We start from the raw sequence: 72089 nt of genomic DNA on the forward strand, positions 1-72089 counted from the left end.
ATGCCAAATGTAGGTTTTCATGCTGCTTTTACATTTTCTGTATCTATGCTACAGTCTTAATTGCTCTGTAGCATCCCATGTTTCCAAAGACACCTGCTTTATTCAAAACACATACCAGATGCTACTCAGGGAATTCATATGTAGTCGTGCAGTAAATGTATCTATTAGGAGGTTTGCTGAGAGCAAGGTAAAGAACTTCAGAAAGTAAAGAAAGAAAGGCATTGAAGTTAGAGCAGGTGAACTTAATATTAAAATTATTAGTATTTTCTCCATGTCTTTTCAATTTGCAGACTTTTGGAAATCATAAAACAAATCACAACAAATATATGAACAGACAGAAAAAGTTCTAGTTGTTCCTCTATGGTTGGACTTAGCTCCAGATCACTACGAGTGACTGGGAACATAGCTGACCATTACCTATTGCAGCTCACATCTACAGAATAGCTGCTCAAGGCCTCTAACAGCAGGCTAGTGCAGACTAGATGCAGAAGCACAGATCTGGGAACTGGAAGGGTCTATTATCATTCCATAGAAGCAACAATTATTCTGAGGGATGGGTACACTCAGTAGGGCACCTTACAGCCGGGTTCTCTGCTTGCATACTGAGAGGATTTTGAAGAATACCCTGGCTCATTTCAAGCTTGCATAATTGTTTACACTGGGTACTGAGTGGTACTAAGTAGAAAAGACTATATGCACTTGAACCTCATCCCATGGTGGAGCTGAAACTTAGCTAAGGCAGACAATAAAACCCATGAGCTGAAAACATCCCCAAACCACAAGAGGTTGTCATCAGCTGAGTGAGTGAAAATAAGAGCCTTTAATCTTTGTTTCCTTATCTGTAAGTGTGGATTTTTATTACCACAACTTATGCTCATGGAAGTAGTCCAGATCTATGAGTGGACCCTCAAAGGACGTGTGGAACAGACAAGGTTTTGAAAGAGGCAAGTCATTCCTATGTCACCCCTGTATGGGAGAAGGATACACCAGGATGATGAACTGTGGTTGCGGTTAATACATCAGTCTGTACTACCTTTCCACATTGGCCTTGAGGTTACATAGGAAGAGCGAACATAAGTAGAGAACACTGGGAGACAAAAGGAAAACAGAGCAGGTGAAGGAAATGTTGCACTGATGAAGAGTGGAATAGGAAGAAGGGTGCTAGAGAGTAGCTCGGCTTTCCATTTTTTTACTTTCCACTAACCAAAAGCAAAAGCCATAGCACTGCTAAGATTACTATAGGGAAATGTCAAACTGGGGAGAAAGCAATATTAAAGACACACTTGATAGATTCTTGCAGTATCAGAACAAATCCATACCCATGCTGATGAGTGCTTAGGCTGAGTGTTCCCACTGGATTATCTGTGTAAATGAGTGTTTATCATTGCCCACAAAATTTCACAGCTGAGTCCATGTTCAAAACCTGTGAAATGTACACAGTACTCTACAAATAGCAGAGCAGGAGAAAAAAAAACCAAACCCAACAAACTCCCCCCCCCCCCCCAATGAAATAAAACCCCCAAACCTGTATTTCTAGTGTCAATTTATATAATTCCAAACAGACTTTACTTCTTAAATGTATTCTTTTGCATTAGTTGCAGATCAGCCTGAGATGTTTCTACTTAAAGTTTACAGATGAAAAACCTTATTCTGCATGTCTTGCATTCCCAAAATTCATAATAAATAAAGAATTTATGGAAGGCAGATTTAAAGCCTCAATTAAAACATTAATTCTCTTTTGTACTAACAGATCATAACAGATTAGGGGGGAAGGAAGCAAGAAAAAGAAGAGAAGGAGATACACTCCTTAGGACACTCCTTGGGAGGTACACTCCTTGGGACACTCCTTGGGAGGTACACTCCTTGGGAGGTGGGACAAGGCATCATTGATTGTTTCTTAAATTCATTGGGTATGAAGTCCTGGAACAGAAACTAATGGTAAAATCTCTGCAGTTTTTTCCTCTTATCAGCTCATCAGTAAAATGTAACCTGATTATCAGCTCTGTGAAAGAATCAGTGTTATAACCAGTTTGCAGGGCCATGAGGCCATGCCCTCATACTGTTGCAGTGGAAGGAAAGGCCACATACCACATGTATTCCTGGAAGCTATTGGAAGAACTGGCTACCCTGGATTTGGAGAAAGCCGAGGTTCTGAATGACTTCTTTGCCTCAGTCTTCACTGGCAAATGCTCTGACCACATCACACAAGTCTTGAAAGGCAGATGCAGGGACTAGGAGAATGAAGACCTTGGGCCCACTGAAGGGGAAAATCTGGTTCAAGACCATCTTAAGAACCTGAATGTGCACAAGTCCATGAGACCTGGTGAAATCCATCCACGGGTCCTGAAGGAGCTGGCAAATGAAGTTGCTAAACCACTGGCCATCATATTTGAAAACTCATGGCAGTCAGGTAAGTTCCCAATGACTGGAAAAAGGGAAATATAACCCCCATTTTCAAGAAGGGGAAAATGGAAGACCCGGGGAATTACAGACCAGTCAGTCTCACCTCTGTGCCTGGCAAAATCTTGGAGCACATTCTCCTGGAAGGCATGCTAAGGTACATGAAAAACAACAAGGTGCTTGGTGACAGCCAGCATGGCTTCACTGAGGGGAAATCCTGCCTGACCAATTTGGTGGCCTTCTATGATGGGGCTAAGGAACTGATGGACAGGGGTAGAGCAGTTGATGTCATCTGCCTGGACTTGTGCAAAGTGTTTGACGCTGTCCCACACAACATCCTCGTCTCTAAATTGGAGAGACATCAATTTGATAGGTTGACCACTTGGTGGATAAAGAACTGGCTGGATGGCCGCGTGGTCAAAGAGTCAGTGTCCGGCTGGAGACCAGTAACGAGTGGTGTCCCTCAGGGATCCGTGTTGGGACCGGTCTTGTTCAACATCTTCGTCAGTGACATGGACAGTGGGATTGAGTGCGCCCTCAGCAAGTTTGCTGATGACACCAAGCTGTGGGATTTGGTTGATACACTGGAGGGAAGGGATGCCATCCAGAGGGACCTCGGCACGCTTGTGAGGTGAGCTGATGCCAACCTTATGAAGTTCAACTATGCCAAGTGCAAGGTCCTAAACCTGGGTCGGAGCAATCCCAGGTTGGGCAGAGAAGAGATTCAGAGCGGTCCTGCAGAGAAGGACTTGGGGGTGCTGGTTGATGAGAAAATGAACATGAGCTGGCTTCAGTGTGTGCTCGTATGAAGATGGGCTGAGAAAGTTGGGGCTGTTCAGCATGGAGAAGAGAAGGCTGCATGGAGACCCCATAGCAGCCTTCCAGTATCTGAAGGGGGCCTATAGGGATGCTGGGGAGGGACTCTTCATTAGGGACTGTAGTGACAGGACAAGGGGTAACGGGTTCAAACTTAAACAGGGGAAGTTTAGATTGGATATAAGGAAGAAGTTCTTTACTGTAAGGGTGGTGGGGCACTGGAATGGGTTGCCCAGGGAAGTTGTGAATGCTCCATCCCTGGCGATGTTCAAGGCCAGTTTAGACAGAGCCTTGGGTGGCATGATTTAGTGAGAGGTGTCCCTGCCCATGGCAGGGGGGTTGGACCTAGATGATCCTAAGGTCCTTTCCAACCCTAACTATTCTACGATTCTATGATTTATGTGCATTCAATGCAGACTGACAGTGCAGCTGTGACTCTGTCCAGTGGCACAAGATGGACACTAGTAACAAACCCACTACTTCTCCAACACGGTCCTTCAGCCCCTACATACACTTGCCACTCGTTTTAAATGATTACAGCAGACATATTTATACCTAAGCTCATCAGATGACATGTGTTTGCACTAAAAAGAGAGAAAAACGTACTACTAGCACACAACTCATTGTGAGTCATTTTAGACACCTGTAGTGTGTTGAGTCATACCTTGAAAGTGCCTATTCTTTGCTGCCTCTAAAGAAAATTAAGTTTGGTGAAAGGTTTCTGTTTGGTGAGGTGAAGCTGACTTTTTCAGCCCCCCTTCTTAGTCATTTGGAATTAAATATATCAGATATGTTACCTTTTTTAAGTGGAGTAGCACCATATTGATCCATTTCAGTCACAGATTGTATCTCCTCAGCATAATCATATGAGACAGCCCAGTCATTTTGATTATGCACGTTACCTGAGTGAAATAGCTAAGACTTGTTTGCATATAACCAAGGGCCCTGCAGCTGGAGCCAACAGTTACAGCAGACATTACACAGGTGCCTATATCTGTTATGACAGGAAAATGTTCAATCATTTAAGCAATATGGTTAAAATCATAGCTGAAAAGGTATTGCTTAATCACTCTGCATAGGTGTACCACTCATCTACTCGGAGCTCAATTCAAGTACACAATGGAAGACTATTAATGAGTAATTCCTTAAAATCTGAACAGAACATTTATGGCTTGATAAATAGATTCTATTGAACACTCTTTTAAACACACTGTTTGAATATAGCTAAAAAAGCAGAGCCAGTTGGCTTGCAGATGTTGCTTTCATTAATGTGATGTGTAATAGATTATAGTGATTGCCATTAAATCAAACTTCACTAGATTATCTGGCATATTTAACAAACAGTCATTTTGTAGGTAATGATGACAAGGTGAGTCATCAGTAAGACACTTTATAGACAGAAGTAACATTTTTGTGCACTGGAAGACAGTTGGCTCCTTTATCACCTCTACAGCTCAACTTTACTTTGAGGGCTGCTGCTTAATGATATTTTGTCTTGGTTAGTGTAAAACGGTGAGCAGAGGATACAAGATGAGGGGAATGCGGCCTTAGAAGCCTTCTCTTTGTGAGATTTCTTCCACACTGCCCTCAGAGACAATCATCTCTGTCTTGCTCTGGGTGTGACCACTTGTACCTGCCTAGAGAAATATAGCTCAAGGACAAATTCAACACATGGTTGTTTGAATCTTTATTACTGTCATCAATACAACATAACAGCAGGAGGCCCAATAACTTTTTCTCTTCAGAAGTTGGTGCTGAGATACAGACATAAAAGGTAACTTTGAAAAAACTAAAAGAGATGATGATGTGCTTTTACAAAGCTGTTTGTACTATTTTTCTGCAGTTTATTTTTCTTAAATGGCCAGTGCTCTTTTCTCTCCACTTACTTCCCTTGAAATTTTGGTATGTAAGCTACAAAATACTATATGATTTTCAATATAATCTTGTGCTGTGTACTGACTACAGGGAAAATGTAAAAATGTATATACCATAGGGTTGTTCAAACAGTAGGTGTCCTTGAAGAAAGCATTTCTGTCTTAATGGAATTATACTGATGAGATAAGCTGCATTATAAATAAATATTCATGCATGATAAGACCTTGGAGATAGCTCCAGTATGTTCCTAGATAAAGTCTAATGCAATATTTTAAAGGACAAAATCTCCTAAGGTTCATGGTAGGCATCCTCTCTTATCATCCTGAACATCCATCTCATCACTGCAGCTCTGCAAAGATTCTTACTTACTGCACAGCATTAATAATGGCAAATGTGCCCATATTGTGAAAAACACAAACTAGCTTTATTTTGCTTTATAAAAAGCTACCAGTGAGGACCCATTTATAAGAAGATCTGAGATACCGTCATTTAGACAAAAGATGCATTTTAAGGGGATGCAAGAGCTTTAAACCTTTTCTTGTGGCAGTTTATGCAATATCTTCAAAAGGAGCAGCTGTCTTAAGAGAACCTTGGAGTTTCACAGGTGAACTTGCAAAAGAAAGGAGACAGTAGAATTATGGCAATTTTGGACAGCTATAGATCTCTATGAGTTAATTTCATTTTAATCTCAGACTATTGACACTAGGTGCCTGCACATATATTTATCCAACCGTGTTATGAATGCACTTGGGATTTTATAAATAAGTTCATTATTGGGCCCAGCTCAGCTTCCACAGGTATATTCAGGGATGCTAATGCTTCATGGACAAAGCAGCTTTTACCCTGTTCACACAGAGCATATTACCCACCATCAATACGTGAGCATGGGGTAATAGTCCTCCTTTCTAACCACCTCCCCTCTTAGCAGATTTACATCTCTATTTACATCTCCACTTCACTAAAAGAAGATTCACAAGAAACACTGAGTGCTGCTGAAAATCCTGCCCCAGAGGAAAAGATTATATTGTGGTATCTTAAAGTGAGGGTCAGTGGGGACTGCAAATTAATCTGGCTAGGTTTATAACTGCCGTTTTAGTGTCCTTGTAGATCCATTTTTAAAACAGAATCTTCCAGTTTATTTAATTTGTTCAGGAAAATCTAAATATGACAATGTCATCTCTGAGACTTTCCTTATTCTGTGGAGACAGCATTCTCCATTTCATCCTGTTAATACCCTCATCAATACGCTTTACGTTCGTCAAAGTATCCCAGTGGACAGGAAATATGTAGCAAATGGCTTGGTAAGTCTAATATCTTTCACCCCATGCTTGTTGAGACATTAGATCTTCTTCATATCCCCAGTGCATCAACCATCATTTTGAAGGCAGATTTTAAAGCTCTTATTCACAGAGGCTTAAATCCTGATCAAAAACTGCCTCAAATCATCAAGGCGTATGCTGTCTGCTTAGCCCCTTCAGAAGATGCACTTGTCAGCACAGTCTGACTCATCTGCCTATTCTCATGTTGATAGTTTATTAGAATGAAATAAAAAAAGGAGCCATGCAATGAAATGGGCCCAGCAAGTCAAGATTTTATATCCAGCATGTGTTCTGCATGTAATACTCATGGAAATTGGACAAGAATTCCCTCCTTCCTTTTTTTCCAGGCAAAATAGAATTTCTGTTCTAATTCTGCCTCTATTTCCAGTCTCCAGCCTGGCATCTGGTGGCACAGATTACCAGAGGGGCCTTGAGGGAGGAGGTCAGCCAGGGGTACTGCCAGGGACTTCAGCAGCATAAAGCAGCTGCAAAATTCCCTTTACTGGCAAACCCTCAGCTGGCTAGACCTTCACAAAGAATGAACTGTGCACTGATGGGTGGTGTTGAAAGGATGGACAGGAGATGTGATGAGAGAATTCTCTCAGCAGCATCCACTTAGCATATCTTTTATGTTGAGCTTGGTAGAGGTTGATGTGCTTCACTAAGTCACCCTTTATATCTTACACAGTCTAAAAGAAGCCAAGATCTGAACAAGCCTTTACCTACCCTTTCATCTCCACAAGCAGCCTCCAAGGAGCAGCATTTGGAGGCATGCCCTGGATGAGGCCAGACTCATTGCACAGAAGTTGTGTTTATCCTCTAGCTCAGTCAATATTTTTTTTCCAGTTGGGTGAAATCCACAGGGTGTTACAGCACTTGAAAATAAGTAAAATCACCTAATAAAAATTATTATTTACTGATGTTACACATGTTAATAACAAATACATCAACAGCATTGCTATGTAACAGACCTGTGTTGTCAGAAAGGGTTTTATACACTGAGCTTTAGCAGAAGAGCCCACAGTGCATAGGTGAAGTTAGCATATCGTTGTTGAAAGAGGGATCCAAGAACAAGAGGGGCAAAGGAGAACGCATCCCCACAGTCCAGACTTGGGACAACTATAGTAATACCACATAAGAAAAGACTGAGATCTGACTGGAAAACTTTGCTGTTATCCAAACAAACACCAAGTTCTTTTTCTAAAACAGACAAAAAAGTCCCAAACAAACAAATAATTCCCAATAGTGGCAAATACAGATTTTTAAAAGAATAAACCAAATAAATTTATTACAATCAAGGTTTCATTCTTAAATTTCTTGTGTAGAGGCTTGTGCATCACGAACAATAAACAAGGCACTATGCCTTCATATCTCTTAACCCTTGAGAAGAAGCAGGTAAAAATTACAGAATAGTCCACTAAAAATGAAAACACAAAGACATTATTTTCTTTGAAAAGTGGGTATTTCTCAATGAAAATATGTTTTTGGAAGGGCAGTTTATCAATAAAAACCCACTTAAACTACCTATGTGCTCTTATGCAGAAGACTGTCAACCTGTAAAAGCTGGATTAGGTACTTGTGATACAATGAAGTACACACCAGAGATGCAGTTGCTTCCTTGTTGATTTTCTGATTCTTAGGTAATGATGTTCTCTGCTTATAACAGGATACTCTTCCTATTTTTGACTCGTTAAGCTTACCAGAGAAAAAATACCATTTTGTATGAGATTCTTCTCTGTATCATTCTGTTGATAAAAGCTTATTATGACCTATGCAGGTTTTTGTTTGCTTGAAGAGAGAGCGTAACAGCATGCAGTCTAGCACATATGATCCAGCTTTGATTATAAAGCAATTTCCTTTTTCTTGGGTACCGGCTGCCAAACCCTACAGATCCCTGCATGCACTTTTCCACCGCTAGTAACCGTTACAACAAAGGAGTGAAACAGAATATCAGGACACATCATCATGCTATATGAGGACATTGCATATCAGTACACATTGTGACAACTGGTTTGGGTTAGAAAAATATTCTAGGTAAATATTAAGCAGCTATACTACTCCATGGCTGCTGGCTGATATTGATCAGACCAGCATTATGGCTCTTTCTATTCCACCAGCTGTTTATGTCAAGCTTGGGGTGGTCATTGCAATTAGCATGAGTAATATGGATCATCCTCACAACTCAACCACAGGCTCTGGCAACCACTCACACAAACGATCTGAAAGAGAAAGCCTGCCTCAGATGTTTTACAAGCCAAATGCCTGTTCTTCCAGCTGAACCCGCATCAATCACAATCTCACAAGGAATGCTCTTAACTCAGTTTTAGGAAAAGCAGTCTTGTTAATCAGAGAATCATAGAATAGTTTGGGTTGGAAGAGGCTTTTAAAGCTCATCTAGTCCAACACCCCTGCAATGAGCAGGGACATCTTCAAATCAATCAGGTTGCTCAGAGACCCATGCAACCTCATTGTAAAAAAAATTCTTCCTTATATCTAGTCTAAATCTAGCCTGTTTTAGTTTAAAACCATTACCCCTTGTCCTATCATTACAGGCCCTGCTAAAAATTCTCTCTCTATCTTTCTTATAAGCCCCTTTTAAATACTGAAAGGCTGCAATAAGGTGCCCCAAAGCCTTCTCTTCTCCAGGCTGAACAACCCCAACTCTCTCAGCTTTTCCTCATAGAAGTGCTCCAGCCCTCTGTTCATCTTCATGGCTTCCTCTGGAATAGCTCCAACAGGTCCACACCCTTCTTATGCTAGGGACCCCAGAGCCAGACACAGTACTCCTTGTGAGGTCTCTTGGGAATAGAGGATCAGAATCACCTCTCTAGCTGCTGGCCGTGCTTATTCTGATGCAGTCCCGGACATGATTGGCTTTCTGGGCTGTGAACACACATTGCCAGTACCCCTAAGTTCATAGAATCATAGAATAGTTCGGGTTGGAAAGAGCCTTAAGATCATCAAGTTCCAACTCCCCCGCCATGGGCAGGGACACCTTACACTAAACCATCTCACCCAAGGCTCTGTTCTGCCTGGCCTTCAACACCACCAGGGATGGAGCATTCACAACCTCCCTGGGCAACCCATTCCAGTGCCTCACCACCCTAACAGGAAAGAACTTCTTCCTTACACCCAATCTAAACTTCCCCTGTTTAAGTTTGAACCCGTTACCCCTTGTCCTGTCACTAAGTTCTTCTCTGCAGGGCCTGCTTTCACACTTTTCATCCCCTAGCCTGTACTGACACTGCACTTGGCCTCATTGACCTTCATGAGCTTCACATGAGCCCACTCGATACATGGGGAACAGGACAACTATTGACAGAGAAGCAGGAATAGAAGAGGATCTAATAATTGGATGGCCTAATCTCACAGGCAAAATATCAAGTAAAAAAACCCCAAACAAACCAAAACCCCAAAAGAACAAACAAACAAATATGAAACAAAAAAACCAACCAAACAAACAAACCAAACCAAACAAATAAACCACCCAAACACAAACCCAGGAAGAATAGGCTGGCCACCTGTCTAACTATTCTCCTATGGCAGTTTTCTCTGCCAGAGAAAGAGTCATGAAAGTAAATTTGGGTTTTATTGTTGGCAGGACAGAATCCTTCTGCAGGAAAAATTGGAAAGACAGAGGAAAGAGTAATAGGAGTAATATAAGGAGTAATATAAGTGATCTAAAGCTAAGGAAGTAATGGAGTCCCTTAATGAATGGTGAAGGGTTTTATTTCTTTGTTTAAAGAAAATTTAAATTCACCCATATTCTGTATACCAAATAATATTCCCACCTGACATGCACAGTGCTGCAGAGCTGCTGTGCACTGCTGCAAATGAGAAGATAAACAGATCATCTTCTCAAAGGCACACGGAACAGCTGTGTATCGAGAATATCCATTAAACAGATATCTACAACAGAATTATTTTTTATTCATTATAGATTCATAATAGGCAAAGTCTGGGCTTTTCATGCTGACTCTAGTTTTATGCTGTTGGAGCTTTTAAACTATACTACATTGCCTCAGCACTTCGTTTTACTGCAAATTGGTTGTATTTCTCATCTGGTTCTATAACTCCTCCAAAAAATCATCTCATGGTGACATAACAAATAGGCTTTATGGATTTACTTTTCCCCAAAGTAAATAAAAAAACCCCAACGAGCCAAATCAAAAAACCCCTGAGATTTCAAAAGCAGCTAGCATTTGGAGGATTTTGTGTGTATGAGCTCCCCACTGGTCCCCTCTATATGCCCACAGAGGAAAAATAGACAAAAAGTATTCTAAGCAAAGACTGATCAACCAAAAGGTTTTGCCCTGAGTGGAAAGGACACAACTGATCGCAACATGACCATGGTTTTAGTAGCCAAAGCCTTGCATCTGTGAAGACTTCCACATTTTCCTTTAAAGAAATCCAATAAGATTATTTTAATACTGGTTTATTTTGAGGTTTAGAGCCCCTGTTGATTGTCTGCATTTGCTGTGGAGGACCTTCGGGGATATTCCTGTTCACATGCTAGGAAGAACATGTGGCCTTGCAATGTCGTCTAGTGTGATTCAACAAAGATGTTTAGAGCATCCTGTGCTTGGAAAACTTCTTGCAAGCCATTACACAGTTCAAACAGCAGTACAGCATAGCCCATAACTGCTCCTTTCCCACCCTAGTGCACATGCCTACTCATGTTTGGCACATCTCTTCAAAAAGTCTCTGTTTATCTCATGTGCCTCATGATGCATTCATCCCAGTTACCTTGTCTACTTCCGCGGCTTACTCCTGTGCCCTGTGGTACTCCTCATGCATGTGTGTCTCAGCTCTTAGTCAGCATTTAGAAACAAATCCTATTGGCAAATAGACAGTTACTGGCAGGAGACCCCCAAATACTACGTTGATAGGGACTTACCTGTTACTCCCCCCTGGGAGTGGGCCTGACTATCCTGTTAGAGCTTCACTTTCAAAGTAGGTTCAGGGTTTCACCTGATTTCTAGAAAGGACAAAAAGACAAGACCTTAGTTGGGCCTTGCACATGACCTGTGGCTCAAGAAAACCAAAGATGCCTTTGTTCTGGGCAACAGTCACTATTTCCAGTCCTTGCTGGGAGACAAATATGTATCTATGATATCGTGTTGTCTCCTGGTGTACCCCAGGAAAGGACAGTAACTCACAGATTACCACCACCTGAGCAACAAATTAGGAATTAGGGTCTTAATTCCCGCTGCCCACATTTTCTTCCCTGATGCTTTAAGGGTGCTGTTTGAGCCTCTGGCATGCCCAAAGGAGTCTTCAGAGGGGGACTGTGGGCATTCATATGGTGTGGGGCCAGTCAGGCAGATCAGTCCTATAGGGGTGTGTCCAGGTATCCCAGCCCTGCTTAAGCTGCTGAGTTGGTACAGGAAAGTGTGGTGAACAGAGGAAAATGCTGCCAGAACAAGGTCTGGCTTTAACCAGGTAATTATTTTTATTCTGTAAGCCCACACACTCTTTTTGACTCAACGTGTTGTCAGCAGGCAGTTGGCCATGCCTCCTACACAAAGCTGCATGGTGGTGGTCAGAGGATGTAGGTTACACAGGTGAGTGAGGGTGGTATGAAAGCATCTGCAGCTCCTCCAGGCATGTATAAAGATACCATGCCACAGGTACACCCTGAGGCATCCTGGTGCCCAGCAGCAACAGAGTGGTAAGCAGTACAATTACAGCAGGCTGTTCAGCAATGAGGAAGTTTCACAGAGTCAGTCTTTGGGGGAACCTTAAGCTGGTGTGGACATAGAACCTTAGAGACTGTTCAGCACATGCTGTGGTAAGGAGGAGAGTGCAATTATGCTTGCAGGACCATAAGCAGTGGCATGGTATATAAGGCATAGGTCCTAGTAAAAGGAATGGGGCACCTCCCTTTGTTATGGTAACTGGCAGTTTTCACCCCCTCCTGAGGGCACAGAACAGAAGCCCTTGCGAAACCCTTGAAGATCTGTCCAGATATAGTGCCCAGATCCATGATCCCAGACCAATTGCAGTTAAGATGTAGAGATATAGGATAAGTTAAGAGGGTTAGAGCCATAAGACCTAGCTAGTGTTCAATGTGAACAGCTTCACAGCTCACTCAGCTTCTCCTATTGATTTGTTTTTCTTGAGTGGATATTGCAGGCATGAGTTTAAAAAGTTTTCTATGCTCAGTTTGGAAATAGCTTGCAAGAAGGTCTTGGCTGACACATGCACACACCCTTGTTAACAATTTTTCTTTAGAGCCCCACTGTAGAAAGCAAAAGGCTAATTAAAAGTAGTGAGGGGCCGAAAACTATTGTTTCAGAAAGCAACATGTAATGAGAGATCAGACAGTTCAGCGATTAAACTGCCTTTGGAAACAGCCAGTCTGCCCTCAGGCCTCAGCCTTTTAGGTTCAACATATTTGTCAACACCCTATTGGCACTTTCTACACGGCATTTGGTGCCTCTTTGAACTGGGTGTAAGGGCCACATGCATGAGAATGATATGTTGCATTGTTCAAGGCAAATTACTCTTCCAGTAAATTTACAATTATATTGTACCATGCAAACTCTGTGACATACATATTCCCCTGATATCAGTATATTTAACAATTCTCTATGTACATTGCTGTGTTGGATAGTCTTGTCTGGTTACAGAAATTAATTTTCCAAGATATTTCAGCTTACACATGTGGAGCAGAGTCTGGATTCAGAACAGTTAAAAATTCCATCCACTTAAAAATAAGAGGGGGAGAAAGGATTGCATTTCTAAATGTCTTTTGCTGTTTAGACCATGAATGAAAGACACTGAAACACTTCAGGGAGTGCTTTATTTGCAACTTGCTACTTAGCTTATTGTCAGGTAACCTTGCAACTGAGCTCAGCAACTTGAGAGCTTTGTGTAAGATATCTTAGTTTATTTGGATCAAACCAGTTCCAAAAATAATCTAAGTATTTTTCCAGAGATTCTTATAAACCTCCCTATTTTCAGTCGTTGTAAGTCTCCTTTGCCAGTAGGGAAAGTTGCCATGGTACTTAGATATGTCTGCACAATCAGAATTTTATCTTTCAGTACACAAATTTTTTCCCTCTTGTAGAGGGTGTGTGCAATGAGACAAAGAGGCCTGTGTACAGTACACATAAGAGCTCCCCATGAAAGATGAGCAGCAGGACAACGTGCAGGAGGCAATGGAGATCCATAAAACACTTTCTGCAACTAATGCTCAGGAACAATTACTAATAATCCTTGATCATACTGCAGGAAAGTTCAAGGTGAAGTGATGGGTCACTGATGCAAAACTGAAGAAGCCAGGGAGAGCAAGCAAATTTATACACTTTTTTGTCAGCTGAATTAGCTAAAGGAATTAAATGCAAAAATGGATTTTTCTCCCCTCCCCATATTCCTATTATTGAATAGGAAAAGAACTGGCAGTTACTTCTTGCTGCTCTGCTTACAATGTTTTTGTCTGCTTCAGTATATATTTATGGGCCCCATTCAATATAGTTTAAAATACATAGTTTTACATAGTTGTTGTGTATTTTTATAAAACTATTTTGATCAGGGTGCATAAATATAAAGCCCATCAAGTAAGTGTCACTCCCTTGTTTCACCTCATACTCTCTTTGCACAGATCCTCCTCTGGGCTGCTGACTTTTTACCTTAAAGTGAGAACACACACATGAAAAAAGACGGGGTATATTAAAACCAGGTAACTTAATGTGGCTATGATCAGTATTCAAGACTATCAAGAATGTTCTCTGAAAATGTCAATGAGATGTAAACACATCAATAAGAGAGCAAGTTCTCATCTGCTTTCCCTGCAGTCTCCAGAGTCAGCACAAGGAAGGTGATTACTGTAACTGTGAGAGGTTTGCAGGGAAATTCTTCCTTCCCAGATGAATTTATGTGTTTGTTTATTCAACTGTTCCACAGTGTCAGGGAAGAGAGGAAAGGTGAGGACAATAAATTACATCTTCATCTTGAATAAACATGAATGGTACCTGTATAGTTTAAGTAAAGGAAATCCACTGTACTATTAAGCAGGTCGAGGTGCCAGCAGCCAGGGTGACTCACCTATTTATCCCATTTCTACACACAGATATAATAAGCTGCAAAATGCACTCACTTGTGTCGGAAGGTTGTCAGATTCCTGGCTTAAACATATGTGACTTAGTGCTGCATGGCTCTTCAAAGATCCATTCCCACCTCTAAGTGTAGCAGATAAAAGTGGGTGTAACTTTCATGACAGCAAGAAAGTGGGAGGATGTTTAAGAGGAAAGCAGTCTAATGAAAAGGCGAGGGGTCAACTTAAATGCCTCTGTGCAAATGCCCATAGCCCATAAGGAATAAACAAAAGAAGTTAGAGACATGAGCATGACTGCAGGATTACAATCTTGAAAGCATCAGAGAGACATGGAGGGATGGCTTCAGTGACTGGAGTGTTAGAAAGGATACAGGCTCTTCAGGAAGGACAAGCAGGGGAGACGAGGAGGGGGTGTCACCCTCTAGGTCAGTGACCAACTGGAGTGCAATGAGTTCCAATGGGATTGCATAAGGGGCCAAATGAGAGTTTTTTACTGTGAGGCTGGTGAGATGTTGGAACAGGTTGCCCAGAGAAGTTGTAGCTGCCCCATCCCTGGAAGTGTTCAAGGCCAGGCTGGACTTGTGACAGTAAAAGGTGTCCCTGCCCCTGGTAGGGAAGTTGGAATCAGGTGATCTTTAAGGTCCCTTCCAACCCAAACCATTCCATGAACCTATGTTTCTATGAACAATACAAAGGAGACAAACCTACTTTAAAGTACACTTCCTTAAATTCATCAGTCAAAGGCTGAACTCCCTTCTGCTTTTTGGTATGATTTATTGCTCTCTTATTCCTGCTTCCTGATTCTTCGAACTGGGTCAAATTCTGATTTCAGCTATTCTGTTGAAAATTTAAAGCCCCCTGAAGAACTCCTGCAAAAAAAGTAATGCATTTCTTGTGGATGCATACGGTTGTAAATTGAATACAATTCTGGTCAATAGCTTATACTTGACATCCGTCTGTAGGATTTCAGACTACAAGTCCTGCTCTCTAGCATCCATCCAGACTCCTTGTCATCATTATTGTTGTTGTTATTATTATTATTATAATTATTATTATCATTATTATTATTTGTCGTTGTTTAAGCCCAGCCAGAAACCCAGAACCACGCAGCCGTTCACTCACACACCCCCTTTCCTTCCCCTGCTCCCAGAGGAGAATCGAAAGAATATAACTTCCATGGGCTGAGATAAGAACAGCCCAGTGACTAAGGTATAAGACAAATCACTACTGCTACCACCAATAATAATAATGATAAGGGAAATTACAAAGGAAGAGAATAGAACTGCTCACCACCTGTTGACCGATACCCAGCCTGACCAAGCCCTTATCTAGCCCTTCTGGGTAACTGCCCCCAGTTTATATAGTGGGCATGATGTGCTGTGGTATGGAATGCCTCTCTGGCTAGTTTTGGTCAGGTGTCCTGTCTCTGCTTCCTCCCGGTTTCCCCTCCTCCTTGGCAGAGCATGAGACTCAGAAAGTCCTTGGTCAGAGTAAACATTACTGAGCAGCAACTAAAAACATCGGCGTTATCAGCGCTGTTCCCAAGCCGAAAGTCAAAAACAGCACTGAACCAGCTACTAAGAAGGAGAAAAATGACTGCTACTGCTGAACCCAGGACATTATTGCATTAGGACCCAAAATATGCTGGGTGCTTTTCAGACCAGCAGAAGAAATAGTGTTTCTCCTGCAGATTGCACAGTGTAAAGTAAAAGAGACTAAGGATGAGGGAAACTGGCATAATATATAACCCAAGGGATCTCTATAGTAAACAGAGTTTCATCAGAAATACATTTGCCTATTTTAATTACCATTTTTTAGCTTATTTTCCTAGGGAATTGAAGCACAGCAGACTATTTAGCTTAGTGGTCAGTTATGCAGAGAGTGTGGAGAAATTTTTGGATTTAGTTGTTACCTTGCTAGGCATGAGGGTCAAGTAGTGACCCCTGTGCAGATTCACCAGGGTCTTAGAAGGGTTGAGTTCATGTTGCAGCCTTGGTATAATTTCATTAAAAAGTCAATTGACCATGAGACACATGCCCATTGGAAAGCAGGCTTTAATAACCCTGTGAACACTGAAACTGATATTCGTAAACAAATTCATTTTCCCTCTCTGGTTTTCTCTCCATGGGTCAGTTTGCACATCCTTCTGAACATCCACACCAATAAACCAGCTTTACACCCACTAACCCCTCCTATCCTGCATTTAACAGATTTGAGCTAGGGCCCTAGTTTCAAAAACACTTCTGGATCTTGTTAGTTGAGTGTCAAAACTTAGTGCTTGAAGCACTGTAGAGAAAACCCGTCACAGCAGCTCTCCTGTTGCAGTCCTGACTTTACAGCCACAGTGTTGGTGCAGAACAGACATGCACTGAAGCAGTTTATCCTCTCATTTTGCAGAATGAAGGTCTTGCCTTGCCTTAGCATTATGAATAGCTATACTTGTGCAGATCTCCTTATGATAGCTAGATCTTAAAGATGCAATCTCTGGACATCATTTCAAACATCTTGGGAAATGATGGAGTCCACTGTGCTGGACTGTTCTGTGTCCAGCATAGGGACTTTCTTGATTACATGTCATTACTGTTTTACAGTGAGTTTATGCTGCAGCCAAAGATGTGACCTCAGTAGAGTCTTAAGCATATTCATGTTTAGCTTATAATAGCAAAGTTGGCTAGGCAGTGGGGACTTCTGCAGCAGTTTGTGGACTAGTGCAGGCTGTAAGTCAGCTTGGGACCTGTGGAAAGTACTTGGACAGCTAATATCGATATTCAGCATTTGGTAAAGCTAGCTTGGGTGTTTACAAAGCCTTCCATCATGTCTTTGACTGCAACATAGACAGATTTCAGAGCTAGAGTCCCTGAGCAGAACAGTACTCATGGAGCCTCCACACAGTAAATGTAAAGCATATTTGAATAATTCTGTTGTCCTGATGTTGATTAAATAGTCTTAGCAGAAGCAATTCCAGGGTATAACCCTTCTTGCTATGGAGTCATTTATTTCCAGATCTCAGCCATTATGATATAAAAGTTTGAGGGGATTTTGGCCAGAATAATGCATCACAAACCAAATTAAAGGTGACCAGTGCTATTGATCCTCTCTCAAGCAGCACTTAACAGATCTGTGTTCCAGCCCCAATCTGTCTGACTGTTTTCAGATATTAAAATTTTCTTGGCACAGCAGCCGTCCATAACCTGCATCTCTCTGTGGAACATAGTTTTAAATTGGCTAACATTTCATGCAAGCCTTCTTAAGGTAATAGTTACCACTTGTACACAAAATGAGGATTCAGTATAAAATGCTGAACCCTTCCCTCAGAAAGGGAACAGTCCACCCTGTATAACATCAAAATGCATAATTAAGAGTCTGCTTCTCCTATTTGCTCCAGAATGACTCACTGCTTTCCTCCAACTTGTTCATGTACATGTCTGGGTGACTTTCATTGCTATCTGCTTCACCTGCAGCCAGATACTACTTCCAGTGACAGTCTTTTCCCATCTTATAGTCCTATTATATATACCTCTGGGAAACAAAGGCACATCTTATTTTCTTTGTGAAAACCCGGGTCGTTCAAGTTTTTTCTTCATGCTCCTTAGGACCAGGCTATTATCAGCCACCTTGAAGGGAATGCAGGGAAAATGTTGCCTGGAGATGGTGAGAAGACAATAAAGTTATGGTAAAATCAAAAACAAAGTTGCAGCAATTTGGAACAAATCCTACCTTCTTGGCTTCCCTAAGGAAAATACATTGCTTTCTCCTGGCACTTCAAGCACTGGCATACATCACAGGGAAGGAAGGGGAGCCCTGAATCCTTGAGTTTATGTCTGAGCACTGCTCTTAATATAGCCTTCTTTCTCATACTGCCATAAATGCCTACCTCAGAGTTCATAGCAGAGCAAGAGCTTGCACTGGTCCACTTGCAAGTAAGTACGGCAACTGAGAGAGAGGTGCTGATTCATGGACTAAAGCAATGACGCACCAGCTGGAGAGAAGATTTATTTTGCTCTCAAGGCCTGCTGAGCAATTGCATAGGGAAGATTAGTTAAGGCCCTCCATATGAGAAGTTTAACTAAAAAGAGGAGTAGATGAAATGAAAATTTTGTAAGAAGAAGCAGATTTATATTGGCTGACTTATATTGGCTGGCTTGTATTTGGGGAATAGAAACCTTCCCTCTTTCCAGCTGTTTGAAAAAGAATGATGGGAATGTGGAGGAGGTGCTTGGGATGGTCTGATGTCAGATGCTGTTAGAAGACCACCTTTTCCCGACAACTACATCTGAAAATCATAGGCATTAGTAATTACTTTTTATGCCTCAAAGGACTGCAGTGGGTTAATGCTGGCTGGCTGCCAGTTGCCCACCAAACTGTTCTCTCAATCCCTCTTCTCAGCAGGACAGGGAGAGAATATACAATGAAGAAGAAAAAACTCATGGGCTGGGGAAAATTAAGTTATTGCTAATTAATAACAGAGTAGGATAGAGAGAAATAAAAAAACAAAACTAAAACCACTTTCTCCACCTCCTTTTCTTTCCAGCTTCAGCTTCAGTCCTGATTCTTTTACCTCCTCCCCTGAGCAGCACAGAAGGATGGAGAATGGAGGCTGTGGTCAGTTCATAATGCTTTTTATCTGCCACTCCTTCCTTACACTGTTCTCCTGCTCCAGCACGGGTTTCCTTCCACTGGATATGGTTCTTCATGACCTTCTCTAATATGGGTCCCTTTCCACAGGGTACAGTCCTTTAGGAATTAACTCCCAGCACTGGCCTACTCAGGCCACAGGTCCTGCCAGGAGCCATGCTCCAGCATGGGCTATCCATAGGCTGCAGCTTCCTTCAAGGCATCTCCAACTGTTGTGGAGTAAGGTCCTATAGGGCTGGAGATGGATATCTGTTCCATTGTGGTCCTCCACTGCCTGCAGGCAGATTACCTGCTTCACCATCATCTTCTCCACAGGCTGCAGGGGCATCTCTACTCGGGCACTTAGAGAACCTTCTCCCCTCTCTTGGTGTTCACAGGTCTGTTTCTTTCACAGTTTTCTCACTCTTCTTTCTCACACCTACAGCAAAGAGGTTTTTACCCTCCCTTAAATATGTTACCACCAACATCACTGATAGGCTTAGCTTAATGTAGTGGCTGGTCCGCCTCAGAGCTGTGTGACATGGGGCAGCTCCTGGTGTCTTCTCAGAGAAGCCACCCCTACAACCAACCCACTACCAAAACCTTGCCAGTATAAAAGGACAGCACTTACAGTCCTTCTGAGTTAATTTAAAGGGTCTGTAAAAATTTCTCCAGCTGTACTTGTGACAGGGTGCAAATGCTTTCACCTGCTTGAGAAAGACAGAGGATGAATCCATTCTGCTCTTGCACCCTCTTCCCTCTTGCACTGTCCTTGCAAGAGGGAAGATCAAAGAGGGAAAGCTCCATCCTGCTGCAGGCTGATGAGAAGATGTAGAGGAGGTCTTCAACCTTAGCTCAGAGAGGTGCTTCTGTGAGGTGCCAAAGGACTGGATGACAGGAAGCTTGAAGAGGGCTAGCTTCTGTCTGAAAGCTCTTAAGTGGCTGCATCTGTCAATGGGGACAAATGAGAAAGCACCTTCCACCTTTGGCATATGAGAGGAGATCTCTGAGTGGTCTGCCAGTGACATTGGAGTGCTCTCAGTCACTGCTGCAATGTGTGCATTCTCCTGAACAGTGTGGGTGCAGGATACCTTGCAGTGTGTTTTAAACACACATACACACGCAGAGATATATATATACATAAACACAGGCACGCATATATATACACATGTACTTGCATCCTGAGACAGAAATATTTCAGCCCTCACAAACTAATTCATGTCCCAACGGACTTGTGCTGGCAAGCAGTCAACTTTCCTGTTCCTGAAGGTAACTGGATTACTACTCAATGAAGGGACTGATGGAAAAGGCACTGAGAAGAGATGACTTAGAGAAAATAGCTGTTTCCTGCTATCAATGGCAATGAGAGTGATACCTGAAAAGTTATCCATTATCCCATAGAAACAGAGGGAATCAAACAGTGCACAGATAGCCAGATTTCTTGGGCTCACCTCTGAACACTCATGGTAACTTGAGAAGTAAATTAAAAGCTGAAGTCTCAACAAGAAGGCAAACTGCTTTGCAGGGTGCGTCACTCTGCAGAAAGCAATTATCAGCTGATTTTAAGTAGGTGTCTGCTGCTTTTGAAATGACCTGCTGTATGAAAGGATTTTATACAAGGGTGCAATCTACACATCAAGGAAAGCTTTGATTTATCTTTTATTTGTTTCAGGATAGGCGAAAATACCAAATATATGTATCCTATCAATAGTAGTAAGTGCGAAAGAATTGCATCTTAGCTATAAGGGCTGGCAAGTCATGTTTTTAAAGAAATAATAGAAAAATCATACCTCACTGTTTGTGCCATGTGAGTTTTGTATTCCTGAAACTTAGCTTTACTGGATAAAATGAAAGAGATTGCTTTGAACTATACTGCTCTCTTGAAGTGAGTTTTTTGAATGTTAGTTAAAATGTATGGGCTCATGTAACATGTCAACACATTCTTAAAGCCACTATGAGATCCAGGAAATGGCATGTTTTAAAAGGCAAATTGGCCTCTTCTCTTGGTTTCAGGTGGACAGGTGCCTTCTGTAGTATACAGGTACTCCCCAAGCAGAATTTCTTGTTTCAAGCAAAGTCCTGCATATTCAAAGCTTTGATTTAAATGTACCTATAGAATACTACTGTCAGGAATGTCTACCTTAAGTTCCCCTTTGATTTCATATTTAAAAGAAATAACATAGATTTCATCTGCGTGTTGTAGTTGCAAAGCCCCACACACTCCTGAGAAGAACTTAAACACCCCAAATGTGATGTAAGATCTGCAACACATAATCTAGAGTCGCACAGAAGCCAAGTGAATTGGCAAAACTGTTTTCATTCTGCACCTTTTTTATTGTTTTCAGTCTGGCTAAACAACAATGCAGTCACTTAAATAGCATGACAAATGCTTTTTTGAATGAACTTATTCAATGATAACATTCTTGCATCAAGAATATGTAACATTAATGCAGAGGGAAAAAAAACAACCAAAATGCTATTCAGTTGGTCCAGTGACTGCTTTTTAAAAGCATCTACTTCCTCACACAGGTGAGTTGAATGCATTTGATTCAGACATCAATTTCTATTGATTCAAAAGATACATTTCCAATTAGATACAGTCATTTGCAATGCTAGCACTGGCAGATTAGCAGCTAAAGAAGGGGGAAGGGGATGTCTTTTAATTAAGATCTCTGGGAGATTAACAGTCAAAATTTAATTCAGAATAAAAGCTTGTGGATGAACAGCATTCAGGGAGTGGCTAGGATCTCTGGAGCAGCAGCAAAAGTTTTAAGAAAATCAGTAAGTGTGCAAGAATACGGGCAACTGACAGAGCAGCCTTTTTCACCGTGTGCACTATGAAATACTGAATGGGGTTTAGACTTGAGATACTTATATAAGGTGCTTATTTCTCTCCATACCGAGTTCCAGGCATCAGTGTCAAGGTTGCCTTGGTAATTTGTTTGCTGAGCTGAGTGCCTCTAAAATCTGCCTGCAACAGATTTCTCTAAAAGCTGCAGGGAAGAAGGAGAAAAAGTGTATATCTAGGTAATCAATAAAAATCTGTTATCTCTGTCAGGGTTACCTTTTAACTGTAATATCTAATTAGAAAGAGCTGTATATTTTTTTCACTTTCCATAAACTATGAGTTTAAAGATGTGATTATATAAAAATTTAGTAGCTGTTTGGTACAAAAGGAATGAATAAACTCTATATCAAATCTCTCATTTTTTTTTAAATTTCTCTTTTCAAAATACATCTTATATATGCATAGCTGAGCCCAAATTGTAAGGTTAAATACTCCTAGAAAAGGGTCTTTGCAAGGCACCTTCTGTGAATTATTTTAGACCTCACATTCAGTAAAATAAATGGAAAATCTCAAGAAAATCTATTTTTTCTCTATTCTACTTTAAGGTATTCCAACCTGACTGCTGGGAATAGGTGGTGGGAAGATGAAAATACAGACTGCAAAAGAGAAACTGGTAGGTTAAAAAAACATCTGCAGAGCTTCAAGACCAACTCACTATAGGAATATCTGCCTTAATCCCCCAACATATGAAATAAAGCATGATTTGCAGGTGTTAGCCTGCTTAATGTTATTTCATATGCAGAAAATATCCAGAGGGATGAAATAAGAACAATCAGTAAGCTCTCAGCTGTCTACAGGCTCTAATCTCATAGCTACTGCTATGTGTTATAAAGCTCAATCTGTCCTCACTTGCTACAGCAAGCACAGGTCTTCCACTGATCTGCCTTGCCAGCCCACCTCCCGCTCACTCTGGCTGACTTTGAGAGTCTCACCAAATAAAGCCCTGACAGCATGACTGAACAGTCCAGCATAAATCCCAGTCTTAGCAGAAAACTGCTAGCATTTCTTCTCCTGCCAACTCGAATAAAAAAGTGCACCCATGTTTCGTTGGCGTCAACACATCAACTTTTTGTGCTTTGAAGAATTTTGGTTTTAGCAGAAGGTAAGGGGGGGAATATTAAAGCTGTCTTAAAATTTTCCCTAAAAAGAGAGTCTTTGGTGGTAGGTTATATCAAACTGCTGCATTTCAGCTTGCATTTATATTTGGCTCAAATACCAATGGTGTCACTTTTGTGATGTGTTTCTTTGCTTGTTGTCATCCAGAACTGACTCTAAAAGACTTTTTCTTTTTTTTTTTTTTTTTCATAAAATGAGGCATTCCACTCTTCTCTTTCAATCCTGAGGTAGCAGTTGCTGTGGTAGCTGAAAATACTTCATCCAGTTTGCTTCCTACCAATACAGATAGACTTTCCTTTGGGTAGGGACTTAGACCTGGAAAAGACAATGAGAGAATGTATTGTCAATCTGCTGTTACACAGAGAATACTTTATGCTACCAAGGTGCCAGGAAAGTATAGGCATTTGGATTTTTTCAAACCTGAAAAATATTGGTGTATCTTAATGCTTCTTCGTACTTTTTCTAACTATGTCAAATTGCCTACATCAACTTGTCTTCTTGCCATCTTTATCATGATAAAGCCTGAATTTAGTCAGAGTCCCCACTGTAACAGGTTTTGTTTTTTTTTTTCTTGCAGAAATACTACTTTTCTGTTGGGATTTCACATGAACAAGAGTGAAGATCAAATATTACCAAAAAGACAGCATTTCTGGCTATTGAGAACTCCCTCCTACTGGTCTTTGACACCTCTTTGATTTCTGATTAAAAGCACAGAGTAGTTGACCACCTCATGCTTTCATGAAGCTTTCACTGCAAGGGTTGAACTGCCCCAGTCTAGTGTAGCTAATGCAATACTCATGGACAGAAGCCAAACAGCTTTCAGAGATGCAGATGTGGAAATTACTGTTTGTATATCACTGCTTTGCATAATGGTATAAAGCAAAAGCACATGCAGATGTCTCTATAGCAATATAGGTAAAGCTCAAGTGTGGTGGTGTGATAGTAAAATTCAATAGGTTGTGAAGAGTTCAATCCCACATACTTACTGTAGTAATTCTAATAAAGCAGGATTGATGGCTATGAGATTATTTTTCATTCCTGTATGAGCCTTATCTATATAATTGAGTAGCAGCAATCTATATGAGGCTTGATCCATCTCTGAGAAATTGGTCTTAATAGACCTAATAATTAATTAAATTTACACCAAAGAATTAAGGAAATCTGTGGAGTAGCCATATGGAAATGGTGACATTTTCTATCATGGAAAGCCTCTTGAAATTCAGAATCTCTTTTTTACGTCAAGAAACACTTTCTTAAAGATAAAGCCTTAAGGAATTATGTAGAAATTGGTTTCAGATCTATGAAATGCAAGTAATATTGTGGGATTTCTTTCAGGTTTCTTACACAAAATTAAATTCTTACAAAACATGGTTCTAATAAATGTCTTAGGAGTCTAAAAATTAGTAGAATGGATTACAATTAACAGGAAACATCACTGCTGGAAGAGTCATACTTCCATCCTCTTGAAGCGATGCTAGGGGCTCTCATCCTATTGCTTGAGAATATACGCATATACTATATATCAAACACCAGCAGAAAAGCAGATATGGACTCCCAGAGATGCCATTTGATTGTTTTCAAAACCTATTGTAGCTCAGAGTAAGCAATAGCCTCAAATTCATTGTCTGATGGGGTGGTGCTGCAAGAGATTAGTGTAGGAGTGAAAGACATTACTGTCTGTCCCTCAGAGGTTCAATATATTGTGAATGTCAATGTAATAAATTATTCTACGACTTTACCCCCAAAAATGCAATCTCATTTCACAGGTTATCTTCCAACATTTATTATATTTTGTTTCATACTCATCAGCAGGGTGAAAATGAGAACAAGAACATTTTTTGACTGGCTAAAATGCAAATCTGTGTCTTTGACTGCAAAACGGGATGCTCACAGGCCCTGCATGATTTTAGTCCATTTAGAATAGTTGGGAGATGACTGAAATAAATGGTGTTCTGCTACTTATCATATGGGTGACAGTGACTCCTATAATAATAGAAAATAAATTCCAATATTAATATCTTAGTAAAGATGTGCTGAGAATTCATTACAAAGCTCTAGTGTGAAAGTAATTTTTTCTAGTCTGTCTGCAAAGGGGACTTTGGGATATCTAGCTCATGCATAATACATTGGAAAGCAAACAAGGTCACATCCATGAAGAAACATGGTCAATAGAGATGCTGTCTTGTGAAATTAAGGATCATTAGATGAACAGCTATCACTTATGACAATTCCATTCAGATCTTTATTGATACTGACGTCTCTTTAGCAAATCCATTAGCTCCTCCAGCATAAGCTACAGCAGCAGCTAAAAGGAATTATTTTAAATACACAAGTGTACTTACTAAATGTTTATGGAAGTGGAGTTTACTTCAACTCCACTCTCCATGACCATCACCAAACGTTAAACTCCAATATTCCTGCTGTTTTCCTAGGCTTTCTTCAGGTCTCCACACCCACAGACCAGGTCCAGAAAGCAAGAGAAGTTTGGGGACTGTGAGAGGAGCCTGAATCTCCTCCCACCTTCTGTCTCTTTGCTTGGCTTTGCCTGGGAACAAACCTGTGAAGTCCAATGCAGGTAACATCTGACAATCAACTTGTCATGGTGAGGTCAGTGTGATTTGTAGCACTCATGTCTTTAACATAAAAACTCTCACAAAGGCTGTTTTTTCAAAGCATCACAATCTCTTGTATCTCCTGAGAAAAGAAGCAAGTACATTTCCACCTCTCATAAACAAAAAATATACAGACAAAAGGAATGGAAATCTGTGGAAATCTTGGGCTGCCAGTTGACTTCTATCATCCTTGAGTGCTTCCCAGTCGCAAGCAGGACTAATTGAAAACTGAAAACTCATCCAAGCTGAGTCTAAAATAAAAAATAAATAAATAAATAAATAAAATAATAAAAAAAAAACCCAGCACATAAAGAAACAGAAACTTCCAGCAAATTCTACATTACCTTTCTTTCTCTCCTTATTATTTCTTCATGGACTCATTCACAGTCCAGGCAAGCCTCATCCAAAAATTAACTAGATGTTGGGTTTTTTTCTTTTCCTTATATCATTTTGGAAGGTTGCTTTGGAACTGCTCTGCCTTGATGTCTAAAAGTCTTTTAGCATCCAGCCTCTGCCTATTCACAGTCAATTCATATCCATCTGTTCTTGAGTCTTTCAGTGTCAAATGTTCAGTTGTTGTGCTTCAGTTTGTAGTACTTTCTTCCAGTTTCAGCAATAGAGATTGTCTAATATCAGTCTCTTGCTGACTTCAGACAGCTTATTAAAGCAGTGTCTGCCTTTGGAATAAGCACCCCTTAGCCAACTCAGAGTAACCTTCAACCACCCTTGACTTGGAAGCGCAGCACGTGGGCATTTTAACCCAGTGCTACAGTCATCTGGGGTTTAAAAGAAGCAGTGCTTTCACTGCATCTCTTCCCAATGCCCCTGCTTCCCTCTACCAGAAGATGAGTTCATTTTTCTGAAATCATGGTTAAACTACTTATTGGCCAAGCTTGTATATCAGTTCAAAAATCTTTGCACTACTTTTGTCAACATAATGAGTGTCACTTCAGTTTGCTTGTGATGACTTCTATTTTCCTGTACTCATTCTGCCTGTTTTGTCTCCAAAGGACATTGGCTGTGCACCCGTGCTCTGTACTGTGGCATATGTTATCAAGGGTAAATCAAGAACATTTGTATTTTCCACGTATCCATACTGCATTGTAATGCATACATTATTGTCACATTTCTCTTCTTGTTCTCACTATCTGATAACTGAATCTTGTTTTCATATAAACTAATCCTAACTTGTCTCCATCATGGTAAATTCTTGCTGCATCAATATACTACCTGATTCCAGCTTGCTTTCACTCTGTACAGACTTACCTGCAATCTGTTTGTGGATCCTGATCCTCCAGTGATTCAGATCAAATATTTCTCATAGCTTGCTTCATCATAGTAATCGGAGGGTGTTTGGAGTACGAAGAGACAGGATTTGGAATATATCAGAAGCATACACCCAGACCAAGGAACTTGGAAGTACTCCCAGGAAAGTAATATAGTCACAGCCCGAGCTGATCTAGCTTTTTCACTCCTTCCAAGGACTCTGTTTCTTCCTAATACTTCTCTTGGGAAGGAGGGTAGATTACTAATGCAAGGAAGGCAGCAGCTTGCTTGGCATGCACATTCTTGACAGTTTATAGTAACTTTGATCTGAATAAATCCTAAGTCACTTCAGCATTCAAGTCCCTGATTTCTCAGGTAATTTGAATTTCTTAATCAGTATTGCTAGTTTACCAAAGCTTGGTCTCTTTATAAGAGCTATCGTTATTTAATTCAAGACTATCCTCCGTGACTTTCTGTGACTTTCTTGTGACTCTTGAAAAATCACATCTAAAATCACCCTGCCTTAGCTATTCCAGTCATTGGTGAATACATGCATCAGATATTGGACTCAGGAATGTGTTTCTTCCTCCAGCTTTGAGTAGTACTTGGCCCCATGTACACATTTGTCTAGGGAACAGAAGTCTTTTGTGCCACTGTTAGTACCAGTGCAGGTGCTGGTTCATAAATACAGAGGCTCTGTCTTTGCTACCCTGCAGAAAGCCAGTGCAGGTGTGAAGAAGTGTTGCTATTCTGAGTGAATGTTTTGAGTGGATTCTGGGTGATGCTGCAGCAGCCCCAGCTGACTATGTCTATGACTAATATAAGCTGCTTTTACCAACCAAAGATAGATTGTCTGGCAAGCATTTATCCCTGTGGACATAAAGACCAAGTTAATCCTAACAGGAATGATCTTTATTCAAAGCTCAACCAAAATAAAGGAATAATCTCAGAAGTCTGCTGTGAAAAGGGGGTGGGCTTCTATGTAAAAAGAAAAACCAACCCAAACCAAACTTTTTTCTGAGTGCAACAAATAGCTTGTTTAACTCAGCTGTACCTGTGATCTACTGGTCTACTCTTCTGTCAATTTACTTCTTTTTTTGAAGAATAGTAACTTTCTTATACTTCATATTATGACTATGCTTGCACAGGACCACAGCTAACTAGCTTATTCTCCACTATTGGTCCAGTTCCTCCATGGGAACACTCTTGTACCTGCTGCCTTTGCAACTGAAGCGGACTGCAAGATTCACCCATTCAGGAGTTAGGCCTGTCTGAGGAGGTGTCCCAAGACAGGTCTCATTCCAGGGAGTCCTGGGTGGCAAGAGTCGCGTGTATCTCTTCCTCCACAAGCCTTTGGTGTGTTTACTGTTTGAAAGGTAGAGAAATATATGGTTCTTAGTGTGGAATAGGAGTCACCTGCCTTCATCACTGAGATAATGTTTCTTACGAAAGAAGTTATTTAGCCAAGGGAGCTCTATTGTAAACTGGCTAGTTTGAGCATTTTTTGCTCAAAGAAATGAGTCTGTTCTCTACAGAGAAAACAGGGGAAGGGGTGATAAAATAAGTAAAGGGTTTTAGATGGAGAGTCTGTGGACAGGGCAGAGACACCATGGTGTTTGAGGAATGTGTACTGTATTGCACTTACATGCAGATGCATTTCACATGTCCCTTCCTTCCCCAGAGGCTGCTGTTACTTAAACAATCCCTCAAATTTGCCTAAGGCTAGGTGGGGAAGAGTGGACTGCCTGGCCTACCTTCAACAACATTAGTCACCAGCAGCTTGTGAAATGTGCAGCAGGCCATGGTGATGATGTTGCTCCTCACTCTGCCAACGAACTGATCTCACAGTGATGTGAGCTACCCAGACACATAGCTGATGAACTCTTGGCACAGATCCACGGATCACACACCATCTGTTACTGCACAGGGAATAAATGCTGCCACTGAACTTAGAGCATCATCACACCCTCCACACCAGTCTTGTGTACAAGAATAGGGTGGTATTTTGACTCCAGATTTCTGAAGTAAGTTTCCCACTACTTTTAGCAAGGCTTTGGTCCTTCACAGTTATAACAGTTGTGGCCTTCCTCTTCCCATCCTTCTCCCTAATATCTGGGTCATTTTCTCCTACAAATATCCTAACAGACCTGAGCAGGATGCTCTTCCTAAATGATATCCAGAGTGTTGTGGAACACATTCAGACAGACATGGCGCATCGTGTTATGCATCTTATAGCAATGGGACAGGGTTGTTTCACCAAAGATAAACCACTAGGCACATGCTAGAAAGAATTGAGCCTGGCCAGCCTCTTGAGAAGCTTATTCACCCAATACTGGACCAGGTAAAGGCCCAGAAATTAACATATTGCTGCTTCACTGTCAATGCTAGTTCTTGCAGTAGCCCTACTCCTCCAGAGCTTCATAGCTTACTTCACAACATCATGTATCTGGAGCACAGCTTAGTTCAGGGTGGAGTTGCTGATTCTGTTTGTTCAATATCAGCACAATGTGGTAGGCTTTCACCAGTCATCCATACCCCTGCTGCATTTGTACTACCCTACAAAACAGATTTGTCTAAGGACTGTAGAAACTGAGATAAGGTAGTCACTCATCCAAACTCTTGCTTCTTCTTGCTTACAGTTCTGAAATTTTCAATTTCACTCTTGCCAACTTTCTGTCAACCAAATTGCAACATCCTGCCCCAGCAGAAGGGCAGCAGAAGGCTGTGATCCTTAAATATACGAAAGATGCTTGAGAACTGGGATGCATGGTGTTAGCAGCTAGTTGCTTCCTAGTTCTCAAATTCTCACTAATTTGTTATGCTCAAAGTCTTTTTTTAGGCGAAATGAACATATCATACATGCAAAGCCAAGAATTTATTGTTCTTCTGATTAGTCTTAGCAGTCTAGACAAAGAATTGCCAGTCTGGTTATGATCACACTAACACTAATATTTCAAATTACATAACATTAAATAATACATACACATATTTCTAATATCTACTCCTCTCTGATACCCACCCTCCCACTGCCTCCAAGGGCCCTGATGTTGCAGGCTTCTGGGGGTCTGCAAGAAAGTCCTTCTGCAGTTGGAGTGCAACACATTTCTTCCTTCTCAACCTCAGACCCATTTGAGGTCATTTTTGCATGTTTGCCAACAACATTTAATCCATTCTCTTTCTTTTTTGGTCTGCAAGTCCAAGTTACATCTGTATTTGTTATCTATACAACAGTTTAAAGACATTAGGTAGAAGTTACTTCTAAAACCATTTTACTCAGCTGTCCAGGTTGCACTTTTCTGACAACTAGTAATTGACCACTGATGAGATACTCATAGCCCTAGGACCACATCCTTTGTTTATGCCCAAGGCCTCTGCTATCATCCCATGCCTGTAATTCTCCAAGTCGTATTTCATTCTAGGATCAAATATTCTTCATGGAAGAACTATTGCTATTACTATTACTAGATGGTATTATAAATACATATATAACATTAAGTGTTACACTAGAGAGCTCCACCATGCTAAGCAAAAGCCAAAACAAATTAGGTTATTTAAATAATAGCTGTTATTACCTAAAATGAATATCCTGGGAGGCCAAGTAAATTCCATACAAAGCCTGAGAAGTCATGGGGCCCATGATGTTAGTTAACAGGAAGACTGTGCCCTGTTCCAGGTAATGGAATTCTGTATCTACTGGGTTAATATGCTGTGATAGACTTTCCCAGGGTATCTCCAGAACAGTGAACTGTAGAGGATGGTCCTATAATGCAGAAGAGAAATGAATGCTGAACTGTGGGAGAGCTGCCTAACAAAATCCGTGTAGGCTTTTAGTTCAAAGAACTAGACATTAATACACAGCTTAAGTTATGGTTCAGTTCACAGCTCAGCCCCAGCTTCTTGTGAATTTTCTAAAATAGTGCTTCATATGGGCATTTTCTCAGTCTCTCAGTGATAAATGAAAGGAGTGGGGTACAGCGGTTGTTTCATTTACTAACAGTGAGAAACTAAGGAAGCAGATAGAATGGTATGAATTCTTACTGTGTTAAATACATTTATGTGAAATTGTTGACTCTCACAGCCTTCATAGGAAGGATATATTTCTTCCCTCACCTGACAATTATATTTTAAAATGTTATTTCATTTTCTTATTCCACAGCTGAAATGATTTCTTGTTATTGTCAACTACCTCCAAATGACATAAAACTAAATGGTGTTTCGATGAGGATGTTTACACATCGTTTGGACAGGGATTCTTACTGATGAAGTATTTTTCCCATCTACATGCCCATTCACCATACAAAAGACAGGGACAACACAGGAACAAGAAGCTCCATCACTCACTGAGGCATGGCAGTCACGTTCCCTGCCATCTGGTCAGAGGGACAGGGTTGGGTGCCAAGCTCAGGGCTGGCTGAGCACATATACTAATGGTGACAGGGATGTCGTCACTCATGTTGCAGATGAGGAAATTATGTCCTGGGAACATCGTCTGTGTTTCCTTAATGCAGAAAGATGTTTCTAATTTATATTGAGCATTCACCAAATTATCAGCCTGTATTTATGTATTCATTCACCGTATCATTATTATTCAAAATATCATCCTGTATCCCTCGAGAAAGTCTTCAATATGAAGGTTAGATGAATGCCTTGAATTATAGACTGTTTATTTTTAATTTAGATGCCTGTACTACTCTTTTAATACTACTGAGATGAGAGAGGGGACGGAGGCTCAGTAATTAATGGGCACTGATACCTCCTGTCCTGTTACTCTTTGGGCTTCAGGATCTTATTCTGCTTGGTGAATTTTACCACTGGCCTCAAAACTAGAAGTCTCCAGTTCCTATTTTGTCTAATGTGTTAACACACATTCCAAAGCCACAATTTGTTCCAGTACAAATTATTGTTATCTAGAGTAAGTGGCAAGAAATCAAGACAAATAACTGATAAATATGGACAGCTCTATTGGTAGTCTTACAGGATGTCATTACTAAACAGGAAAAACTTCAGTGCAGGTGATTTGAAAATACAAACGTGTCTCAGCAAGAGGTAGGAGTTCATAAACTTTCTTAGCAGAGAAAGAAATGAAAAAGATTGCAAAGCTTGATCTCCAGTCAGCAGCCATCTTTGGACCTTTAAAGAAAATGAAACAAAAAGCCCAATTTCACTAATATATATCCAGATCCTGTCACAACAGTCTTGAAGGAAATCCGTCTAAGAATGTCAGTCCCTGCAGAGAAACATTGTCGGGATTAGGGAGAGAGACAGAGCTGGCAGGGGAGTAAAGTTCAAGCTTGAATGCATTGCAGTGTCCCCTTCAATGAATTTCCTGGAGCAATGTATCTGTGTGAACACAAATCTTCTGCAGTCCATTGGCTACACAGTAAATGCTCATTTACTGCATTGCAAGGCATTTCAAAATACTGCACTTTAATTTTAATACTGCTTATGAGCTGAAGTGAGTCTTCAGATCTAAGCCATCATAATTCAAAGGGAAATCATAATGCTGAGAAGGAATTTCCATCATCTTTTACCTATGTGTTTCCTGAGTAGGAAAGTACTGGAACAGCCTTGGAAATAGAAACATTCCCTCAACTTCTGAAGTAAAATTACCTCAGACTTAGGTCTCTAATTCTCTTTCCATCTCTCCCTGACAGGTTAGTATTTTCCAAAGCATGTTAGCAGTCTGGCTCTTGAAACAAGTAGGATATTTGCTACTTACTACAGTGTGAGCATCTTTAGACCAATAATTAAACAGCTTCGAAATTATCACTGGTAGTTTCTTTTTCACTGTTCTGAATTTTGTCTTTCTCCATCATGATTATCTGTTTCAAATTTCCCACTGACATGTATTTTAATATTTGATTTCCCTGATGTACCCGTAAGCAGGAGATATATCGTGATATATCAAAACTATTGCATATGTTCATTAAAAGAAAAATGAGAACTGTTGAAATCAGCAATAACTACCCACCTACCAGTCATGGTGGCTGTGTCTCAATTAGTCAGTATCTTGTAGACAGAGCTATGCAGTGTGATAGTAGGAAGCTGATGAGAATGCCATATTGGTAGTTCTTTTGCATTGTATTATTTTATTCTTGCTTCCTTCAAAATCTGGAGCTGTCAAAAATGCATTTTCAAAACATTTCTTGATAATAATGTTGCACAAGTGTCTGTGGAGAAATTAAAAAGAAAATGTCTTGATATTTTTATTTTGGAAAGTTTACAGATTTCAAATTATAAATGTTAATTTTTAATGTTATGATATAAAGCTGTTTTGACTTGTCTATTTTTATACCCTTTTGTGGTGTCATTGATTTTCCATTTTGCATTACATATTACAAACTCTGACCTGGAGAACATAATAAATTTTCAAAAAAGATAATTAAATACACAATTATACCCCCTGCCCCCCCCAACACTGTTTTAATCTTTAAGATCAGCAGCTACTCAAGTACTGTCTGGCACTCCAAGTGAGATTCATCTCAGGTGTTAGATGGGTAGAGTAGATGAAAAATTTCCCCATAGTCAAGTCAGAGAAACTAGGCACTGTTGAAGTATAATTTGTTTGGTTCAGACCTCAGCCTTAGGACAAGAAGAAATGCAGTCCGGGAGGACTTCAGTCAATGAACAGGCATCCTTTTTCAACACATGCAAGCAAGGGTATCTAAGGCATCCATGTGGAGATGTTTCCCTCTAGAGTGGCAGGTGAGGTGGAACAGTCTGTCTGTCTCAGATGGCATTGGGCTACTGCAATGAATTCAAGGTGTCTAATAGTTTTTGGTGTGTAGAAAAGAAGATTGAAAAAAGTTCTATGTGTGACATCTTAGGCATTCCAGTAAACCTTCATATGTTCTACTGTGGCCTGAGCTACCTGTGTGCCTTTTGTTGTATCTGCTTGCACCATGAGGTTGTCTTAGATATGGCAGAACAGCTCACATGGCGCAATGTGCCTAAAGTTAGACACCAGGATCCTGTCCTTTGGGTGGAATTTGTTTCCAGATTAAGTCACCTAATTAAGTGCATCGGTACGTGCATCAAATGTCCAAGCTTCTGAAGGATTCAGTGCAGTCAACAAAGCCTGGAGAACAATTCCAATTGCCTAAATGTAGCAGCTATGGTCACTTGGGATGCCCTGGGATCTCACAGGTGGCCTGGGTTCCTACTTCACAACAACCCAGCTTTCCCCTAGTTGTTGTGTCCTCATTGCCTGTCCTGTGCAGATTGCTCACATGCCCCAGGGGACTTAAAATGCAACCAGACACCTCAGTACCGGCAGTGCCTGGAGCTCCACAGTGTACACACTGACACTGTTGACGCTACATGTAGCTATTGCAATGTGGAATTGATGCCCACCCCTATAGCTGGTGAAATAAAAAGCATACCTTGGCTAAGCTACTCATTACTGAGCAGATAAGATCTTTAGATTTACTAAAAACCAAAGGGGGGGGGGGGAAGAGTTAATCACAGCTTTCCTCAATAGTTAGAAAATAAGAAAAAATATCCTGTAACCTGAATGATAGAGGGGCAGTAGTAAAAAGCCATCAGACAAAGTAAAACCACAATTTCAAAATGCCATTCTACTCTGTGAGAAAACTTGAAAACTCTTTCTTTCCATTTTTTTCAAAGGGAAATTCTGAAACTTGCATCCAACTCAGCATCCGAAGATCTGCTGGTTTCAGACAAGTCTGCTCTGGAGGGCCTGCCCTCTACCTTCACAACTGCACGCACTTTCTGAGAGAGACCATAATACACAGCACACAACAGCGTCATTCCTAACCTGTTTCACTGGAGGCATCTTCATAATAATCTGGACTATTTGACTTTAGAAAAGGACTTCTCAACTACTTCTACACAGCCAGAGGCACCAGATCTTGCTTAGACTCTGCTGAATCAAGCAGGCTCTGTGTTTATACACCGTAGTTTTGGAGATACACTTGTCCTTCACTTTTTTTTTTAATATTTTCAAAGACTGCAGTTCTCCTGATACTTTTTTTCAAGCTACAGCTCCGAAGAAATAACTTGGCTGGCTTCCTCTGTGACTTTTTTTAAATTATGGTCTGCTAGAAAAATGTGTGTGTGAAATTTTGGACAGATTGGTTGAAAACCAGCAAAAGGAGAAATTGATCTTTGTTATACAAATGTTACTATGGAGAAACTCTTGTCTCTGAAATAGCCACAAGAAATGGTAGTTTGAGATTCTGAAAGAGCTGCTGAAGAAGGAGAAGCTAACAAAAAGTGGATGTGGAACATTTACTCATTCTAAACTTACTGGCAAGAAAAGGAAGGGAAAGAACCTGCATTTTATGCAACCAATTGGAAACATCACTCTCCTGCAAGGGAAAAGCTTTAGCTTTATGGATCAAGCAATGTATATTCACAGAACCATGGCTATCCAGAAAAAATACAAGCAGTTTTTTACTTTATATGTATCATAAATGGAGCTCTGAAGAAACTTTGGTACAAAATGAGAAAACCCCCATGAAAAATTAATGGAAAAATGAAGATTTCTTAGATCTCATTAACCTGCTCATTGCCAATATGTGGCTCATACCAAAGGCTTTCTGATGACTTTGGCCTCCAGTCTGGAAAATAACAAGTCAAAGAACTTTGATTATCTGCACATTATTCCAGAAAGTAAAAATAAAATAAAAAAAAAGCTCATTACCATTTTATGTTGCTAATGTCTAATCTGTTTTTTCAATTTCTTAGCCCTAGTTTGCCTTTAAGCAGTTGCCATTTATTGCCCTTCTTTCCCTGTTTTTATTTTCCCTGTTTTTTCATTGCTTCATTAAATTATATGCCTCAGACATTCGTATACCCAGTCTCATAACCTGTGTTTCTGCTTCCCAAAACTTGTTGGTATCCTTCTCTTCTTAGGATGCATGAGGCGGGTAGGATATCTCAAAGGCACTACATGAGAGCACAAAGCCAGTTATATCCCATGCTGTGTACCAAGCATTTGCATATACAGCATCAATTTGAACTGGCCTTTTCACCTGCAGGCTCACATTTCAAATGCATGTATTCTGTTTTCTGTCATCTTTCTGCACCTTTCAGCATTGTTGCCTCTCAGTTTTTGTTTCTTTTTATCCTGAACATATGTTAGGATAGTGGGGGTAGTCTTCAGTTTGTCTGGCTTTTACAACTCTCTAAATCACTTTTGTTCTATCTCAATGTTTTATGGTAGTAAGCTAGTACTTAATCTGGTTACAGTACTACACATCTCTTTGTAGTGCAACCTGCAGGCTTTCAATATTGTGCTGTTTACTTGCTCATTAATAAAGCATTTATTTTAACAGAAACTTACTTACATCAGTAGTGTACGAATACAGTGCTCCTGAAACTCATTCTGGCATTTAAAACTTCTTTCCAAGTTTTCCATCCAGATGGTGTCTTCTATCCAGAGTCAATACAAACTTTTTTCCAAGATAATACCTTGTGAAACTGAATGCTTAGTACTAAAGAAAATCTATAAAATCTGTATTCCTTTTGTTAATTTTAGCACTTCTAACAAAACAAGTTTTCTGGCCAGTACTTGTTCTTCAGCAGTTCATCTATTGTTTAGCATGGGGATCACTGGAACTGTATTTTGATTCATTCACTGACTATGAAAAAAGTTTTATTCCACTTTTTTTTATTATTAATCCACATATTTGCAAATGAAAAGCAAGAATATCAATTAGAAAATGGCGATCTACTCATGAAAAAAGATGGAAGAATCCAACTCTGTGATCTATTTCTTACATGATATTTTTTTTCCCTTCCTTTAATTCCTAAAAAGTTGTTTTTCACGGAGTATTTCCAAAGAGGAAGGTCACTATAGTATTTAATCCAGTTGTTGAGTAAATTACTTTTATCTTAGCTTTACCTGGGCTTCTTGTACTTCCCAACTTATACCAACATTTTAGTTCACCTGAGACAAATTGTGAATCTACTCATGTCAAAATGAAATATGCCACTCTTAAACTGGAATAAGAGCACCTACTTTTTTGCTTTAGTTTCTGTAAATTGGTTTTATGTTCTTAGTAAAAGTAATAGTAATTACTTAGTTGAGAGCACACAGAGTCAGTTACCATGACTCAGCTGGTATGCAGGAACTTGCTTACCTGTAATAATTCAATCATGTTCAATTATTGGGCCACATCATCAATTTTGTTGCTGTAACTTTCAAGTGTAGGTGAAGCCTACAGCTTATATAACTCTGGGAGGTAATTGCCCTAAGATATGATCGAGACCAGCTGGATTGTATGCGTTCGTATTTTCCAAGGTACTTGAGTAGTTTTTCTCTGTTCCTAATATTTCAACCTTTTTGATGTATATTCTCGGTGATGACAGGTTTGATACCACTGTAAGTTATCTCAGTCACTTTTGAAACATTATTAATTTCACGTCTTCCTTATTTATGAGTAGACTTGCTTTCTTCTCTCTGGTAAGCTTCCAAAAGCTCTTGTATTGCTCTCATATCTCTGGCACATATTAACTCATTTTGCTGCTTTGCTCCCCAATATCAACTTTCACTGCAGACCTGCAAAATTTATCAGCAGTCCACTGAAAAGTTCATAAAATTTTCAGGGGAAGCAAGATCCAGTTTTCAGTGACTCAACTCCCATAGGATGTCATTTTATCAAAATATAAACAACAGTTATACTTAGCAGTGAAAGTCCAGTATCTTCCCTGAGGTCAGGACAGTTATTAATTTGGCCGCCCAAGTTCTGATGAAGCCTTTCATTTCCACCTGTTTTCTGTGCAAAAGTAAACAATGGTGTTGATTTTTCTTATAGAATATCTTAAGTTAAAAAGGACCAGTAAAGATCACCAAATCCCTGCTCACAGGATTAAGCTTCTCCTGTATTTGTTTAAGGAGAGCTCAAAACCTAGTCTTAAAAGAAAGCCTCAAAAGGGAAATCTTACCTGAAGAACAGACTGAAATTAATTCCCTCACACCTGAAATGGTGGTTCCTGCAAAGCTGTACTCATTTTTTTAAGGATTATATGTTCTTAGACACATCTCTGCATACATTGGTAATGAACACCATCTTATGTGATTCAGTGCAGATGCTCAAGGGTTTCAGGGGATCTTGGTGCCCCTGCTGGCCATCCCAGAGGAGTGGACAAGCTTTAAAATTTCTTTCAGGCTACTTCTGAAAGTTTTAGGGAATCCCTGTCCTACAGATAGAGGAGTATATGCCATTTGGGTACTGCTAGCTTTCTTTTGAGACAATGATGGTTCAAGATAGCTTAATCAGTTTTCTCTGCCAGGAGGTGGAATTGCCAACTCTGATATTGTTAGAGATATGAAGAAAAAGCTGGAAGGTTCAGAAATAGCAGGAACAAGCGCAAGCTTGTTCAAAACAAATGAGTATTTTCCAAAATGCATTCATGGGAGATCAAAGCTGCAGCCGAACTCCTTCTGCAGGCCTAGCCTTCAAGTAATGGCTGCAGAAAATATTCACCACCACAGGTGCTGGAACTCCACATCTGAGTTCTTAAATAATACCTAGATGGAGAAGGACAAATGGGGGTGAGTTTTTCCACCTGTATGCAACCTGTGTCCTATTGGCTTGGACTTTCAACTCGTGTTAAATGGTTTAGAGCTGATCTTCTATCTTGATGTTGCCTGTCAATACAGATACATTGATGCTGAGGCACAAAAGAACAGATTGCATCCTATGGCTTTAGTCTGCTTTGCGTACTGAGAACTAATTTTTTGGTTTTTCTTTTTGTTTGTTAGAGTTTTTTTCCTTCAAGGGGAATTCAAACCCTCTTTTTTCATTTGCTTCTCCTGTAGATTGTAATTAGGGTGATCAATGTGCTTAGACAAGAAAAAAACAAAGAGATAACTGCATTTTCATACTTTGACTAGGGAGTTTCCATTCTGTTTGAATGCATGTACTGAAGATTATTGTAACATAATTACTGTGGATTTTGAGTCTCGGGAGAGCTTTGCGAGTACCTTTTAAAATGAAAATTGATCAAGACTACCAACAGGAATAAAAAGTTCAACTGTGAAAAGTTTTTAAAGTCTTTTAGGGATACTGAGGTGAATTGTATGCGTATGTTGCCTCTGTTGTCAATTTACTGAGGACCCAAAGGCTTGCTATATTCTGGAGTGGAAGCTACTCATCACAGGATCATAGAATAGCTTGTGTTGGGAGGGACCTTCAAAGCTCATCTAGTCCAACTCCCTGCAATGAGCAGGGATGTCTTCAACTAGATCAGGTTGCCCAGAACCACATCCAGCCTGACCATGAACGTCTCCAGGGATGGTGCATCCACCACATCTCTTGGCAAACTGTGTCAGTATTTTACCACCCCATTGTAATCTTTTTTTTCCTCACGACCAGCCTGAATTTCTCTTCTTTTAGTTTAAAACCATTACTCCCCATCCTATTGAAAGTCCCTCCCCAGTTTCTCTCTATTTTAGCTGAGAACCTTGGAGAGAGACCCTAGATTAGCTTTTTTATTTTTTTATTTTTTTTTTTTTTAAGTTGAATTTCAGAAAATAATGAAGTGGTCAGACTTTTACATCAACAGCTTCAATGGTAGGAAAATACACACTGCATTTGCAGACAGATCAACCTGCAAGCGGACCAGCCATCTTAATGTTCTCTCAGTGATGCCAGCCATGGTGCCTCTTAGGCTCCCACGTGCTCTATAAGGGCCTGCAGAATTATGGAGTCATGTCCCTCTGTGTTATCTGTTGCAAATGCCTAAAGAAGCTCAGCTATTGCCAGAGTTGGCTATGTCAGGAAACTTTCCTATCCTAGCTGCTGGTCTCCCCCACCCTGCACTCAGTCTTCAGTGAGGTGTGAGCCAGGTATATCCAGGAAGCTGAAAACAATGGTGTCGTGGTTTAAACCTTCTTGTAGGCAAGAAGGGGGGGAGTGAGCAAAAGAGGTTTGTGGTTGGGTTTAAACCACGACAAATGGCTACACTCTAGGGCTCTAAGGTGGGATTCCTGTGGGAGGTATAATCCTACTGCAAGAATGTCAGTGGCTTTCTGATGCATGGCCCAACTTCAACTCAATCTTTTTTGTATGTTCACAGCTGTCTTGGATCTGGAAGCCAATGTTGTCCTACTAACTGGCATGGTAGAACCCCAAAACCACTTCTCACAAGAGGATAGATGGAAGTAAATTAAAGCAAAATCAAAGTAATAGTTTACCTACCAGATGACACATCTATAGCTCATGCCAGTCCCTCTGTCTTTCAGTCCTCCAGACAGGGAAGTTTATAGCTTTTGGTGCAAGAGAATCAATTCAGGTGCATCACCAAATTAGAAAAGTTTGCTGTTTTTTTTTTGTTTACCCATGAAGTGAAGACAATACCATGAAATACGGCAAAGCATCAAAAGCAGAATTCTATCGTGATCATTTCCCATAACAACATCAGCATCATCAGACTAGTTTCTTCACAGCCTATCCTCTCAACCTTTCAGCCATCCATCCAGAGGCCTCCTTGGTATACATACCCTTAAGTATACAAAGTCTTAGGACTCATTGTCTTTTACAGGTAACTTCAGGTATTTTGGTCTTCATTTCCAGGTTAGAATGAAAATCAAGATCTGAGCACCTCAGTGCTACAAAACCTTTTTTGGTTTAATTCTGATATTGATAATTTGAGGGTGATTAATAATTTTTTTGAGAGGCTCTTAGGAAACAACATAAATAGCAGCAGCCTGTATCACCATCATATCCTTTTATAGTCAATAAAGAGAAATAGGCACTTTTGGCTTACAATTCATCTGACCTTTTCCAGCTGTCCACTTAGGAGGACATGGCTTGTGTCCTGTGTTTGTTTCGCTCCGCTGAGAAGGCACAAAATCTGGGTGCCTGTCACAGACTTTGATGCACCTATTGTAGGCATTGCTTATATTTCCTATTGGCAACCTCAATGCACTCAAATTGCTTTCCTTTCACTTATCCCTTGTTGTACTTTTCCTTTGTGCTGTCCCTTTTAGCTAGGGTCCAAACCATCACACTACTGTAAATACTGCCCACCACTGCCAGCATTAGTGTGGTCCATTCTCCTAATATATAGCTGATGCCTATTCCATCCATCAGAAAGACACACCTTACCCAACCTATGGCATTTAGAAAGCTGCAGCTTCCTAGCCTGATCCCTGTCTTTCCACCCAAATTTTTGGCTGTGACTGAGATACAGAGAAATGAAACACCAGACCATTGTGAGTCTGATTAGCCTAATAAATATGATTTCCTTTAGCCAAAATATCCCTGAGAAGGGTAAATGATTTTAAGATAACAAGTGCCACATGTATATCAGTAGATACAGTGGAAATTGGTAGTGGGGAAGGCTTGGTCAGCATCCTTTTCAGCACGGGATAAGGCATGCCTCATTTGAAAAACAGTTAAGGTAGCTGAGTCACTTTTGATTCATTCTTCTCATTTCCTCCTTTTTTTCTTGTCAGTTTACCCAAGACTGTACACATACTTTTCTGTCTTTCCATATCTTAGAGTTACTGCTTTCTACTGCTGCCCCCCACCTGACGTACTTCAGTGAGAAAAGGCAACACAATCTCTCTTTGACATGCAAATTGTTCTCATAGTTATTTTTATTGATTAACTGAATAGAAAAGAACATGAAGCCCACATATGCCCCTTGCCTAGGAATATGATATTATTTCAGTACCAAAAAACAGTAGCTATCTTAGATACAATTGTTCCAATTACATTCTCTCCCTCTAAGTTACGCCAGAAGAAGAATACTCTTCATATAAAACTAATGCAGTCTGGAAAGAGTTTTTTCCTCTATATTAGGCATTTTGCACTACTGTGGAGGGCAATGTGTAACATGTGACGGTCATGCTCCAGTGTTACAAAGAATGCTTCCTTTGTACAGCAGAAGTAACTTGTGCATAACTTTCAACACATGGGTAACCTCTCAGGGATCCTACAGGAAGTTTTCATGCCTCTTATTGGAATAGACAGGTATTCCAAGTCACTATTCCCAGAAGGGCTTTCACATTTCTGTGTTCAAAAGTCAGTGGCACAAGTGCCACAGCTTGCTGGGAAAAGGAATGGCAATTTCTCCCATCACCTGCAGGCTAAAGAGTCAGACTGTCTTCCTCAGGCTGTCAGGCCCTGCCTATGGTCCAGTCGGTTTTGGGATGACTATGACACACCCAGAAGGTGTGAACATAGTCCCTGTCTTCTTGGACTCAGAATGGGGATGTTCCACCTCCTGGGCATATGCCTCAGACCACCGTAAAAAAAGACATCTGCTAAACTGACCCTGAGACAAGTGCCTCATCCTTATAACAACGTGTCTTGGAGCATGTGATTCACACTGACCGCAGTATGTACAGCAGGACAAGCCAATATGCCAGCTGGACCAACAAGGAGTTACTGACTGATGTGAGGCTCCTCAAGGGTACGTAAGAGCAGGGGACATCACAGACAGTCTGCCCAGCTTCAGACAGAGAATGTTAAAATTGTAATTTTTAAGCAGAATTTAGCTCAGCTGTATACACTACTTTTAAAGCTTGTAATTTCCTGTGTACCATGGCTTTTATGTTGCACCCCATTTCCGTTATATCCAGCCCACCAGCTAAAACATTTATTGCATAGTAACTTGTCCTTTTACTTGAAAAATGAGACTGTAGTTCCAGTCTCTGGTTAGACTTTGATCCAGTGCTCAGGCACCCCTACTTTCAAGAAACTGTGTCTCATTTCCAATGTAAATTTGTTTGCCTTTCGCTCCCAACACTGATCCTTGCTAAGTCTTTTCTCTGCTGTATAAAAGACCTTTTGGTATTTTTCTCTCCATTATATATCTTATATATCTTATATATCATAATCTTATATATCATAATCAAACTACCTCTCAATCTTCTTTTTGATAAGCTAAAGAGATTGAGTGCTTTAAGTCTGTTATATTCCCAGAGAAAATATTTTCTGAAGCACCTTTGTCACTCCCATTTGGCACTCTCACATCTAAGCAGGACAGTCCACGCGTAAAACTGAGAAAGCAGTATCTTCAGAATACTTTGGGCAGTCATTTGCTTTTGTTTCTCTGTCTTCTCTTAAAACAAGTAGGAAAATAAGCAGATATTATAAACCAAAAGGTATTTCAAAGTCCCGATGTCTTCTGGCAGGCAGAAGGGAAATTACTCCTTCGGGTTTGGGTGTTTTTTTAATTACACTTTTAACAGACATTTCTACTTAAATGCAACAAAAATAAACTATTTCAAATTCTGATCTGCATCCATGCTGCATTCATTTGTAACACACTGCTGATGCAATGGTAGAAAATGAGGCTTTCCATTTAATCCACCCTGTTCACTTTAGCGTACATTGCAAGAAATTGACAGGCTGTCTCCTGAAACCAGAATCCTTAAAATAGAGCCAAGATTAGGTCACTTAAGAACTTCTGCAATTTCAGGACCTTTTCCAGGTTTCTCTTTCTATTGGCATATGTGTGTTACATATTTGTATTTTTGTTTTGGTTTGGGTTTTTAGCCTTTAAAATATTAGTCAGCACATTTTGGGAGATTAAGGTTCTCCTTACTTTATGACTACTTTTATAGCATCTGTTTTGGGTTGACCTCAAGTTCCACTATTCAATATCTTCCAGTTCTTTATCTCACAGCATAATGAATTGTGGTTTACCCTTTTCCCTAGATAATACAAACTGATCGCTACTGATGGTAAATGATAGTGATATTTTCTGTAAAGCTCCACCGCCAACCCCAGTTAAAAGAGATGATGATTTAAACTGAGTAAAATTTAATGCAAATATGAATTTGCAGGGAGTTTCATTTCTATTTCCACTCCAAACTTTTTGACAGACCATAAGTTTTGGTAATATGTAGTCAAAGAGTTCAAAGAAAAGCCTGATCTGCTGAGACACTGAGACAGTGAAAAAATATAACATGCATCAGGAGTAAAGAAGGTGAAACAAAATGTTTCTCGTCTGAATGCGGAAGAAATCCTGGAGTATAACTCTACCACATGATAAGCCTGAGCTGTAGGTTGGGTTTGTATGCCCTGCCTGCATGGTTAAATACTCAAATCTGACCTAGAATTCCCTCTAGCCCAGTTTTCTGGTCATCAGTTCTCAGAAACTGAAAAATATTGCCAATACAGTAAAAAGAACACATATTCTCTCATTCTTGTTCTGTAAGGGTAACAACAGGTGGTCTGTTTCACCATTTTTTTCCATAAGTGACAATAAAAACTTCTTTTATTGTTTTTCAGCTCATTCAGCACAAAGTCCCCCACTGGGGAGCCAAATAATAAAATCCTATCTTGGGTCAGGGTCTCACTTGGAAATGACTGAGCAAAATTCCATGGATGTGGCTTAACATTAGAAAGCTGTAGATGACCACCCTAAAAGGAAAGAATTTTAAAATACTAGTAACATTGTCCATAGAAAGTTGTCATCCATTATTCAATTTGAAGCTTCATCCTGTAAAGGCAAATGTTTATGTAGGTTACAGGAAAAGAAAGTGCTCCTGTCTGGTTTATGAAACTGGTTGGGGTTTCAATGCTTTTTTTATTTTACAGCTGGGTTAGCCACCTGAATTCCCTCTATGTATTGAGTGAGAGTCAGAAGGATGTCTCTGGGGGTTGACCACAGGCAGTGAAAAGTATTGTGTAAGCGGTATATTACTGCAGAGCTTTTAAATGAGCAATATTTTCTGGATAAAAATAGATACAATCATGCTGTCCCCTTTCCTGTAGTCTAGATGTAAAAGAACCTCTTAATTAAGCTAATTAAGTAAATCCCGAGGCCATGAGAGTGCTCTCAGTACAGTTCCCTTGTGAAACTGCAAGGGTTAACATGGTCGCTGTTTGGCATAATGCTGTGTAAAAGCCAGAACAGTGGAAAAACCTCTCAGAACAGTATCTCACCTGAGTTAGCCTGGGATTATTTCAAGAAAAACACCCCTGTAATGTTCAAGCAGGGTTGTTTTCTACTTACACCTTCATGTGCTTTCACATTAGTGCCTTTTCTATTACTGCGTTTCTTTGATTTCTGTCACATCTTTTGTTGTATGATGGCTGTTCTTTCAAGAAATCTGATCTGCATGGAGGTCTGAAGCTACCAGAGCAGTTACAAAAGCCCACATACTACTAGGCGAACAACAGTCTACAACAAAATATACCTAAACTCCAGGTAGAAGTTTGCTGCTATTTTGCTCTGAACTTGGGCAAACAACTTTACCTTCTCCTCCACACTTCCATGCCTGCTGCTTAGAGCCCTTGGCTTCCTGGATTATATTACTCCACGCAGCTTCTGTAAATGAGATGAAGTTTGCAGAAAAAGGAACTGCATGCAGATCCACAATTACATTACTTTAACAGCACAGCTTGATGTATTCAGCAAATAAAATATAGTCTTCACTGGTGGTAGAAGACAAAACTTAGCTTTCCACCAGGATACCCTAATTTGCCCTCATGTTCTTTCATCTTGGTCTTCCTAGTGATCATCAGATTAGTTGCTAAGGATCCATGCTGTGCAGCAAGGAAGCATACAGAGTTCAAAGTCCTTCAGCCTTAATGCAAAGACTTCATTAAGAAACATGAAATGCAGTCTTTGATATTGTAAAGTTATGGGCAATGGAAGAAGTTAATGCAATAGCTATGAAAAACACCACAAACAAAAAAACCCCTTGTCCTTCCAACTGTCCTAATCTAAATCCTACTTTGGTGCCTCAAAAACTTTGGTAAAAAAGGTGTACTGGGCTGGTACTTGCTTCTTGGGTACAAAAGGCATAAGCACCAGGTTGGATATTTTTCTTGCGGTCAGATTTTGTTGCATTTGTACAGATAGGGTTGCATCATAGTCTCTATTCAGTCTTACAGATTCTTCTGGGAAAACTTCAGGAGTGGAAGGTAACTGATGGAAGAGAAATAGAGTTTATCAGTAAGGTCTGATTAAACCCACAAACAAACAAACATGGAAGAACTGACTTGTGACACTGGTATGAGATATTGTAGTTGATTTTCATTTTGCCTCTTGTCCTTTGCCTGCTGGAAGCTTCAGTAGAATATTTGAGGTGCTACAGCCTGTTTCATTTCAGTATCATGCTTAATCTCTTTGCAAAGTATTTATGCCAATTTAATGAAGCATAGAAAAGACACGCAATAATAAATATGAACCTGTGTCAAGTGGGTCTTGGATGTGTAAATTTCCCCCTAAATGCTCATCATTAATAACTGCCCTTAGTTATCCCTCTGGTAATAGTACCCTTGAGTCTGACGAGCTATTGTGGCAAACGACAATTTAGCTTCATTTCATCTTCCGAGAAACAGTCCTTTTGAATTTAACTCACTGAAGAATTACTCCAAAGATTTTTATCATTCCCAAAATGCACACATTAGCTGAATGGCTTCATGTAACTTTTATTTAACTTGGCAAAACTAGAAAATGTGTTCCCAGGACTATATAGTGGCCTACACCTGACTGTTTCCTTGGGAATTATTTTTTTTTTAAGCTTGGAGATATTTTCTATTTAAAAAAACAACAAACAAAAAAAAAAACAAACACACAAAAAGAAACCCCAAAAACAACAAACCAAACCAACAACAAAAAAAAGCACGCCCCAGAATCAGAAATGCAGGATGATGGATGGACTGTTGTTGATTAATTTATTTGTTGTTTTGGTTTCTTCTTTTCCATTTTTGAGCATATCCATGCATCCACCAATCTCATTAAACTAACAGAATTAACGCGTATCTACAGAAATGGCACAGCACAAGCTAAGGGAAGGCTTTATATCATTTCTCCAGATATCAAAACATCTAATTCAGCTGCAATGAAACATTGTTAAACGTCAGGTCATTTGAATGTTGAAGCAAAATATTCCCTTTAGAAATTTCACAGCCATTACCCTTGAGTTACCAGTGATGAATGTTTCTGGAGCTGTAAAATTTCTTCAGACCCAAGAGCATATTTTATTGTAGTTTATTGTGGTCTTTCTCTCTCCTTGAAGAGGAGCCATCATTACTGATTAGCTGTGCTAATGCAGTGCAGTGCGATAACTACATGTACCAGTGTCCACTTTGCTAAAATTAGAATTTGAAAAATGCTGGATCCTGAATGGAAATAAAACTTCTGAGACTATGCCAGAGAAAACAGGCTTTCAGAAGTAAATATGAGCTGCCTGCCTCTATTATGCTTTAGCTTTCAACTTGTTCATGATACGGATGAACATACTTGGTGCATGGGTCTGTTTCTTTTGATCACAGACTGCTAAATATTTTTGTCTACCTAGAATTACATTAAACCTTCTAGCTGGGTTCACACAACAGATTAATTCCTTTACACATTGTCACAGACATTATAAACTGGCTGGAGAAATGTCCTTTTTGTCTCAGAAATAAGTTCTGGTTTGGGCACAGTATTACAGTATTTCTCATGAGGTTATGTTCTGATGTCTGTCAGCTCTGCTCTAACATGTTTGATCTGTCCCAGCTTCCATGTCCTCTACGTCTTCCTACTCTCACTCCTGGCTATTTAGACCACTTCCAGCCCCAGACATTTTCTCCTCTGCAGCATTTAGTAGATTATTTCCCCACCTACTGGAAAAAAAAAATCACATTTACTCCTCACAAACATGCCAGCTACACTCCTCCTTTGCAGAGCATAACTTCTGGTAGCTCTTTATCCCTGTGTTGTTCAAGTGAACGTACTGAGTGACAAGATAACTACAGTTCCATACCTTACCTGGCTTCTTCTAATTCCTAACAACTTTACCCATGTTTCATCTACAATCTCTGCTGCAAGCACTCAAGTAAGGGATATCCATGTGTCTTCCTTAGCACTCTAAATCATAATTAAAAACATAATAGGAAAGGAAGTTTTCCAACTGTAATTGATTTCCATTACAGTACTTACATGACCAAACCACAGGATGTGGTGCAAGCTGACTTGAAAATTATGACAAAGGTAGAATGGTGGGCATGAGCACAGATCAACAAGTGCCATTACTAAGAACATCTGACACCTCTGCTTCAGGAGCTGACACTTCTTACAGGGAGATAAGTCCATCCATGTGCAATAGCACTAATTTTCATATCCATGTATACATACATCAGATGTACACAGATAACAGAGAGGCACCAGATACTTTTTCTTTCTTTATGTGGAAAGGTGAATCTAAGCTGGTTCTCTGATTTATTATCAGCTTTCTGTTGTTGCTTTATTACAGCATTGTGGCTGTAACATGACATTACTTGGAGAATATGACATGATGCGGAGAATAAATGAAGAAACCTTTTCAGCTCTCATCTGGCAAACAGAAGGAGCCTGGAAAAACTTAATTCATTATTCAATAGCAAGTGGTGGAATCACAGAGCTAGCAGATGTAAAAGATTCATTGTACAAGATACTCAGCTCCTCAACTGAGTATATGGCATGCTCTTGAAACCCATTAAAAACATTAGTATGCAAAAATGGTGATAAATATTTAAACAAAACTGTGCTTAAAATAAACTTGATTTGGGATTACACCTTTCCATGCAGATTTGATTTGCTTATTTGTTTTAGTAACACTTAAATACTTTTAGTACATTTAAATTAGATTTATTAAGATATTTAATTCATATAAAATAAATAATTTATAACTGAGAACATATTTCTTCCAGAATAATACAGAAAAAAAACCCAAACCCAACCATATAACAACATATAAACTGTTAAAGTGAAAAATTTCTAAAGTGAGATTATTTAACTATAACATTTAAGATATATTTTTTAACTCACAGGGGAACTGCTTTCACATACAGGCTTTAAATTTGCTTATGGAGCCACGCATAGCCAAAAGTATGTGTGGTCAAATTTGCACCTACAGATTGTTTAGTTAGTCCTCTGATTAGCCAGCTTCTACAGGCAAAAGCAAGCAGCTTTCTCTAATTCACTAGCTGTATGATTGTTCCCTTGAAAATTTGGCCAAGTAGCCATCAAATCATATTTGTCAAGCCTTGAATAATTCATATTTAGCAACTGTTCTCTCATTATCAATTGACAAACATTTACTAAATGCAAATTATATTGTAACTTGGATTACAGCCTGAAAAAAAGTAGTTTGATTTTGATGGTTGAGAAAGTTTGCTGTCTAATAAGCAGCTGGGAAGTGTGAAGGCATTTTAGAGAGAAGCTTGTCCTCTCCAAGCTGCTTGGAGCAGCTTCTGACTGCCCAGCTGCAGCTCCAAAGAGCCACCCCACCTTGTGTCTTGACTCTCCCTGGGCACGCAACCACCAAGCCCTGTAATTTCATGTCAGTAAGTTATAAAGGCATCTCCATGGGTCCTATCAGAAGGATCTTCTGCTTTCCAGGTTGCGCCTTGTCACTCAGCACCACATAGGGCTGCCACAGTCCCAAAGATTGATCTTATTTCTTCTGGAGTTCATATGTTCCTTGGCTCCCCTGCTATTTCCAGAGGGCCAGATGTCAGGGCAGATATTTCCAGACTGAGGAAGGAGGAAGAATCACCTGCAGAGCCTAGCATGAGGCACCAATTCACATCCCTGTGCTAGTCTGAGGTAGAATGAAGAAGGGAATTGACATGAGGATCAACAGAAAGTATCTACAAGAGCTTTGTAGCCTGCTGAATAAAGCACACCAGTGGCAGAGGGCAAACCTCTTTCCTTCTTCTGAGAGTTATTTCTAGGTTTTATCAATTATCCTGCCTCTTTCAGAGGACATAACAGTGCAGGAAGCCAGAACCAGGCCTTCAGAAACAAACTAGGAAGGAGAGTGAACAGATATTCAAATCACTTCATGAAGCCGTTACTTAAATTGACGTTGTCATTCAAGTTGATGAAGGCAATAATGATTGGCCTGTGAGCTCTGAAGCTAGTGACAAACCTGTCCCCTTGCTTCTCCGAAGCTAGTGACAAACCTGTCCCCAGTCTGCAGGCTCTAATCTTCTCTGTCCTGTCAGACTGCTTTGTGTCTTCACCACTGTAATGCACAACATTGGAATCTAATGGCAGAGCAAGGACCTGGGCTAGGGATTGTTAATTTTGCATGTCTTCTACCTGTGTAAATGAATGCTGAGAAATTGTTCTCAATTTGTATTTTCCTCTAAAATTTGCCTCTTTTCTTTCATACCTGAAAAGGTCTCATGTGCCCAAAAGCTGGTATAATTTTTCTAACAATAGCTGACCTAATGACAGACATTACATCAACTTAAAAAAATCTTGCCGTGTCTTTCTCTTTCTTTGTACCACTACAGTAAAACACTATTGTATCTTAAGTAGTAGCTATAGGTTACCCTGAGAGGCAATATAATTTAAGGATGCAATTCAGATGACTTAGCTTACACAATGGTGTCACCAAGTGCCCTCTGGTAAGCATAATTTCTCTCCATTAGCTATAGGGGAGGTCTATAGCGACTAGCTCTGATGTAGAAGCCTACGTTGGATCAGATGAATCCCAAACCTACTCTATAGACCTGTTGCATCTAAAAATAAATTATAAACATCTTTCAAAATCACTGTAGTAAATCTTTTAGCCACTCTTAGCAATGACTGTTAAGTCTTTTTTTTTTTTTTTTGCACATCCCCATTTAAGCACATTAAAGCTAATTTTCAGCTACCTGCTACTATTTAATTTAGGACTCTACAGAGAGTTCTTTCTATTATTATGAGAGCAGTCATTTAACATCATGTGAGGTAGCAGATGAATGCTCATGAATCTGAGAAGCAAATGCTGTCCAGGAGTATGTAAGAAATGAAGGCACGGGAAGTATTGTTTATAAATGGAAAGTTGGGAAGTGGAGATAATTCAGAACAAAAAGCAGTACATAACACACAGAAAATAAGTGTCTTTCAACGTGATCACCCTTACAGTAGCATGAGAATACTGCATGCAAGGACTTCATGTTGCTAACCCTAAGGTTAGCTGGATTTTACTTCCTCCTCTATCTATGGATAAAGGTTCACATAAGGAAAGTTGACCTTTATAGCCCTATCCAATACCCTCTTTTTACTGCTCCAGTACTCTCCGACATTCTGCTGAGCCACTTTAGCAAAGTAAATGATTTTTTCTGCTGAGATAGTTTTCTACTAGATTAGCACATATGAATGGCTCTGCAAAGGGCCAGACAGGAATAGAATCAACAGTGCAAGAAGATAAAATGTAGAGCTGATAGTTAAATAGATGGAAATCACACTACAACCTAATTTAAATTCACAGCTTCCACCTGAAAAGGTGTTTCTGCCCTATCCCATTTCGAGCACTTCATGAGTTACATGCTGCACAGCTAAAGACTAACCCAATAATGTCAGCAAAAAATTCATTTCTAGCCAGCCTAGTGTCATGGTGGACATCAGCTTGGAATGTTTTGCTTGGAAAAGCTTGCAGTATTTCTCCTCTTATGTTGGTGTTAAATGCTAAGAAGGTGGCAAGGTGATGTTACTATAGGTTCAAAATTCAGATATACAATGGTGAAAGCAGCCCTTTCAGTAGCAACTTAGACTCCAATCACTAAAAAAACCATAAAATAAAAAAACCCAAACAAACCCAATACAACAAAAGCAGAGCAAACCAAAACACTAGGGTCAAAAGAGCCAGAGATCAAGCTTAGGACTGTAGTCATTGAAATGAACAGCTGACCCAGGTCAAGGCCCTGGCCCAGATATAAAAACATTCTGGACCCCAAGGAGATGCAAAACAAGGCCATCAGATTGCACTGCCAATTTATGCACAGTGAAGGTACAGGTGTGCATGATTCACCCTTTGAGAATAGCTGTCTAAAACAGATTTTGCACTTAATCTATAATAACCTGCCTGTTAGAGTATCAATCAACAGAACAGATGTTTTGCATTTCAGTCATTTGTTCCATCTTTCAGTTCTAGCTAAACAGCCTGCATGTACATGCACATCATCCGCTGACCTCCAGCCATAGGGAAGCAAATCACTGACTAGTGTCAACTGGATGCAGAATTAAATTTCCATGTGAAATTCCAATACTCCTATATCTTTTTATCCCATATTGGGATATGAAGTCGTAAATTACTCATGACATTAGCAAAAACCACCCTAAATAAAATTAAAATACTCAGAGTTGCTGCATCAAATGTTCTTTTTCAATTTTGTCAAGCCAACTAGGAATGATTCATGACTTACAACAAAAATCTAAACTTAGGGCAGTTTAGCTTACAAAGAGGAGTCTGAGGGATGATGTAATAACCATTTTCAAAGATGGAAAAGGTTACTGAAAGGGCAAAGAAGAACCACGACCACAGTAGGCAAGACCAGAAGTAATGGACTAAAAGAGCAGAAAGGCTGAAGTAATGTCATAAGAACATGCCTCATTTTTAGAAATGGGTTAAAAATGGACTGAACTGTTTGGAGAGTCTTGAGGCTCTTTAAGAACACAGGAGGCAAATACCTGCCGGTAAGTATCAGTGACGTGCCTTATGGCAGAGGGTTGTACTAGCAGAGCCAGCAAAACTTTTTGTGGACATATGAATTTGTTCAGCATTAAACACATCTGAGCTGTGTGGTGCCCAGCAGCAGTTAGTGCCCTGTGTGGCAGTGGTTCTCTGGGCAGCGTCCCTGATTTCCTAGCAGGGCCATCCCCATGATGGAAATCCTCTGAGGGAAGGAAGCATTGAGGTGGACAGCAGAGAGGTGTGATTCATCCTGAGAGGCACAATTCAATGAAATTGCCATCTTCATTCAAAACCAAACAACATCCCCTGACAACGAGCTCTCACCCAGCATGCACCACTCTGAAAATCTGACCTCTATGTCATGCACTACTTTGAAAATCTAGTTTTTCAGCCCTAGGTGCTAGTAGTTGGGCTTTATTTTTTTGTGCTACAAGGTCTAAATGTTAAACAATTTACTTTTTAATATACTGATATCCCACAATGGCATCGATGAATGCTGAGATAACTGCTTTGTTCTAGCAGAAAGACAATCAGCAACACACAGCCTGCAACAATGCAAGGACACACACTCTGCTACTGGTGCTGGTGCTGGAAACAATCAGGTTTGGGAGGTGAATGGGAATGCAGTCATGTTTAAAGAAGTCCTTCCAACTGAGAGATTATGTCATTCTTGTGAAAGATAGTATGTTGCTTGGACAACATATTATTTCAGCAAAAGAGAGCTCATCACAGCCTCTTATCTCTGCAGAGGTGTCAATGCAATTCAAGAAGAGCTTGAGTTTCTCCTGCTGTTCCCAAACAAAGGACTCATAGTTACATCAACAGGTATATAAAAGAACAGAAAACACCATTGTGACTTTATGCTCTTCAAGAAGAAGAGCTCACCAAATTTGTCACCTGACAGATCATCTGGTCTATTGATTTAACTGATACAACACCACAATTGAGATTACCATTTTTCATTGACATGCCCAACCTGATGAATCTGAGGCATGTGTTACCTTTGTGTTTTTCTGGGAGAGAGAATTGAAAGCTTTCTGCTGCTGGGAATGCCGTGTGCAGTGGAAAGCTGAAAAAGACACCAGAAGCCATTTCCCTCCACTTTCTGTGCTCCTTTTACTTGGAATAGGCCTCTGTGTAACTTTTACCTCCACATGTAACATCTTTCAAGGAAGATGCTTTCCTTCAAAAGGAGATGCGTTTCTTTCCTGCAGTTTGAAGTCAAAGAGTAGAGCAATAACCTTTCCGCTGGAAGGCTTCTGAGAAGAGAAGCTCCCTTGAACTGACAGGTAGGAATATTCTGTTCTTCAGAAGATGCAAGTTTATGTTGTTCTTTTGCAGTGTACTTTTCCTTTTTTTTTTCACACCACACTTCTGTTAGCTACCAATAACACTGTCTGTCTTATTGTGGTGGTGCATGTCCACCTCCACTAAGATTAGCAGGAATATATTTCTTTATTATTTTGCTTCACTGTCTCTGGCTCAGTAGGCATTCTCCCTTCTTCCTTCAGCATTCTTTATGTCTATAATAAAATTTTTCCCATGGAGAATGCAGGATCACTGAACTTACTTGAGGGTTACAGGTGGTTTGGTCAGGGACTAATTCCTAAAAGCCTACTAGCAGTAAAAGTAGGCCTCATTAATTGACATGAAGAATGCATGTAGGAGCATCTATTTATTTTTGGGAAAGACAAGTCTAAATCCAAACCCTCTTGGGAGCTTTACAAAGTTTATATAAGAAGTTCTGTGCAGAAAAATAGGAAACTGATGGCTTAGCCAGAAATGTTCAGGAAATATGCCTACTTTTGTTGCCTTATTTGTTGGACCTTTCAGGAAGGCTACTGATCTAGAAGACTGTTTCCCTTTCCTGAAGCAGTGCTACTTTTCAGCAGACTGACTTTCTATCAAAGTGGTGTTCTTCGTCCCAGAATCCCAAGGATTACCTTCAGAAATATTTCTAAGGAGGCAGGCCCCTTGTGCGGCAACCAGATTTAATGAGGTGTCATGTTTGGGAGAATAGGCAAGTGGTTCCAATTTTATAGAATCATAGAACTGTTTAGGTTGGAAAAGACCTTTAAGATCACTGAGTCCAACCATTAACCTAACACTGCCAAGTCCACCACTAAACCATGTCCCTATAGGACACAACTACTTATTCAGGGAACATTATTTTTTCTTTTTTTTTTTTCTGTTCTGTAACTTTCTTAGTGGCATAAGCAACGCAGATATAAAAAAAAAAAAAAAAAAAAAAAGACCTATTGATTGTAATTATAGCTATTAAAAAAAAACCCAGATTAAAATCACCTTTTCTTGTACATTGTTGCATTGTGCACTGATCTCATATCAAAACATGAATTCTACTTGACCATTCCTGAAAACCTATGAACTGCGCATAAACAGGAATGAAAATAGCCACAAATAAGATGTGTTCCATTCACCAAGTGCATTGTTTTATTTTTAACAATATTGTAAGTGAAGGTGGTGCTTATGAAAACGAAGTAGTATCAATACTATCTCAAGCCAGGCATAGTGCCATCATGCTGTGAAAGAGTTACAGGGGAAAGCTTGCTTAAGGCCTAATAGCCTGATTTCCAAACCACTTTCTGTTTCAGTCTTGGCTCTCTTTTGATCAAACAGTGCCCAGTTAATGAATTCTGATCACATTTATGGTGATCTGGTAACAAAAATTATTACAATTAGGATGAGGCCACCAAAATCAGACCCAGATATCAGAAGGGTTTTTAATGACTCTTAAATTGCCATTGAATTTTAAAGAAAATTATTAGGAAATTAAACACAGAGTCACCAATCTTAACTAAAAAATACCATCAGAGTTTCTTCTTTCTTTCTGCAGCTGGAAATCACATGGCACTGACTGAGAGCTATGAAAAAAAGTTGCTCTTTCACAGCATCTGGCTTCTTGGCAGCCTCCACTGGCTGGTGTCATTGGCTATTTCTGCATTGCCTGCAAATCTCTGACACTGTGTTTGCTGTTTGGTTTACTTTGTACTCCTCAAAAATGTTGTGTTTAATTCCACTTGGATTGTGAAAATTTCTGGACTTTAATTTTTATCAAAAAAAAATCATGCATTCCATGAATCTCTCATCCCTTACAGTGGAGGAGAAAGGGTGTTAAAGAATGAATGAGATGTGCATTAAGGCACAATTTAAGTAGAGAGAATAGGTTAAGATGAAAAAAACACTTTCCCTTCTCCATCATCATCTGATGTGTGGTTTTGGGCTTATTTCTTTATAGTTCTTTTACCTGTCATGGTCTAATCTACATATTCAGAAAGAAATGATTCCTGAATTCAGTCACTGAGGAAGGGCCTGCCTTTTACCATGTCTTCTGACAGCACAAAGCGCTTCCCTTACAATCTGTAGCAGAGCCTCTGAGAATAATTTTCCTTGAAAATATTAAAATACTTTATCCTTTTTATTAGTACTTTATTTCTTTTTAATCTCTTTGTAAGCAGTATGAACTAATAGTTGCATTCAGATTCAGGGTAGAAAGAATGACTGCATGTTTCTTAGTTAATTAGAAAAACATCCATAGTAAGTCTTCCATCCATAAAAAAACCACTGTTCTACAGTTATTTGCTGTACTGGGTTTGCATGGAAAGGATTTGGTAGCAGGGCAGCTACAGCGGTGGTTTCTGTGAGAAGCCTACCAGAAGCTATCCCTGTGTCTGAGCTGTCTCCAAGATGGACTCACCACTGGCCAAGGCCAACCCCATTACTGATGGTGGTAGCGCCTCTGGGATAACACGTTTAAGAAAGGGAAAAAAGTTCCTGCTTAACTGCAACCAGACAGAGGAATGAGAATATGTGAGAGAAACCTGCAGGCACCAGGTCAGTGCAGGAGGGCAGAAGGTGCTCCAGAGCAGAGATTCCTCTGCAGACCATGGTGCAGACCGTGGTGAGGCAGCTGTGCCCCTGCAGCCCATGGGAGTCCACGGTGAAACAGGTATCCACCTGCAGCCCACAGAAGATCTCACACCAGAAAGAGGGATGCCCAAAGGAGGTTGTGACCCCATGGTGGTCCCCATGGTGAAAATGTGAATGTCCCTGTCAAAATGTGAATGCTAAACAGAACTGAAAAATGACACAATGTACTGCCATTTCAAAAGATGATTGAAACTTAACTATTATGAAAGGAAATAAACTAGACTAAGTGCAGAATAATTGCTGAGTGATTTCTTCCTGCCCTTATATCAACCCACGAACCTTTCATTATATTTTCTTTCCCCTTTTGAGCTGAGGAGAGAGTGACAGGGCAGTTTTAGTGGGTACCTGGTGTCTAGCAAGGGTTAATCCACCACATTTTCCAGTCCTCTGATTTACTCTAAGGCTTTTGACTTTTCTACGGTGAACAATAATCAAGTTAAAACAAGATGTTTGAGCACAGGCCTCAGACTCTTACATTCAGGCACTGAAAGCTGGAGTTATTTTTAAAGATACTGAAAGTTATTGATAAAAGAGAGATAAAAATCTTCAGTAAATAAGTCAGTTAAGTGTAGCTATACAGAAAACAGAATATTTTTAGGCACTATAGTACAAAATACCAGCCTTACTTTCCATTTCTTTGGAATGTTGTGATTGGAATTGGACAGATTTAAGAATTCAAAAAATGAATCTCTTTCCCTTCATCCTGACACTTTGGAGCAACTAATGTGGTGTGTGCATACACATATATAAAATTTCTCAGTCAACAAAAACTGTCTAACTTCAGTGTATCTGTCATGATATTGCATTTCCAAATAAAGTCATACTGTATTTCCAGATATGAAACATGACCCCCATAATCCAATAGCTACTGAGAAGTCTGGTGAGATTCTGGTGGCTTCTTGTATCACTATTGAACAGTGAGAAGCTATGAAACTTGCAAGAGCTCCATCACCAGGGGTCAAAACCCATTTCAGCCAGGTCGTCCCAGGACAAAATCTGCCTTGCATCATGGTTACCAAAGCACCAGGTTGTGGTGCCAGTTGGCTGACTGGACTGTCTGGTGTGCAGGCCTATTAACCTCTGCACATGTAGTTTATGTAATTCATTATGCTCAAAAGTCTCTGCTCCAAAGAGTGAAACTACAGGAGTCAAGCAGTCTAGGCTGTCTCAGAAATTCCAAAGCCCTGGCTTCCCAAACTGGATGTTGATGTAGGCTGCAGAATTTGGAAACAATGGTACTGCAGTGGCAGAATCAACAAAAATAATTTCATATTAACTAGTGTCCTGCAAGCCTACAGAGCCATCACTGCAAAAAGAACATTCCCCACATTCTACCTGTGACATCTCCAACGTCCACCAGAATTTCTCATCTTCCCACCCTCCCACAGCTCCATCTTTTCTGCCTTGTTTCCCCTTTAGCTATAAAAGAAATAGCATGTGTCATGACTAGTTTGATGTTGTGTGGACAACTGGACAACAGGAACTCACCACTTTCAAGCTCCTGGTGGAACATTTCCATCTGTCACACATTATATTTTAGGACTCTCACTCCTTCGTACAACCACTTTCCATGATAGTGTGTCAGATTTAACCATCTTTGAGACATCTTAGTGAAGGGGAATTGAAATTACGCCAGCACATTTGAAAGATATTATGAGGGGATAAGCAGATGGATGGAGAAAATTGCCACCTAAGTCTTGATTCTTAAGCAAATTAGGTTAAAACCAGGCTCTTTTCTCTAATTTAGCAGGAGGAAGTTATTTTAATGTCAGTAAGTACTTTAGAAAAACTTGGCAAACCCTGAAATGTCCATGCAGACTTACTTTCATGTGATAGTGTCTGGGATCGTGACTACTCTCTATGTAAGGATTATCTCAGAGTGTGTAAAAGTTGCCATGGCAACAGCACTTTGCAAATAATTATATAAATAATAAATGAAAGATTTTATGAGCATTCATTAAAGCTGCAGTTCTCACATAGACTTCTTTTGCTACACGAATTGAAGTGTCACATGGATTTTTTCTTGGTGCATATATTTATTTGCCTTGCTCAAGGAAGTAAAATATTTGCTTTAGGAGGTGAACACTAAAAATTATTAATCCAGAAGACAAACACTGGCCAAGCCCCAGCTGAGGGATAATAAATTTTATGTAGGAGGTCAGAAGCACAGATTCTGAGCCCCTCCCAAAACCATGAAGCAAATTAACAAGACCCCTGGAATTCCACTCGTACAGACACATTCTCAGCAGGTGCATAACCACCAGAGAACTGCTTTAATGTCCTTCTTTACACACCAGACAGAGGCTGTGACCACGGAAAATGTACCTAACTAATGTATCTGGCCTCCTTGAATCCCTGGCTATCTTAATACAGCACATGCTGGCTAGAGGTAGTATAAATTAACCCGCTCCCTACCATTTGCTACTCTTTCTCCATGATCTCAGGGCCATGTGCTGTAGTGATTCTCTGTAGAGAGCGTTAGTTGAGCACATGCAGAGTTGTCTACACAAAGCACTGGGGAAGTTGAATATTTTCATCAGAAGGTACTGAAGTCTGTTCATTTGAACTGTTTTGTGAGTAGGAGTGCTTTTTAAAACTGAGAAATTGAATTAGTGCTTTAGCAGGAGGAGCAGGGGTAAAACTATTGTTCATCACTTAAAACTAGTCAGGAAGGAAATGTGCGTAGGTTTACTGGGTGAGTTCATCAGTGATGACTGCTATTTTCAGCAGTACTGGTGAATCAGGAGGAATTATTTACATGTGCAGCCTGATTGACTAACTTTTTTCTGTATTTTCCTCAGTATTTTGGATTAATGAAGAGGTAAACACGATGTTTGACTCAGTGGTTCAACATTTCAGGGATTTTGAACTATGCTTTCCCTAAATGTTTCTTTAGGTCTATTTAGAATTACTATAAAGCTTGTTATATTAAGTAGATGGAGCATGTCTGTGTGTGTACATATATGTTTATGTACACATATATTTATATACCTATAATGTCTATATAGAAAATATATGAAATACACAATAGAAACAAAGAAAGATTAATCCAGCCAGGCCCTGTTTTGAACTTTAAATCATCTTCTGCTAACATTTTGTGACTTTTCAGACTCCTCCAAGTACAAATAAACATCCACTTTTCGATGTGGTTTTAAGGCCTAATAAACTGCTTTTTTTTTTTTGGACTAAAGCTGAAAATGAGTTCAAAACCAGGATTTTCATAAGCATTGTCCTGAAACCAGGTCCCTCTTTTTTAAGCCAGAAGACCAACAGACTAAATATCTCCATGAAACAAAGTTGGCTGTCTGTCAGATAAGCAAATCTCAAAATCTTTGGTGCAGGAAGCCTGAATCCAGCAATGTGTCTAGTTTAAACACATGGGTAATCTCACTGACCTTATATTGTGAATCTAAATAAACATATGACAGTCCCTCCAAAAAGTGAAGAAACCTGTCCAGACTACCAAGTATTGCTGTGATAACCCTACTGAGAAAATGGTAGATCAATTGTTTATTTAGTTAAGGCTTTTGAATTAAGGACTTTAAGCTCAAGACAGAAAATCATACTTGATAGTAGTAAAGTCTGTGTTTTAAACGAAGATGTGTGGTCAAATACAGCATCTGCACCCTGCTCTTGGTAAGCAGTATCCAAAAGTGGGAACCCTTTCAAGTTCATCACTTTTCCATTTCTTGTAGATGTTTCTCAATATGGATCAACACAATCTTCAATATGAATCAACATGATCCAGATGTCCCCAAAACCACAAGACATCAAACCCTCCCTGATCCCACATAACAGTCTTCAGCCCTTTAGTACAACGACTGGAATTTCACTAAACAAGTGCCTGCAGGAAGAGAAAACTTTAAATTAGAGAACTCTAGTGACATTTCTGGAGTGAAAATGACCAGCTGATCCTAAGAAGTGGACTATGCACTACATTACAGAAGGCAAAAAACAAACAAGCAAACAACCCAGAAATCAAAAGTCCCAGACAGTATAATGGAATAAAATAATTCTTCCTGTACCAAATCACACTATTGGTATAACCCTGAATGCATAAGCAAGACACATCACTGGCTATAAGACAGTTTACTATCACTGGGAGAATCTGCCCATGAAATATCCTTTTGCTAGCTGTGGCTGCTTTTCAGTCCTCCAGAGGAAGTAAACCACTATATTTCTCCCCATTCTTCCTCAAAGCCAGGTTATATAAACGGAGTTAAAAAGACCCAGACCTTCCTGTCTCCTGCAGATAGTCAAGATATAGGGATGCTGGGGAGGGACTCTTCGTCAGGGACTGTAGTGACAGGACAAGGGGTAACGGGTTAAAACTTAAACAGGGGAAGTTTAGATTGGATATAAGGAGGAAATTCTTTCCTGTTAGGGTGGTGAGGCACTGGAATGGGCTGCCCATGGAGGTTGTGAGTGCTCCATCCCTGACAGTGTTCAAGGCCAGGTTGGATGAAGCCTTGTGTGGGATGGTTTAGTGTGAGGTGTCCCTGCCCATGGCAGGGGGGTTGGAACTAGATGATCTTGAGGTCCTTTCCAACCCTAACTATTCTATGATTCCATGACTCTAAGAACCCTAAAACATAGTATCAGTTAAAGGCACTAGCAGTATGTGCAACAAGTATACACCTCTTGTGTCTACCAAAAAGCATTGGAAACCTTAATCACAGGCTCAAATTACAGACTCCAGGACTACTCTCACCTTGTCATAGAAATACTAACAGCAAGCCATCAAGCTTTAACATGAAGCCATTTCAGATTTTGGACCCCTTCTAACTTGAAATCTGTTCCGGACGTGTGCTCCTTCAATGTTTAGAAACTTTCTTTGTCTGTCCTTCCTTAAGATCAGTGTGCGGCAAGGCACAAGGCAAACACATTAAGTCTTGACTGAAAAATGATTTGTGTATTATTGTACCACTCTGAACTGGCTTTTGGGGAGCTACTGCAACATTCTGTTTCTTCAGCTGGGCTGGCCTGGTTTGTCATTGAGACCACAATACATAGCAAAATATTTGCAGATTCTCTCAGTACATTCCCTAAAAACCCCACATTGAGGGCAAAAATATGTAAACTTCAGCATGAAAAGCCATTTTTTTGCCTTGTCATAGATGCTGCATATTTCTAATGCTGTATTTGAAAACAAATCTTATTTTCTAAAGTAGAGCCAGGCTTATTGCCATTCCTTTCACTGTTTATAGGTTTGATTTCAAATCATGTAACCATATCCATTAGAGAGTGTGCACATTTTGAGGATACTTCTGCCAGAGCATCTATTCAGTACTTGGGCAACAGCAGCCGGTTTTGTCAGGGCTAATGCCAAAAAACAATTCTGTCGCAAAATGCTTACAGTCATTTTGGATATTTATCTTATTGAGTTCATATCTTTCAATAAATGATGTGACACATCCCACATTTTCCCATGAAGACCTTGCTAAGGCTGGCACCCTTTCAAGGCACACCACGCATACTGTCTTACTGCATCACTTCTGCAACTTGGATTCCTGTAGAAGTCATGCGTCTGCCTCCACCACCACACTTCAGCCTGTTTGAAAGCATGTTGTGCCTGAGGGAAAGGCCCATAAAATTGGTCTTTTGAAAAAGCAACTAGCGTTTGCTTAGGAAGAAATACTTGCACATGCAGATCATGACTGGTCAATCCAGCATTTTAGGGTATCATCAGACCCCTTGTGAACTCCCCGTACAGCTACCCTGTGGATACTTTCAAATCAGTGTGCACATAGCCCATTCTGGTTAGATCCATTAATTCTCCCCTAATCTGTCCAGCTATGTTGCCTTTGAGGAGAATAACTGTTTAGGGCAGCTAGTTTCTCAAAAGCACTGGGCTTTGTGTCTGTGCAATACAGCACATGCACACCATAGTTCCAGCTGAGCTCCATCGCTGTAGTCATATCTAGAATACAGATGTCTAGTAATCAGGTGACACACATTCAGCTTACAACATCCACCAGACTTTGGGAAAATCTGAACCAAAATACAGAATCCTTAAAGTCCTCTGGGACCTCTAATAGGACGAAGAAGAGATGCCATGTGAAAAACATGAAACGTTGATGTTTTGCTGGAAGTCTTAAGTTTTTTTCACACTGAGACTCAAAAGAAACCCTGCTGAAGGAGCAGAGCTTCTATCCTTCACAGAGATGAAGCCATAAGGAAATCATAAATACAGCTCCTTGGAAAGTGAATCAAGTCATCAGTCAGCTGCAGGTATTGTGACTATGGGCAGATGTGTACTCTTCAGTGACACACTAATAGCATGCTTCTCTCTGAAGTTACAGGTTTTGCATGTATTTGCTGTCCTGTCCTTTTCAGCACTAGAGAAGTTTCACCAGAGAAACTGATGAGATAATTAAAGCAGACTTATACCTGGAAACATTGAGACCTCAGGAGAATGGTTTGCTTGAAATTTATTTTATTCTGTATCTTTTAAAATTTGAGTTTCAATTTTAAAATATTCCAGTCCAAAAAGGCTCCAAATCTGACATGTAAGTGAAAAATACTGGAACACTTTTCAGTAGACCCTGAGACTTTTTGGTGAAACCTGTAAATGCTGTAAAAGACAGAAGTTCAGAGACAAGTATCTGAAATGTGTGCTCTTCTGTGAAAGCTATGTGAGCTGAGAAACAATTGAGATTTTAAGAATCACTTTATGCAGACACATGGGTAATGTCCTAAGGTGCTCTTTCTCCAAATTTTTAATTATCTCATCTGTACAGCTTCTCCTGCAGAGTTTTCATTGAACTCAGAGCTTTGCCAGTGTCTTCTACTTCATTACCTGCCTTGTTATGATTCTTAAATGCAAAAGGACATAATTTGTAAACCTTAAAGAATTTATTAAGATGATTTTGGAGTTTGATTTATTCAATATGAATTCATTCCTTGCATGTAAAAGTAAAAATCACTACTCTTAGACAAAAAAAAAAAAAAAAAAGCTAAAAGAATAGCAAATAATTTTAAAACTAACAAAACAAGATTGCAGTCTTTAATTATCATAGAATCATAGAACCATAGAATAGTTAGGGTTGGAAGGGGCCTTAAGATCATCTAGTTCCACCCCCCTGCCATGGGCAGGGACACCTCGCACTAAACCATGTCGCCAAAGGCTCTGTCCAACCTGGCCTTGAACACTGCCGGGGGTGGATCATTCACAACTTCCCTGAGCAACCCATTCCAATGCCTCACCACCCTCACAGTAAAGAACTTCCTTATATCCAGTCTCAACTTCCCCTGTTTAAGTTTGAACCCGTTAGCTTTGTCCTACAGTCCCTAATGAAGAGTCCCTCCCCAGCATCCTTATAAGCCCCGTTCAGATACAAATTTGTATCTGTATATAATACAGTTACGTGTGTTATTATATGAGCAGGATCTTTGGGCAGTAGTAATCAGTGCAGCACCAGTGAAACTATTGATCTGGCTGATGATAGTCTTTAGACAAATAAATTACTTATAAAGGGAAAAGAACCCTAGGGTACATTTCTTCCTTATGTACCTGTAAAGTCCTAAACCAAGCAATCCATGTTTTTTTGTTAAGCAGCTGATGACAGATAATAAACCAGTGCATAAAAATGTGAGAACAAAGATGAAACCTCACTTAAAGAAAAAAAAAAAAAAAAGAGAAAGAAAAAAAGTCTGTGGAGAATTTCCTAAACTGTGTGATGTTATAGACTGAACTCTGCCCTTGTAGTATTACATTTCGGAAGAGAAAATCCAAAGGTAGAAAAATCTCATTCTTTATAATCATTTCTATCCCCTTCTGTGGGTATCTAAACGTGTCTTTTTCTGCACCTTCAGACCACTATGCATTATTTTCAATTTTGATGCTGCTGACTGTGGTAAGGGAAATATAGAATAGTGAATGTCAAGTGTAAAAGATGGAAAAGGATCCTCCAGCTATGCGCTTGTTGTGCGCTTGCAGCCCAGAAAGCCAACCGTATCCTGGGCTGCATCAAAAGGAGTGTGACCAGCAGGTCGAAGGAGGTGATCCTGCCCCTCTACTTTGCTCTTGTGAGACCTCACCTGGAGTATTGTGTGCAGTTCTGGTGTCCTCAACATAAAAAGGACATGGAACTGCTGGAACAAGTCCAGAGGAGGGCCACGAGGATGATCAGGGGACTGGAGCACCTCCCGTATGAAGACAGGCTGAGGAAGTTGGGGCTGTTCAGCCTGGAAAAGAGAAGGCTGCGTGGGGACCTAATAGCAGCCTTCCAGTATCTGAAGGGGGCCTATAGGGATGCTGGGAAGGGACTCTTTTTCAGGGACTGTAGTGGCAGGACAAGGAGTAACGTGTTCAAACTTAAACAGGGGAAGTTTAAATTGGATATAAGGAGGAAATTCTTTCCTGTTAGGGTGGTGAGGCACTGGAATGGGTTGCCCAGGGAGGTTGTGAGTGCTCCATCCCTGGCGGTGTTCAAGGCCAGGTTGGATGAAACCTTGTGTGGGATGGTTTAGTGTCCATGGCAGGGGGGTTGGAACTAGATGATCTTGAGGTCCTTTCCAACCCTAACTATTCTATGATTCCATGATTCTATACTTGTTGGAACTACAAACACTGAGCAAATTACCACCACTTGCACATCATCCACAGGAAAATCAGTAGACTTTCTTAAACGTGGCAGATTACCCTGGCAGCTGGCAAGCTTCTGCAGAGTGGAAGTCACCCAAAAAACTGACTGGTGAGCTCTTTCTGGGGGCAAGCAGAGCTGGAGGCAGCCTTTCATCAGAGCCCGGTGCAGAGGGTCAGCTCCAGCCTTGTACTGGGACATTGCATTCTCATTCCCCTTCTGTGATGGTGGCACCCAAGTAAATCAACTTTGGGACCCCTCACAGCTGATGTTTGTGTACTGTTTGAGGCCAAAATCTGGGCCATTCTGGCTTGGACTTGTTCTAAATTATTTGTAAAGTTACTTTTAACACACATCTCTTTTTCTTCTTCTCTCTACAGCTCAGTCTTTGAGGCTTCCAGGGCACCAAAGGGACATACATGAGAGATGCTACTTTGTGTTCTCAAAACAGTCCCTGGAATCATAAGCTGATTAAACAGCTGAAAATATACTCAGTGTCAAAAGAAATTAATTTGCATGGGCTGTATTAGCTAGATAACAAAGGCTGTCCTGTTTTGGAGTATTTGTGCAGGCAGAACACACTTTCTAAAAGTCAAAAGTATTCTGGAAACCAGATGAAGAGTTGCGGATGAGCCTCACTCTGAAAATCACGCTTTATTTAAACCATCATCCTGCATTTAGCACCTGTTTCTGATCTACCCCTCATCTTTGCACCAAAATGATAGTGCATGTAATCTATAGATAGATTCTAAATTAGCTTCTGTCATAGCACAGAAGGTAATTTACTTGAAATGAGTCAGCATATGTCTGAAAGTCTACAATGCACACTGAGCCCATATCTTTGATTCCTTAGACTTCCATGTTTTGTCTGTGCCGAGAGTGATGCACGTGTCTGGCTTGAATAATGCCAAAAGATAACAGGCACATCTCTGGCCTGGGTTAAACAGCTACCTGAAGAACTTCTCATCATGGCACTTAAAAACTGTCTATAAGCAAATAGTCACAACATACACATGCAGCAACACTATGAGGGGCTGCACGATGTCAGCAGGAGTTCACAAATACCCCGCAGTTAGAGAGCAAAGAGTTCCCCATAGGTATCAGTTATGCAGCTGCTGCTCCATTCTTACCACTTGTTCTGCAAGGGGCCACAGATCGGATGGAAACCCTCAATCAAGGCTTCCCTCATGGTGCCCTGCTGTCAGACTGTGCAGTAAATAAAGGTGCTTAGGCTGCTATTAGGCTGGAGCTGCCCTTCCTTTCTTTCTCTGTGTCTGGAAGAAGACTCCCTACTCTCTGTGCCACAGGGCAGTCACAGTGGGGTGCTTGCCGAAGTGCAGACACATTGACTTACCTCCAGGCAGCTCAAGAAAGCTGAGGTAATTTGTACCAGAAGAGGATCTGACCCTGTATTCACAATTGATGCAATTCCAATCATAGTCCATGTTAATAAGGCAGGCAGGAATCTTAAGAACAGCAAAGCTTCTTACCTGTGCTCATGAAGTATTATTTCTGTGTGTTACGCCAAAGGCAGCACTGAAGCTGAATAACTGATTGAAAATATATGTAAGTCAATTTGTCCCCAAAAGCCCCAAAATAAATGGAGTGTGCTTCTCTATGGCAATAAAATGAGAGCTGGGTCTCACTATTATATAAGGCAAAGAACGTGATTTATCTGTGCAGCCTTTGATTGAGTTTTTCCTATGGATAGGAGTGGCAGCTAGCAGCAGCTTTCGGGTGCTGGTGAAGCAGAGGGGAATGCAGCTTCAGGCCCCCGCCTTCCTGCCAATGAAAACATCTTTGCAAGATTTACTGACACTGCCTGTCTTGAGCCATAACCCAAATGTGAAAACCAGTGTTATTGTTAAAAACACAACTCCTGTCACCAGCAGATACCCTTGAGCAAACATACATTCTGATCAGAGCAGTTGCTGCTCTTTCCCCAGAGCTGACCACTCATTCAGGCTTCCCTGCCCTGTCAGGGCAGGCTAAATGAGAAAAAGAAAATCTTAATTTGCTTGTCAATGGATAAGGACTTTCCCTGCGTGTTTCCTGACTGCTTCTTCACCAGATGGTCCTGAGAGCTGGGGCCCAACTCTGCAACAGTAAGCCTGGCAACTTCAAAGTCCCCAGCAACCTGGGAAGAAAATCAAGGCAGGTAAAGGCTTCCAGATGCTGAGCTGCTTCATAGCTCTGCAGCCAGACAGCTGGAAAATCCAAGAAGATCAGGGAATCTTGTCAATTATGGTTAGGATTTTTTTGACAGGCTATAGTGTTTTGATGGCCTGAGACAAGCTATGAATGTCTTCCTATGCAATTGGAAATTCCATTTTGCTGGATGCTGTTCTGATGTAAAATTGTTTAGAGAGGGAGGAGAGAGACAGAACTTTCTGGAGCACAGGGATACTGTGCTTTACCTTTCTCTAGGAGACAAGCTCCCAAACTGCGCTGCCTAAGACACTTTTCAGCTTCCTGAAAGTTCTGTTATGTGTTTAATGTGTCTTTGAGCACTAAAATACATTAGGGCTCTAATTCTATGGACCAAACAAACTTTACTTCAGTTCATCTCTCCTTTACAATCCTTTGTGAGTAAATGCTTGGCAGCTATTTTAAAAGCCTCAGATAAAAAAATCAAGCAGACGCTCTTTAACATAAACTGTACTTAGGTGCTAATGCCATGATTTTAAAAGTGTATCTGCTCATGAAGAACAGGAATATTTCCCCTTCAAACCAATGAAAAATATGCCTTTAAAAGTTTGTGCCTAAATTCTTACACTTAGACTATTCCCAGTGCTATATTGTGCTGTTAGAATTGATCCATTTTTGCTCTCCTTGAAAACACACAGCTCCATGCTGACTTGCACATTGTTTAGACAAGTCTAATGCTCTACCCCCCATCTGGTCTATTTAAAGAAAATCAATCAGCATTCCTCTGATGAACTTCATGGGCACTGGTGTTAGATACTTGCTTAGACTTGCCTGCTTAATGGAATACATTCTTATTCCAAGCATCTTTCTTTAAAGTAATAATGAGACAGCTATGAGTTTACCAAAAAGGGGTCATAGGTGAACTGCAATTATTGGGCAGAAGCAAAATCCTTCTTATGAAGTCACTGATTGCAGGTAGGAATTCTTTTCAAGGCTGAGCAATTGCCTTAAGCACCTACATTTGTACACCCAGTGGATTAGCTATACACCAGGTAAGGAAAAGGAAACAGATGCTGAAAAAAAACAAGGAAAAAGAGGAGATGAGAGGAGGAGAGAGAGGAGAGGAGAGGAGAGGAGAGGAGAGGAGAGGAGAGGAGAGGAGAGGAGAGGAGAGGAGAGGAGAGGAGAGGAGAGGAGAGGAGAGGAGAGGAGAGGAGAGGAGAGGAGAGGAGAGGAGAGACAGGCAAAAAAAGCTGCTAAAACAATGAACATCACTCTGAGATGTTAGGGAAATGACTGGGTTAAAAGCAATTCCTTATTTTACCTTTTGAATGTATGCTAAGCTGCACGCCTCCTAGCTTCCTCTCCCTAGCTTTTTGTCCATCCATCCACCCTTTAATTGCAACTTCTGTGGGTGAGAAATCTACCTTTTTACCTGTCTGCAAATTGCCTGTATTTAATTTAATCTCTAAAACCTGTCAAGTCTGGACAAAGTGAATCTATGCAGATAACTTGAGGTCTCGGACCTTTTGGATGAAGAAACCTGTTTCTTGTAAATTGGCTCATTGAAACAAAACAGTGAAGTGGCAATATTCCTCTGTCTGGTGAGGAGTGTTTGCTGGCACGTACAGTGTGGAATGTGCTGTATATTATGCTATTCACACATTTCAGCCTTTACTATACTTTAACACTATCTAGTAATTGCATGAATTTCCAAAGAAGAAACATTTCTGCTTTGAAGTCAGAGGGTATTTATTTTACCTCTATCTTTCCTTTCCTTCCACTTCTTTTCAACTGGAAAAAAAAAGCACCTTCAGGCAAACCCACCCCCAGGTGACATCAAAAGAATGAATACTGGTTAATTTCTGTAATAACGTTTCTATGTTCCCTTAAGTAGTTCACTCTGCATTTCTGGTGGGTTTTTAAAATCCTTTCGTTATTCCAGCCACGTTCATACTTGTCACTTGTGCTAGAACCAGCAGGTGAAAGAAATTGTCTGGGGACAGCACCTGAGCAATGGTGCACTATGAGCCATTGCACTGTTCTGGGAAGAAGCATGACTACAGAGCCAGTCAGCCAGCAGTGCCCACTGCTCCCAGGACAGTTCAGCTGTAGCCAGGAATGAGGACTGATCTCTCCAAAACACTGGGGTTGAAGAGAAATCATAGAATACCAGTTTGGAAGGGACCTCAAGGATCCTATGGTCCAACCTTTCTCTGCAAAGCATGACCCAGATGTCCCAGCACCATGTCCAGACGAATATTAAAAGTGTCCAACACTGGAGAATCCAACACTGGCTCTCCCTCCCAAAGGGTCCATTTCCACACTCAGTATAGTAGCATTATCAAACTTCATCAGGATACACTTGAACCCATCTTCCAGATCACTTAGAAAGATATTAAACAGCACTGGGCCCAATATCAGTCCCCGGGGGACCCCACTAGTGACATGTTGCCAGTTGAAAAAGGGAAAAAAATCTTCAGGGACAGAGCCGTACAGCCTTCTCACAGACCCATGCTCAATGTATTCACACACACTATCTGAAAGAGAGTTTCTAATGCACCAGTGAGAAGCTTCTCATCGCTAACGCCCAAGTCTCCTACGCACTGCAAGTTGCTGCAGTCATGATATGAGCTAAGCCATCAATAATGAGAAGACTAGTTTCTCAACTATCTCTTTTCTAGTTGATCTTCATAGTCTTTGCCTTTGGGAAGAAATGTCAATAAAATTGTGGTTTTGCTTTCAAGCTGAAAATCAAGGAAAGGAAAATAGTATTAAGGGAGCTGCTGTTTGAAAAAGGTTATGTGTCTCTGAAATACTATTAGGCTAGTAAGTGACAGCCCACAAAAAGACAAAGGAGTTTGTCACCATTGACTAAGTTACCTATTAAACACCAGGAAATAGGGAATGTAGTGATGACCTGAGGAGTTTTAGCTGATTTTCTTTGGGATGTTACCGGGTGATTTGATCCATATGAACTGAAAATGGAAGAGTCATAATGTGCAAAATTTCATTAAGAGCAGAAGTCCATTGGTGAGAAGTCTAGTAGTTAATTGCTTCAGGATGTTCCTGCCACCCAGCTGCAATGTTTACTTGGAAAAATATATTGTTATGTGTTGAGTTAGACAAATATACAGCATGTGATGGATGTACAGAAAAGAACTGTTGAGAGAGGTCAGTCAAACCACCTGGAGCTGGACTAGGAGAAACAGGTTGAAGGGGGAAGTAATGTAGGAGGAGAAACAGAAAACAGAAAAAAAATTAAAGTGGGGCTGTAAAATGAAAACTGTGGTAGAAAAGGATGAAAAAGGTGCATACAAGGAAAAGGGTGAGAAAGCTCTGTGAGCAAATCACCTCCATCCTGCCCTCAGCAACCAACCACTCCTGATCAATATTCTGTGCCTGCCAGCAGCTGAGGGCAAGGGCTTTAAGCCACCTGTAATGAACTATTGCACTGTGATACAACTAATGGAAAGTTTCGTCTTCTCTTCAGGGATTTTTTTTTTGCCTGCATATGGCTTGTTTTCCTTATAAATTCAATCTTAAGTGTAACTAAATGATATTCATCTTCTCACCTATCCGCATCTAATCCTTTTTAGCCTTCTTCAAAGGGCTTTTCTTCAGTGATATCTGCCATGAAGTTATAGACCTGAATTCTGCATTCTGGTTTAAAATGTTAGTTTGTAAATGTTTCCTTTTCCAATCGATCTTTTTTTTCTTTTGAGCTCCTGCATCCAACCTGCATCTTCCCATTTGTTTTAGATAACAGTTCAATATCACTTTATTGCATTTCCTCTCTAGGCAAGTCATAACAGTAGCTACCCAGAAAAAAACAAAACAAAGTGAAAAATACTCCAGCACAATAATAAAACTTATTTTAAAAAACTTATTTAGCTCTCATGTTAAAGTCACATAAAAAGCTTTCACATCAGCAATCATTTCATTACTCCTTCCGTTCTATGGTTTTACCCTTCATTGGCGGGGATGACCAAAACCGCATAGACTGTTTCCAAGCCCTGATATATGCAATACCTTCTAACTATCAAGTTTTATATTACTGCTCTGCGTAGGGCTGATGTTTTCCTGATACTTAAAGCCATACTTTTTCCTCTCTATTTCAATGGCATATTAAAATAAAAACAAAAACAAACACACACACAAAAAAAAAAAAAAAAACCCAAAAACCCAACAAAAAACCCACTTGATGAAAAATCTTTATATTTCCTTTCAATATGAGCTACTTTCTACTCCATCTTGCTTTTGTCACTATTCCTGTTACTTATCTAACTCTGGTAGGTCCTTCTAAATTTCATCTTAAACTTCTGGTTTGGTCAATGTCTCTGGTTTAGCAGAGTGACTATAGCATTGTTTATTTTAATTAAGAAGGGAGCAGCAAGACTGTATCTTTTACAAAAGACCGAAGAAGATGTATTCTGGTGAAAAATATTAAATCAGTGGAATCCGAAATGAAGATTAACTATGAAAGCAAATACATCCTACAAGGATGCACTTCTTTCTGTGGCAGATGCAATCCGAGACAGAAAAAATGCAGGAAGACAAAATCTCCGAGCAGGTAGCCTTAGGAATGTCTACAGCAAATCAGCCAGCAGAGCTGGTGAGAGAAACCCCTTGGACTAAATTAAATTGAGTAAGCATGTTCTTTTCTTTCATTTCTTGACCCATGTCTTTTATAAACATTGGCAGCTGTGTTGTCAATTCTGTTTAAGTAAATCCATTCTTTCCACTCACTCTCCACTATTTTACCTTAACTTGTCTTGAATTAAGACCAATTTTGGCTTACAGCAAAGCATTCCTTCCCTGGGAGTTTGCACGAATTTACAAACCAGGGTAGTGGGACACAACCAGGTACATCAGCTCCCCCTCCCAAGTGCATTTCCCAGCCTACCTGGTGGGTTAGGGATGCCCCTCAAACCATAAGCCAGGACATGTTCTGGTCTTGCGGGATCAAAAGAAGAGACAGACACTAACAAGAGTAAGCCAAGAGGCCTTTCTAGCATGCAGCGAGATGTTAAACAATATGCCAGAACGAAGCGAGCTCTGCGTGATACCTCTGTAAACCTGAATTGGGACATCCAGCACCAACATCAGTTCCT

The sequence above is a fragment of the Lathamus discolor genome, chromosome 4 (assembly GCF_037157495.1).
Source record: "Lathamus discolor isolate bLatDis1 chromosome 4, bLatDis1.hap1, whole genome shotgun sequence".
Lineage (NCBI taxonomy): Eukaryota > Metazoa > Chordata > Aves > Psittaciformes > Psittacidae > Lathamus > Lathamus discolor.